This window comes from Salvelinus fontinalis, chromosome 11 (genome assembly GCF_029448725.1).
Source record: "Salvelinus fontinalis isolate EN_2023a chromosome 11, ASM2944872v1, whole genome shotgun sequence".
Taxonomy (NCBI): domain Eukaryota; kingdom Metazoa; phylum Chordata; class Actinopteri; order Salmoniformes; family Salmonidae; genus Salvelinus; species Salvelinus fontinalis.
In genome coordinates this window covers 10,354,244-10,426,332 of record NC_074675.1, presented here as the reverse complement: position 1 = coordinate 10,426,332, position 72,089 = coordinate 10,354,244, and the positions used below count along the sequence as shown (strand labels likewise).

At 44.2% G+C, this 72,089-nt stretch overlaps 1 protein-coding gene across 1 annotated transcript; it reads left to right on the top strand.

Annotated features, from left to right (window-relative positions):
* The first annotated feature begins 18,115 nt into the window (after window positions 1-18,115).
* On the top strand, window positions 18,116-40,095 carry LOC129864989 (leucine-rich repeats and immunoglobulin-like domains protein 3). The gene is made up of 19 exons (XM_055937366.1): window positions 18,116-18,576; window positions 22,106-22,177; window positions 22,297-22,371; window positions 28,472-28,606; window positions 28,790-28,933; window positions 29,305-29,448; window positions 29,717-29,860; window positions 30,777-30,920; window positions 34,404-34,484; window positions 34,656-34,727; window positions 35,335-35,406; window positions 35,651-35,814; window positions 36,435-36,773; window positions 37,031-37,312; window positions 37,508-37,960; window positions 38,250-38,411; window positions 38,596-38,736; window positions 38,884-39,156; window positions 39,341-40,095. Exons 1-19 carry the CDS (start codon window positions 18,374-18,376, stop codon window positions 39,604-39,606), a joined length of 3,366 nt encoding a protein of 1,121 aa, XP_055793341.1. The 5' UTR covers window positions 18,116-18,373; the 3' UTR covers window positions 39,607-40,095.
* The last annotated feature ends 31,994 nt before the right edge of the window (window positions 40,096-72,089 follow it).

The window sequence follows — 72,089 nt, the reverse complement described above, 5'->3', positions numbered from 1 at the left end:
GGTGCACCTCAGCCATGCTCAAGGTCCTAAACGATATCATAACCACCATCGATAAGAGACAATACTGTGCAGCTGTATTCATCGACCTGGCCAAGGCTTTCGACTCTGTCAATCACCACATTCTTATCGGCAGACTCAACAGCTTTGGTTTCTCAAATGACTGCCTCGCCTGGTTCACCAACTACTTCACAGACAGAGTTCAGTGTGTCTGGGAGATGAATTCACCTTTGAGCAGGATAATAACCTAAAACACAAGGCCAAATCTACACTGGATTTGATTACCAAGAAGACAGTGAATGTTGCTGAGTGGCCAAGTTAGTTTTGAATTAAATCTACTTGAAAATCTATGACAAGACCTGAATATTGTTGTCTAGCAATGATCAACAACCAATTTGACAGAGCTTAAAGAATTTAGAAAATAATAAAATGGGCAAATGTTGCATAATCCAGGTGTGGAAAGCTCTTAGACTCACAGCTGTAACCACTGCCAATGGTGCTTCTACAAAATGTTGACTCAGGAGTGTGAATACTTATGTAAATGAGATATTTCTGTATTTCATTTTCAATAAACTTACAAACATTTGTAAAAACATGTTTTCAAATTGTCATTCCGGAGGATTGTGTGTAGATGGGTGAAAACAAATTCCTGTAACTCTACGTGCGGAATAAGTCAAGAATTTCTGATGGCACTGTATACAGTATATACTGTATATAATACTATAGTAGTCTATTGATGCTAGGGAAAATGTCAGGGCTGCAGCTGTCCATAATTTCGGTTGGGAATTCCTGACCTCCCTCTACATTCTGACACAGTTGCTGAATAAACATGGTTAATTCAGCATTCTCAACAGAGATATGATAGTGATTACATGGAGCCAACAGTGATTATTTCAGTGCAAAGGTCCTAGACCTTGGCAGACAGGCAGTTGCTGCTCTCATTGTTCCATATTTATCATCCTGGAACCGGGTCTGCAGCTCAGTTAGATGATTTATAATTTTTAAAATCATATTTAGATATTTAAAATAATTCCAAAAGTTGCTGCCCTTATTAATTAAGGGCTTCTTCACTCTCCTTATGTCCACATAGTGTTATGTCCTGTTTGCTTTGCATGATCACGATTCCTTTCTACAAATGAATAGTCCATGACCTCCCGGTTAAATTGATTTAAAAGTTGATTTACTCCTGGTTTGATTGCGATGATTTGCACTGTAGCCTTCAAACTGATCCAGTGCAAAATAGTGGAGTTGGCTAGCCTGGTGCTTGACGTATGCCTCGCGAAGGTACTTCCAATCATTATATCTGTCTCTAACAAATTAGCCTACCATAGTGGCCTCAGGGAAATGTCTACACATGTTACAGAAAACAGCGTCCCTTTTCGAACTGCAAATAAAACTGTCCATACCACTTCCATGATAAACACCACACTTTCCATCGATCACTGTAGTGAGGAACACTCGCATGTCATGGACTCGTAATGACATGCTCACCGTGACGAGGTGGGGCCGGGCGGGGCGATGGTGAGCTAGCTTCGCTGTGGAAGTCGAAGTAGTAGCCATGCTAATCTCCTCATGGGCTGCCATTTACGTTATCCAATAATTGCAGAGGGTCAAAACAATTTGCACAGAGTTAGCTAGCTAATAGGCATGTTAGCTCAACCTATTAGATCCCAGGAACTGCCTACTGCCTTTTCAACAACAAAAAATACAGTCAGGAGACAATACAACATTTGCCAAGTATTTATTTATTTATTTATAGTTTTATTCATCCATCCTGAGAAGTAATAGTCCGGCGTCCCCTTGTGACATAGTTAAGCGGCTCTGAGAGCACCATCCCCAGGGGACACAGACGGACGCGCACCTCACTACAATTCCCAACCAACATGTCTCTGGTACACATCCTCTATTAATTTGAATGTGTTGACAGTTGGAGAAATTGCTTGAGCTGCGCTGAGAATTTGAAAAATATGAAAGCCAATGGTCCAATATTCTAGAACACTGCTGTGTGTACACGCTTGGTACTCTGATAGACCCTTTGGGCTTATCCAGAATCTATCAATGATCTATCTTTCTGTCTCTGACTTGGGGAACCCCCTTAGGCCTCATAATCACTCTCAAATGTCCATCCAATCAAAATCTATTGTTATTGTTCCCACTATTATATTAGATATAGGAACAATCCACGCACTATGCTTAGCCTGTAGGCTTATGCATGAGTGAATCCTCACTGAGCAGGATACATTTCTGAAGGCAATGAACTCTAGTTTCTTGTAGTAATAACCAGGCTGTTTTTTTTACAGAAGTATCACACAAAGTGAGTAATGTATTCACTGGAATAGAGAGCTACTGGTGCATGACATGTCAGTGACACAGAAATGCTTCCTGCACAGGCCCAGGTGTCACTGCGTGTGGGGAGAGAGAGAGTTACAGTTGGTGGTGGGTGATATAAATAGCCTAGCATCTTATGGTGATTGATGTTTGCTCTCTGTAGTGTAACAGTTTAACTTTAGTCCGCTCCCTCGCCCCGACCTGGGCGCGAACCAGGGACCCTCTGCACACATCAACAACAGTCACCCACGAACATCGTTACCCATCGCTACACAAAAGCCGCGGCCCTTGCAGAGCAAGGGGAACCACTACTTCAAGGTCTCAGAGCAAGTGACGTCACCGATTGAAACGCTATTAGCGCGCACCACCGCTAACTAGCTAGCCATTTCGCATCGGTTACAGTAGCACCAGTGTCATGGCAGGATAGATTAAATTCAATGAGTGCATTGCTTCCTTCATCACTGGAGCTATACGTTAGGCTACATAGACAGTGGTAACATTGCAAGGAGTATAAACAGGCAGGAAACATTGCAGTGAGTGATACAAATCTATGTGATATTGTTCTTCAGGAAATTACATTTGTCACAGATATATTTTATTTTTCTGTATCTTGAACTGAAACCAGTCTCTCGAGTGCCATAAGCCAGTCAGCAATTATTCGTTTGGTTCCCAATTTCATGATAGATGGTAAATAACACAAAACGTTGTTTCTTCACAGCAGTTTAAATGTTTCAACGTATCAGAATTTTCTTTTTGCCCACCTTGTCTTGTATTAGACCCAATGTTTCTATAATTAATATTGTTACATAACTATTATTTTCAGTCATCCACATTGTCTTTCATAATAGCCCATCAAACATCATTTTTGGAGTTGCCCTATTATTGAAGATGTTATACACTACATGACCAAAAGTATGTGGACACCTGCTCGTCGAAAATCTTAAAAAATCTTAAAATTAAAAAATCATGGGCATTAATATGGATTTGGTCCCCCTTTTGCTGCTATAAAAGCCTCCACTCTTTTGAGAAGGCATTCCACTAAATGTTGGAAAATTGCTTCCATTCAGCCACAAGAGCATTTGTGAGGTCGGGCACTGATGTTGGGCGATTAGGCCTGGCTTGCAGTTGCCGTACCAATTCATCCTAAAGGTCTTTGATGGGGTTGAGGACAGGGCTCTGTGCAGGCCAGTCAAGTTCTTCCACACAGCAAAGGCCTACGGTCCGGAGCCTCCAGCAGCCTCCTGTATATCTCCCCAGCCTGGTGAGCCCTGTGGCAGCTCAACATACCAGACTGCCCATACGTTTCCTCCCTCCAGTGATGATACATGGCTCGAAGCCTCCAGTGATGATCCATGGCACGAAGCCTCCAGTGATGATCCATGGCAAGAAGCCTCCAGTGATGATCCATGGCAAGAAGCCTCCAGTGATGATCCATGGCACGAAGCCTCCAGTGATGATCCATGGCAAGAAGCCTCCAGTGATGATCCATGGCACGAAGCCTCCAGTGATGATCCATGGCCCGAAGCCTCCAGTGATGATGCATGGCCCGAAGCCTCCAGTGATGATCCATGGCCCGAAGCCTCCAGTGATGATCCATGGCAAAAAGCCTCCAGCGATGATCCATGGCACGAAGCCTCCAACGAAGGCCTCCGGTCCGGAGCCTCCAGCGAAGGCCTACGGTCCGGAGCCTCCAGCGAAGGCCTCCGGTCTGGAGCCCCCAGCGAAGGTCTCCAGTCCGGAGCCCCTAGCGACGTTCTCCGGTCTGGAACCCCCAACGACAAGAAAGTGAGGACTCCAGTGAGGAGTCATGGCACGAAACCTCCAACGAAGGCCTCCAGTCCGGAGCCTCCAGCGAAGGCCTCCAGTCCGGAGCCTCCAGCGAAGGCCTCCGGTCTGGAGCCCCCAGCGAAGGTCTCTAGTCCGGAGCCCCCAGCGACGTTCTCCGGTCCGGAACCCCCAGCGACAAGAAAGTGAGGACTCCAGTGAGGAGTCATGGCACGAAACCTCCAACGAAGGCCTCCAGTCCGGAGCCTCCAGCGAAGGCCTCCGGTCCTTCGGAACCCCCAGCGGCGGTCTCCGGTCCGGAGCCCCCAGCGACGGTCTCCGGTCCGGGGCCCACAACGAGGGTCCCCAGTCCGGGGTTGGCGACGAGGGTCCCAGCATCAGAGGTGCCACCAAGTGGGGTGAGCCAGTGTTGGAGCGGGGTCTGCGTCCCGCACCTGAGCCGCCACCGTGGATAGATGCCCACCCAGACCCTCCCCTATAGGTTTAGGTTTTGCGGCCGGAGTCCGCACCTTTGGGGGGGGGGGGGGGGGTACTGTCACGCCCTGACCTTAGAGATCCTTTTTATGTCTCTATTTTGGTTTGGTCAGGGCATGAGTTGGGGTGGGCATTCTATGTTTTGTGTTTCTATGATTTTCTATTTCTATGTTTTGGCCGGGTATGGTTCTCAATCAGGGACAGCTGTCTATCGTTGTCTCTGATTGAGAACCATACTTAGGTAGCTCTTTTTTTCACCTGTGTTTGTGGGAAGTTGACTTTTGTTTAGGGCACATAGCCTGTAGCTTCACGGTTTGTTTTAGTAGTGTTTGTTGTTTTTGTACGGTGTCATTTTTATTCAATAAAGAAAATGTACGCTCACCACGCTGCACCTTGGGCCTCATCTTTTAACGGCCGTGACAACACCTTTAAAAAAGTAGGGGTGTGGATCAGAAAACCAGTCAGTATCTGGTGTGACCACCATTTGCCTCATGCAGCGCAACCAATCTTATTTGCATAGAGTTGATCAGGATGTTGTTGATTGTGGCCTGTGAAATGTTGCCCCACTCCTCTTCAATGGCTCTGCGAAGTTGCTGTATATTGTCTGGATCTGGAACACGCTGTCGTACACGTCGATCCAGAGCATCCCAAACAGGCTCAATTGGTGACATGTCTGGTGAGAACGCTGACATTTTAAGCTTCCAGGAATTGTGTACAGATCCTTGCGACATGGGGCCTTGCGTTATCATGCTGAAACATGAGGTGATGGCGGCAGATGAATGGCACGACAATGGGCCTCAAGCGCTCATCACGGTATCTCTGTGCATTCAAATTGCCATCGATAAAATGCAATTCTGTTTGTTGTACGTAGCTTATGCCTGCCCATACCATAACCCCACCGTCAGCATGCCAATTTCACGCTTCCTCAAAACTTGAGAGAAATACGTTTTTGTGCTTATGGAACATTTCTGGGATCTTTCATCTTTCTGGGATCTTACATTTCAGCTCAAGAAACATGGAAACACTTTTTACATGTTGAGTATATATTTTGTTCAGTGTATATTCAAAGAGTGTGTGAAAATAGACTAAAGGCACACTGAAATTAATTATTTAAATAATCAACATTGGCTAGTCTATGTAATAGTATGTATTGCCATGGGCTATGTTGCCATGGGCACTGTTCTTTGTATGACTGATGCCAACTGATCACCACCAGGTGGCAATATTGTCAATGAATATGTGTGTTGCCCAGTGATGTGTAGTAAATGCTGGAATAATGTTACTAGTAATAACCATGTAATAACAAATGTATAAGAGTAAATTATAGTAAGTTCCCAACTTGGGTTCTGTGTTAACAGAAGACCTATTATTAAAGGAGAAGGATTTGTGAGAATGTCAACATGCGAGTTTTATTGCGGTGGTTGTATTTATATTGGTTCTGGCATGTAGAATTCATACTATATATCCATATTCATACTCTCCTCTTGTAGTTTTTCTGTCTTGAGGTTTCCAAACCAAGATGTTTTTGCAAGTTGTTCTGTGCTGTTTTTTTAGCAAATTGATTGCTGAACCACAGTGCTTGCTGTGCTAAGCACATACCCCTAAAGAAAATTATTAATGGCTGTGCTTCATATTGACTGTAGATAACTTCTCTTTTTACTTGCCCAATCCATTCTATCTTTCGATCTACTAATCAGTTCAGATGTTAGATGATATCGCTCTTGGTTGATTTTATGGTAGTGTACTACTGTCCCAAGACTTTCAAGGCAATTAATCTCTACCTTCTGCCCCTAGAGGTCACTAGTCACTAGAAACATCCCATGGGGGCTTCAAATAACCAGGAAGAAAATCAAGATCCCAATCAAATCAAATTTCATTGGTCACATACACATATTTAGCAGATGTTATTGCGGGTGAAGCGAAATGCTTGTAAAAAAAAAAAAAGATATCACTGCAAAGTTCCTAGGGAGCTAGAAGCAGAGCTGCCATGTCTATCGGCGTCTTCTTCTGTTCAATTGTTGCTTACAACTTTACTTAGACAGTATTAAAGCAACTGTGCTACTCATGACAAATGTTCTCCTTCTGTACCATCTACTGTATCAACTCAAAATATGCAAGCCTGCTAGAGTACTGCTTAAGTGCACTGTACTTCTAATTCAAGCTTCATTTAGACACCATTTGATCCAGTGACTGATAAGACCACCGTAGGAAGCGGTTCTCTCAACACCTTAATGTTTACTTCTGTTGTCACGTTGTTTCCACAAAGGCAGGCGTACCTGTGTAAAAGACCTTGGGTGGTTTGGTGACCCTTTTGAGAAGCTGCAGCTGGGGGTAATATAGTGTTGATATGTGGAATGGAGATATGGAGGGCTTCCCCTTCCCCCATTCTTACCTCACCGCCTCCCCCTGTGACATGGTGGGGGAAGAGAGGAGACAACCAAATCAAATCAAATTGTATTAGTCACGTGCGCCGAATACAACAGGTGTAGACCTTACAGTGAAATGCTTACTTACAAGCCCCTAACCAACAATGAAGCTAAAAAATAAATAAATAAAAGAATAAGAAATAACAGTAACAAGTAATTAAAGAGCAGCAGAAAAATAACAACAGCAAGGTATAGAGGTCCTGGATGGCAGAAAGCTTGGACCCAGTGATGTACTGGGCCGTACACACTATCCTCTGTAGTGCCTTGCGGTCAGAGGTCGAGCAGTTGCCGTACCAGGCAGTGATGCAACCGGTCAGGATGCTTTCAATGGTGCAACTGTGAAACATTTTGAGAATCTGAGGACACATGCCAAATCTTTTCAGTCTCCCGAGGGGGAATAGGTTTTGTCGTGCCTTCTTCACGGCTGTCTTGGTGTGCTTGGACCATGTTAGTTTGTTGGTGATGTGGACACTAAGGAACTTGAAGCTCTCAACCTGCTCCACTGCAGCCGCGTCGATGAGAATAGGGGCGTGCTCGGCCCTCTTTTTCCTGTAGTCCACAATCATCTCCTTTGTCTTGAGCAGGTGTATTCTTACCAAGCCCTCTGACCAGGGCATTTCCATGCTTTCACATAACACACACAGAAACGGGCAGGCACACATACATTCATGCACACATACACACTCATGTGCACACACATACACACACAGTTTCTGTCCTTCTACGGACAAACTTCAATCTATTTCCCCTTTGCTAAAGTTCCTTGTACCTCACACAAAGAGTAGTGAGATTACTACTGAGGTTTCACATGCTGCCCTGAATAAACAACACTAGCCTTGCACGGTCGACCTACAAACAAAAGCTCAGGATGGAGGGAGGGATAGGGGAGGTAGGAAGATAGGAGGGGGAGGTAGGGTGCATAATCAGCACTCCACAGGGAACCCTATAGGTGTTGTCGCTGTGGAGTTCACCCCCCCTCCCCCTTGCTTTCCAGAGGTGGTAAGGCCTTTTGTCTTTTTCCCTACCCCCAATTCACCAAGCTCCCTGCATCTTCTTTGTATTTGACCTACACAGGGAACTGGGCTGTGAAACGAGTTATGCATGGTTATTTTGTCCCTTTCCATGTAATGATGTATTGTAATTGATAGCACAGTCCTTATATGTCACCTTGTGGTCGCCATTCACAGGAAAGGCATCAGCTAGGCCTATTGTAGGTCCTCTTGCAAATTAGAAATCAGTTACATATTATTAACTCTACATTGTTTTCCTTGACATCCCTTCACACTGCTGATCACCCTTAACACTGCTGATCACCCTTAACAATGCTGACCTGAGTGTTAGGGGGTTGCATGCCTGTCTTCAAGTCTTTGAAATGCAAATTGTACTCAACAGCAAATATCTAATTGATTGTATCTTGAAAACCTGGAGATAGTATCAAATTTATCAGGCTGATATATTTTAGGAAAAACCTTAGAGACCAATGATTTTGAAGAACGTTCTCCAATGGTCCACCGCATAGGTAGACCTGGAATCAGTCTGGACTGAGACAGGGAGGTACAGTATGTCAGGATCAACCTCTGTCATGGTACTAATATTGGCCTTCTCAGCTGTGACAGCTAGCTGAAGATTTGGTGGATCCATCATGGCTGTCAGGTTCCCTGCGGTACTGTACTTTACTTCACATTAAAGACTTTCTAGACCGGAGGCCCTCTATAGCAGCACATGAAGAATCACATCTTCTATCGAGGCACACATCCCGTTTTGACCATAGGCATGTTTGCCACATGTTCGCGCCATTGGACATATGTGCTCACAATGGAAAATGGGCTTTGATTCCTCCTAGACCTACGGTTTGGAACATTGCATGACTATACAGTTTGGTTAGAGGACTAAAGGGATGATTTCATGTAAATCTCTGTTGTCATGTTAATATAACCTGCCTCACACAGATGCAGTTACATTATTTTCTATACTAGGTTGTGGAACAATATTCCAGAATCCTGGCATGCCTGGGTGAAATAGTGACATGGATGGATGGGTTATGGCAAATCACTAGGTTAGAAAGGTTTCTCAGATATCCTGTTTATTTGAATCCGCCATACCTTGAAGATTGTGGCAGAAAGTCTGCTCCTGTTTCGGTCACGTTCACGTGTGTCAAGAAAAAAACCCTAATGATACAACTCTGCCAAACACAATGCATGTGATAGCTGCAGGGACTTGCTGTGACTATCAAAAACTGCGTGACCTTCCGTCGGTTCTGGTAAAGTTCATGCAGTTGACATGCGGCTTTTATAACCATAATGCAGCACACTTTCATAATTCAGTGATCACTGGGTCATTCCACCACATGAGTATTCTTTGGGTAGTGTAAACTTTACATTAAGTTTGCCCTATTACTATGTAACTACACAGTAATTACTGTAATACTGATGTAGTAATTACATAGGTGTTACTATGTAATTACATGGTAATAAGATTGTAGCCCTATGGGTTATTAGACAATTGGAACAAGCACTGTGTAATTACACATCCACTTGGTGAAGGTTATTCCACGTGTGTAATTACTGATGTTATTACACATGTTCTTGTTCCACTATGTAATTAATGTTGTTCCACTATGTAATTAGTTAATTACACGTTTGAAAGTCACTTGTAAAATTATCATGTTAATAACTCAAGCCAAAATCTGAACTTCGTTACATGTAACTACAAAGCGCAACTACCTGGCAACAACAATTGTAACAAGGTACACCTTGTCATTAACTTCCAGTCATTTTCAATTAGTTTATTTCTATGTTATGACCTGGCTCAAAGGTTATACCCAGTCAAGAGTAAAGTAAGAACAATGTAGTTACGTAGGATATAATTGTAATTATAAACTGGGTGGTTCGAGCCCTGAATGCTGTTTGGCTGACAGCCGTGGTATATCAGACCGTATACCATGGGTATGACAAAACATTCATTTTTACTGCTCTAATTACATTGGTAACCAGTTTATAATAGCAATAAGGCACCTCGGGGGTTTGTGGTATATGGCCAATATACCATGGCTAAAGCCTATATCCAAGCACTCCGCGTTGCGTTGTGTGTAAGAACAGCACTTAGCCGTGGTATATTGGCCACATACAACACCCCTGAGGGCCTTCTTGCTTAATTATCATGTACCTACCCAGGAGCATGTACTGTAACTTCATGTAAAGTGACAGCCATGGGGTATAACCTTCATTATTACTATGTGGTTACAATGTAACAACCTTTGCAGACAATAGGCTAACAAGGAGAAATAAGGAGACAGCAGAACATTTTGGTTTTGAGTGGGTTAAAATCTTCCTAGAAGTCACAGAGGGTGTACAGAAGGACATGTCAAAATGTTGAATTTTGGCACTTTAGCAAGTCTTTATTCATTTAAAAAATATATATTTGTTGAATTTTCCATGTGGTCTATATTAAAGGGCACTTTATTTAATATAACAGTCTTGAACATTAATTTAACATATCAAAGGGATGCAAAAAGTACTAATTTGGTGGAAAGACCCCACTGCTGATCACTGCTGATGATGACTGGGAAGTTTGGTAAAGTTTCCACAACCAAGTGAGGACTGACCTATTTTCCAATCAATAACAATAACAATTCCAATTTTTTCTTATTTTAGTTTCCTCCTTTCACATCCCTATATAAGAGAGAGAGAAACATAATGGACTGTACAGAGTACCTGAAGACGTCAAAGGGTTATTAAGTGCCTTGCTCAAGGGCAGATCGACACTGGCCCACACGCTAACCGCTGGGCTACCTGCCGCCCACTGTAAGATTGAAGGAAGTGTTAGTCCTACTAATACTTTCTCTTTGCCTCACCAGAGGCCTGGAACCAGTTTGTCTGTCTGCCAGCCTGACCCCTGCTCTTTGATCAGAGAGCTGGCTGTGCTGAAGGAGAAATTGGGAACCATGGACCAGAAACTTGGAGCTGTAGAGGAGCTGAGGAGTAGGAAAAAAGTTCAAGAGGAAGAACTGAAAACTTTGAAGGAGGGTTTAAAGTGTGGTTCTGGGCCTTTGGACCGATCTCCAGCGACATCCATTTACAGTACAAGCGAGTATTCTCCAACATTGGCAGTGGCTACAACTCTGCTAAAGACGTCTTCACAGCCATGCTGTAAGGGGTATATTTCTTCCATTACACCAGCGTTTCCCAAACTCTGTCCTGGAGAACCCAAGTGGTGTACGTTTAGTTTTTTGCCATAGCACTACACAGCTGATTTAAATAATGAACTCATCATCAAGCTTTGATTACTTGAATCAGCTGTGTAGTACTAGGGCAAAAAACGAAATGTGCACCCCTTCGTGTCCCCAGGAATGAGTTTGGGAAACACAGCGTTACACCATGTACAACCAAGGAAGTTTACCATCTGTCATGTCTATGATGAAGAAAGGCTACCTGCGTCTACCTGGTAAAGCACCAAAGATCGTGACAACGACAATAACACAGCCGTAGTGAAGCTGGAGGTGGGAGACAGTGTTTACATATAGCTATGGGCTACCAGGGTTGTCTTCGATGATACTGGAATCTACAATGGTAATGCAGGTTTTAATCAAATACCTATTAAACAGTCATACTATCATAATGTATTTGTTTGTTGCTCTGTAGCATTTAGCCAGTTGCATTTAGTTTTGGATGTCAGGATCTTACTACCCTTCACCAAAATATTTATTTTGGGGTTAATTGTAGATCGTTTTTTCTTGTCATACTGTTAATGTTAAAAGTATTCACTTAAATTAATGAACAATAAAATGGATAATTAAAGGTGTTTTGCTTAAACAAAAAAAGTAACATGAATGGGTGCTGGTGTGTCGTTTCTTGAGTCTGTCCTGAGCTGTTGAGGCTGCATTTGTATTTATTTGTAAAGACGAAAAAACTAGCTGTCTATTTACAATTCAAATCAACCCCTTTTTTCTTCCATGTGTGGCTCAGATCTCCAGTGGGGGTTAATCTGTGCTGTTGGAACATTGAGTTTGACTCCACTACTGATTTCTCCTGGTAGGGGAGGTTTCCTCATGTGCGAAGGGCCCAGCAGGAGAGAGATCTTGTCTGACTTGACTAACGCCTCCTTGTTTGACCAAGTGCACCAGAAACAAACAAACCACCACCGTTTTCTGGTTTGTGGATAATCCCCTATATATTGTCAAATGCTCACAATTGCTGTAGCCGTTGTTCTATCTTCATTTGACCAACAAACAAAAAAGGGTTGGACCTTTTCACTTCATATCTGTCAGGAGACATAACAAACTACAGTAGGACAGCTTTTATGGATCACCACCACTAAAGACTATGTTCTCATGGTGATGGATTCATGTTTACACACTAAAAGTATTAGTCTGAAACATGAGAAATGTGTAGTCTCCAGCCACTGACTGTCCCAGAAGCTATTTGTCAGAAAAAGAGGCTCATTTCCTGGGACTGAAAATATTGCATTACCCATCATTATAAGACGGATGAACTGTCAGGTACCTGAGTCTGTATCAAATACATTGTGATTCTATGACCCACTGCATTGTACTGGTGAGTGGGAGAGTGAAACAATTATTAACTTGGAGATAAACAACACCAAGGGAATGTAATTTAAGATAAGCTGCAAACAAAATCAGGGGGTCTTCATCCATCTAGGCTATCAATGTCCTTGTTTGAGTTGTCAACATGGAAGTTTGCTGCCTCTGGTCTGGATTTATAAGAAATACAAGTGACCGTCAAAAATGTTATATCATTTGGTATGTTTTATTGGAGTAATTATAGGTCATTTGAGACAACCCCTATTACTGGGTTCAGTGGTTATAAGAGGTAGGGTTGCCAGAGCATGGAGAGGTCTACAACCTTAGTCTACATGGTACTATGAAAAACAGTACTCTCATATGTGGCAGTAAACATTTCACACTGACTTGTGGGGACAGTTGTTGTTCGTGTGGACAGTAAGCCTTATGGGGACAATTAAATGAGATACGAGATACAGCCACATCCTGCCTGACAGCCGTCACACAGCCCTTTCTGTCATGGTGAGGGACTCTCACACAGATGGTTTTGTGATGAATGGTGCAGATGCCGAGCTCCACTGTAAAACTATCTCTGCTCTTCCCATCTATCTGAGCAGGCATCAGCGATGCGTCATCGTTTTCCTTCAGATGATGTCGCGAGTCATCTTTTAATAATGCTGGATTCCATTCAGACGTTCAGTGTTAACATCGTTGGCAGAGGTTCAGTCAGGGTCCTTTAGCTCTTTTTTCAGCTCAGCAGTTTTTCAAGAGGGAAAACTCAGCATCTGGGGAACTCATGTCTCCACTGTTCTTCTCATTGCCTTTTTGAACAGTTAATAAGAAACCCAGGCCCTGTCAACTCTCACACGCGCACACACACGTACGCACGCACGCACGCACGCACACACACACACACACACACACACACACACACACACACACACACACACACACAAGTAAGAGTGATTACAATGGGTTAGTTTGTGACCATCATATTGTGAGCTGTGGAAATGTCATTAGGTTTTGTCTCCCACAGTGTGAGGTATTGATTGAGGCAGGAATTAGGGCAGTCCTTCACCAGCAATACTGTAGTCATAATGTGTTCTCGCACCCAGTGTCTGTGATTGCCTTATATCCTGCAATCCCAGTGTAGTAGTGACTACATTTGGACAATATCTACTTTTAGTACAGCTGTCCCCCATATCAAACTTCATGACTTGTGTTTACTTACTGCTGTAATACCACCTACTTTAGTTGTTATAAATTACTGAAATTAGAGGACAACTAGATAATTACATGTCTATAATCAATAGTGACATGAGGCTGTAGACTTTTAGCATTGAACCATAAAAAATTAATACAATGTTCCACTAGCGTTCTTTCAATGTACAGACATTAGCTACTAGGACCCACAATTTAACAGTAGTACACTTCTTTTTAGAGTCCCAAATTGGACAGGGAAGGTTGTGGGAATTTTATCCACTAAAAACACCTCACCTGGGATCAAACTCGGATCCCCTCTATGCACGCAGAGAAAGTGGTACTATGGCTTTATGAGTTATAGGGTGAGTGAGGGCTTGTTGACAAATTGCTGGGTGATCGACTGGCGACCACACTCAATGCCCACGGCTGTCATCTCATTAATTATAAGAGGCATGTATCCCTGACCATGAAATATGCATCCGCACACTGCCCTCTTTATGCCACGTCCCAGTCAGCACAAAGTTTATTTTGTTAAGGGGTATCCGACCTGTAATTGGCAAAGGCCACACAACTCAGACCTGAACACAGACCACTTTTGCACCCACTCAGCCACCCATCAACAGAAACCTCACACAGTCATGGGGATAGGAGGCTTGTGTGTGTAACCTTGACAACGGCCACTCTGTTCTGACACTTGCCTGTGGTAGCGAGTCGATGAGCCGAGGAGTCTGGGAAAAGTGATGTTGTTTGTGCATTTTGGTAGTCAAGACTTTTGAGGTGAGACGAGGTCTCATAAACCTGGTATGTGTCTAGATGTGTGTCTAGATGCTCCACATTCCAATGGCTGGTTTCACTCTCAGAAGCATGATGCATCAGTTTGCAGTTAGAATCTCATTTGCTAAAGATCCATTTTCATTGTGAGGTGAAACTGTTACTAAAATGTTCTATTTTCCCATGACTGTTTTTAACTGCTGTTTATTATATTTCCATTGGATGCTGTCTATCAACTATTTTCCATGTCCACCCCCAACTCAAATTAAAGTTTTATCAAGTGCAACTGTGTCTGACATGTTAGATGGAGTAGACTGCAGGTTTATACAGACACAGTACCTCATTCTGACTCTGGGTAAAGAAATGTGTATTAACAGTGTTTGCCTTCTGTTGCTTGTAAAGAGACCCCTCCCTCCCATGCACACACACAAACATACACACCCGTCAACCTTCCTCAATGTTTTTACTGGCCAACGTTGATACCTGGAGCTAGGCATGCTGGGTAGACATGTTTTAATTCTGTTACTATTCTGAGTATAATGACTGGCACCTAGCCACTTGGAGAGTCCACTGCCAACCTCAGTACGTGCTTCCGAGGACTTCCAGGTCTTCAACGCCTTTATTTTCTTACATTCCAGACACTTGTCTTATTAAACCACACTTGATGGACCTGTAGTTCTCATGTAAGAGAAGAGTACCTCAAAGCTATCCTCTGTGTGGGGTGCGGTGGATGTTCCGTGGCCAGTGAAGCATCCATCATCTAGGCGCCAAACAACTCAGCAGCCAAGAAGAGAAAATATGATTTCACCAAGTAGGGAATGCTTTAGCTGGCATATGTTTTAGCTGAACGAGGGTCTGCTTCAGTGCTTCTCCAGACAGCAGAAAAATGTGCGTCTTTGTTGAATGTGTCTCGAATGTTTGTTTGGGAATGTGTCACAATAAATGTCACTCGCATTACACACAGTCAGATTACAAGCAAAGTTCTGTCTTTGTAATGTTCTTTCGCTCTCTCACTGGCAGGTGATTTTCATAAAGGTTTGTGGAGACATGCAAAGACATGTGTCGGTTCGTGTTCACCCAGTGGTTTTTATGTTGAAGACTGTGGGTTGGTTGGTTAAACAACTGTTGTTGTTGCTCTCGTCTCCCTGCTCTCAGTCTGAGAGTGAGACCACTGCAGAGTGGTGAAGCATGAGGAAGCAATCAACTGATCAGGGATTGGACTTCCTAGGGCCCTTAGGGCATTTCACCCACCATCCAGGCCTGGCTGGCCTACACGTCCCCCCCTCCCCTCTTTCCCCTAATCCAGAAGGGGTCCCCAGGGACCTAATAAATCACGGCGGTCATGCAGATAGGCATGCCTTTCCACCCCCAAACTCCCACACTGTGATTGTTCCAGGGTGCTATTACTAAGTCAGACGTTCTAGAAAATGTGCGGTTGTCTGTGGATTTAGTCCAATTCAATGTATTGGAATGAAGTGTTGAAGACTGTTTTTGCTGCTGGTAAAATAACAGATAATACATAGACACAGAACAACAATACTTTTGCTGTCATTATTTGAGCATTGGCTATAACAGATTGATGAAAAAACAACTACTGGTTCTAGGCTACGAAAGATAAAGGACCGTTTTTTTCCCAGGTTATTACATACCTGTTCAATACTGATCACAAATTGACTTTTACAGATGACTGAAACCGAGTTGAGTCTCTAATGATATGTTAAAAGGGACCATGATTATATCTAGTTCTAGTACAATCCAATAATTATCGTTGATCAATCGTTTTTAATGGAAAACTTGACTATCCATTGGATTGAGTGGTATGATTGGTATTGAATGTGGCATACCAATACTGTCTTATCTATGCTTCTCACATTCTATATTGCCAACACACCATGTTGGTGTTTTAGATGTATATCCTAACTTATTTAAGGTGCATACCTTAATACAAAAAGATACTCATGTAAATTGCAGCATTTATTTTGTGCAATTTGACTGCAAACCATTCAGAATATAAGCACCTTACATAATGGCAACCCACACCTCTAATGTGCCTTAGACATTTATGAATTTGGAGCGCAGAGAGCTATACTTGTAAAGATAATTAACAGGACAATCCAAGAAGATAGCTCCTAATTTGTTGCTGAAGTTTTAGCACAGAATAAAATAATGAAGTTGCTCTCTGGCTGTACTGGCGGCAATGAGAATTGATTCTCCTGTGCCCCAGTTTGCTTGTATTCTGATTCTAGAGGCCAATTTCATTTTCAATTGACCAGGTGACCCATTTTGAATACAAATGACTAAGCTAATTGGGGCAACTAGGCCGAAGGACAAGTCTCACACCTTGCCGTTTCAATTATTGATGCAATAAAGCAGTCAAGAGACTGCTTAAAGACAACAATACACATGCCTCAACTTAATGACTTTCATTGTGAGTTGGAGGGGAAAAGCTAATACAATGTATTTTCCAAACAAGAGGTACTTTGGGGGAAAAGGACAGATTGAGCCCGTTTGGGATAGCCAGAGGATGTGCAATTTTCGGACGAAATTGGGGTGAGTTTTTTGTTGTTGTAATTGGGCAAAAATGGGGGAGGAAATAGAGTCAGTTATGCTGCAAGCAATCAGGACTTATTAGAAGCATGCATTATTCAGGTTGTTTTGCCTGAAGGATCTCACGGAGTGAACTGCAATTCATGGAAATGTAACCAACTGGTATCAGACCCTGGCCAAAGTACACCTACAGTATGTCCACAGTCACACCTAATAACATGGGAGATTGAATGATAAACTGAAGAGAAACAACAGAAAATAGAATTTACAGGAAACTGCTCTTTCACACTATGCCTACGGGAAGGCTCAATACATTAAAATGGGCCATGAAGTGTCATGATGTGTCCTTTCACATGGTAATAAATAATGACACAGGAGTTTCTTAAATTGTCATAGTAGTTCTTGGGTGGTTTTTATTCTAACTTTTATTTTATGTTCTATTTTCTATTATCTATATTATTATCATTGTTGGAAAGAGCTCTCAAGGCGAGAATTTCACTGTTATGTTTTACACCTGTTGTATTTCACATGGTAATAAGCAAAGAGAGGGGAAAGTAGCCTTCCTCTTGCTAATGTAATCATTTATCAGAGATTACACATTGTTAAGCTTTCGTGAATTTACAACCAGTAATAAGTCATAAAAACAAATGACCGTTGGCCATGCATTCTCAAAAACCTTAGTTTTATCTGTGGTAAGACTGTCTTTGACACACATTAGCAAATATTTCTGTGAAATGTCTCCATTAAACAATAAGCAGTCTGTTTGTGTCATCAACATTATGGTGTAAACAAAGTTGTGTAAAATTTGAATAAAATTCAACTGGAACAGTTGTAAGATGGTTGCTGGATCGAATCCCCGGGCTGACAAGGTAAACAAATATCTGTCGTTCTGCCCCTGAACAAGACAGTTAACCCACCGTTCCCCGGTAGGCCGTCATTGTAAATAAGAATTTGTTCTTAACTGACTTGCCTAGTTAAATAAAAAATGATAGGCCTACTATCTACACTCCCCTCCCGGTGCGCATCATTCCAACAACCAATAGAGAGGCAGGCTGTTGGGAGCCTTGGAAGTAGTGGCTGCTGCGAGGGCAAGGCAAAAAGTAGGCTAGTACAGGCAAAAACTTTTACGGAGGTATGGAGAAGTTTAGGTCCCGTAAAAATATTTTACATGTTCATAGTGTCAAAGGAATACGGTCGAGGAATTGGATTTAAGGACTAACCTCTGACTAAACCGTACAACATTGTCCTTGGGTTGTAACTTTTACTATATTGGATTTTCTCGCGCTTTTATCAAAAACTTGGGGAGGACTTCAGTGTGGCTAAAATGTCCGCATCTATGCAGCCTCTCAACGCTGCGATGTATGCGGTCGTTTTCTTACTGTTTTCCCGAATAGAACTTATACTTGGATATGATGAAAACACAAGGACGTGTCCGTCTCCATGCACATGTTTTGGAGACCTGTTGGACTGCAGTCGGTTGAAAAGGCGTGGAATTCCTGAAAATCTTCCCGAATGGACCGTACAATTGTAAGTCAATTTAGAGAGCTTTTGTTGACTTGCCATTTTATCTTCACTACTCGTATCTACGAACAGCTATCCTAATTACTTTTCACACCTATGTTTGAAATTAGTAATTTGATAGATGCAGGTTTTAACATAGTTACAACAAGTGTATTAATGGAATACTCGAATAGATAAATTACATATATGCAGAGAATTGCGTGATTTGTTACATTGTTGCCAACTTTGTTACGTTGTTGCTTACTGACGATTCGAAGAGAATGAAACCTTTTGAAAACAAAGATTATTTCCCTTCACATCGACAAGAAAGGGAAATCAGTCCTAAATCCTTACTTTTTATTCCCAAAGATTGGTTTGCTGTTTAGAAAGTATTTCGCAATGACAGGCCACACCATTTCCCAAGCATTTCGTTTTTTTGTAATTCAGCAGACGCTGTAATCCAGAGCGATTTGATACATTTTTGTACTTTTCCCCCGTGGGACTCGATCCCACAACCCCGGCGTTGCAAGCGCCATGTTCTACCAACTGAGTCATAGAGATATTTACTGAATAAAGTTGTTTGTCACATTTAGAATGATATTATTGTTTTCTTTATATTGATTTATGGTGATTTCAAATTCTGAAAGATCTAGTGATATATTGGGTCATTTTACCCCATTGTTTACCATTCCTTAGCAGCATTTGGTGTTATTTCAGATATAGAAAAATACTCTAAACATCAAGGAAATAGGGATTTTGCACTCGAACTACACTGTAATTTAAATCAAACGTATTTCTTGCAATGTCACACTGCCTACAATTCTTCCATGTGAATACCTATAGGATATGTGAGCCATACTCCTCGGAACAAGAGGGAAGCTCAGTCTTGTAAATAATAAAGCAGGCCATTTTAGAAGAAGATATAACACTAATGACCTTTGTACATCAATGTCCCATTATCAGTCTTTCTACACTAGTGAATCATTAGTTGGCCTACCTACTGCATGGAGTTTTTTTATTAGGATTTTTCCAATCACCCATTAGGCCCAACAAGACATGCCAACATCAGTAGGCTAGTGAGTTGGTAGTACTGTTTGAGTTTGTTGTTAGTGCAGTGAGGTACAATCATTTGCCAGCATTATATAGTTAATGGAAAACTTTCAACAGGCTTTTGGGATTTTGGAGCTATCACAATTTCCATGAACGAAGAGCCTAAAATGCCATCATAAACAATTGATTACAATTCATTTTGACAACTTGTTGAACCTGAAGAGGTTGGTCAACTGTTTTTTCAGCATGTAAATATCAGGTGACATCATGATAAGGAGCTAATGCAGAATACAGATGTCCATTACAAGAGGCCCCAGATGAGACCAACTGCTGAATGACAATTGTTTTCCTTTTGTTTATGAGGTGATACCATGATTGTGCCTTTCCATATTCTGTGAGCTCAGTAGCTCTTCAGGCCCCAGGGCTATTAAGACAATAAATACATAATGTCAAATGAAGTCATAGGCACTCCAGGCCAATCTCCCATGGTAACGCCTCAAATAGTTGTTTAACATGTATTAATAAGCAGATGTTCATAGGTCTGCCTGCCTGGCTTCCATTCAGACTGCACCATGTTGATGTATCCTCACTACTAGCTTGTGTTTTTTCTAGTTCATATTTCACAACACAGCTAGGCTAGTTAGTCCCCTGTTAGAATGTTTTTTTGGGCATTTACAAAATGTGTGCTGCCTGCTCTGGACATTTTACGTTGCCAGAAAACACAGGCACAGCCTCTTAACCAAGGCAAGCCGACCAAAAAGGGAGAAAAAAAGTTCCACGTGGGGGGGAAATTCTTTGCACTCCGGCATGCTAATTTACGAGTGTCTCTCCAGCACATCTTAAACTGCCCGGCCCTTTGTTTTCCAGCACCCCATTATTTCTGCTGAATTAGCATCTCCAGAGCCACCGATGGTACTGATTAAGGAGCCACTGTTGGATTAGTTCATACAAACTCTCTGAAAGAGAGCGAAAGCGAGGGAAGGGAGTGATGGATGGAGGGAGTGAATGTGGGAGGGAGAAGCATTTAGTTTGAGCTTCAGATTTCTCAGTGAGTGAGTGAGGGGTACAGATTTTACAATTCAAATCTAGACAAGTTTTAATTTTCCCAAGTTTTTTAGGGTTTATAGCCTGTAATGTAGCATAATATGCATTTGAGGAGGTAAGCACTCTCAGGAGACTCACTCAACATTGCTGTATTACCAGACCATCCCATCCACAGCCAGTTCTCACCTCACTAAAAGCAGATGTGATTAACTATTAGAATAACTTGGCATTATAAAATAACTTTAAGTTTTCACAGATTTACATGAGCGAGACGGGCTTCAGTGTCTACTGAAAAAATCCAAGTTAAAGTGTGATATCAAGCCCTTATGTTATGGCACTTCAGAGATAAGGAGAGAAAGCGCTCTGGATTATAACGCGAGAGCTTTAGCTGGTGGGAAAGGGTATGCCTTTTATCAGCTTGGAAGTCAATGACCTATTTTCCCTTGTGAATCTGTATTAGTCCAAGTGCTTTATAACCACATCAAAGAACCAGCAGGTCTACCTTATCTCATTACTAAGAGGATAGATAGCTTGGTTTCATTCACTCGTCAGACACGGATAAATGTGTGGCGCACATTTTCAAGTCTAATAGACACAGGCCAAAGCCTATATAGCTATACTGATTTAATCTGGTCCACTTCTGGACCTGGATTTCTGAAGGAAGTGTAAGTGTCAGAAACCCTCAGGGTTTATTTGTACATTTTTGATACTACACATCTCCACTTCTCCCATATGGCCCGATTAGTGGAACAAAAACATACAGCTGTGTGTTGGGAAGGGAAAAAAGTTTCAGAGAGAGAAGTAAAACTCTTGTTGAAGAGTTGAAGAAACTGTTTGCTGAAGAATAAAACCAGGGCCAGATCTAGAACATGGCTTAGAAACTCGCTTTCCCGGCATTGTGAATAGATTACCAGTTGTTAGGTTAATTCCCTCCCTCCTCTCAGCTCCAGTTGATGGATTCCAGATGGGGGGCAAGCCAAAAAAAGGGTCTGGCACCACAATGTTGATCGTGCAAAGCAGCGTCAATAACTCCACAGCTTTATAACACTGGGCCAGGCAGGCTTCTCTAGGCATGTTTTCCACCCCCTCTTAAAAAGGGGGAAAAAATTGAATCTCTCCCTTCCGTAACTTAGCTGGTTGTCTGTTTTGGCTTGGTGATTCAAGAGCGGATTGGATGCATGAGCTTGTCTGGCTGGATTTTCTCTCAATGTTTAAAAAAAGGCTGCTATGCCAAAACTAGGCCTATAGCTGGTTAGCGTTACTTTTTTTGCATACAGTGGTTTGTTTTGAAAATGACTCAGTTGCTTTCCGACATTACTTCAGTTGGAGCTGTATAGGCTAGGCTCACTCAGACAAGTTATGTCTCCTGTTTAAAAACAGAAAGGCCAGTGTATGATTGGTTGTGAAGTGAACGGCCCTCCATGTTGTGTAACTTTCCTCTAACAAACGTCTTTCTTCACAGGGACCTGAGCCATAATAAATTGCAGTCGCTCGACAGCACTGTGTTTAGGAAACTGCGGCACCTAAGTGAGATGTAAGTATACTCTGTGTTCTGTACTTCCTAGAGTAAACAACGTCAGTCACAAACACTCTCCCTCCACCGCCCCTTCACACCACATGTGACAAACAACCTTTGTGCCTGTGTGTTTACAGAAAGCTAAACAACAATGAATTCGAGAAGGTACCTGATTTGGGCCCTCATGCGGCAAACATCACCACCCTCATTCTGTAAGTATTACTTTTGAAACAACACCCCCCCCCCCCCCCCCCCCACCAACCCACCCATCAGAGTTGTCAGTGCTAGTTAACAGTGTGGAGCTGCTAAGCCCTGCTCCTTCCTCCTTGGTGGAACCCCTTTTGGCTGAGTTGGTTCCCAGACTGGGTTGTCCCAGGCATGGCGGCCAGTTTGAGACAAGTCAGTCACATGTCTGAAAATGAATGTCATAGTTAAAAATGGAATCGCCAGAGGCGGTTCCAGTGTTTCCATAAGTGCTGATTCAGGATCATTAAGATTAGAGTTTTCTGTCTGTCCATCTCATTTCCGTTGTAGATAGTCTGTATGAATAGTGTGGTATTTCATCCATCTGGAGGTTGAGCGTTTGTATACACTCCTAGTAGGATGGCCCCAGAACATGATGGAGCAATGTGGAGCTTTCATGTGTTTTCAAAGACAAATAGACCCATCAGTGTCAGAGGTTTCAAAGGCATTGATTTCAAACTTTTCCCCCGGCACAATGTCTCACAAAATCAATGGATAGGACGTTTTTCCCCCACAAGAATGCATCCATCTCCAAAACTAGAAGAGGCATATTCCTCATCAAGCCTGAACTTGACAAGCAGTAACACCAGAGAAAGAAGCCTAAGGGGTTTCAGACGTCGGCTATTAGTCAATTTGTCTTCAGACTTTTAGGTGTATAGCCTATAGGCCACAGATGCGGCTGGCGGTATTACCTGGAACTAAAGCAAAATACAGTGCACCAGGGTATGTTTGATTTCCAGTAGGTCTGATGAATTATTTAACTTGTAAACATCGGTCAGACAACATTCAGAGGTTTTAGGAGTTGTACAATAGTATTCCCCTCTACTCTCAATTCTCCACTCAAGATGCATATTTGGTTGATGTTGCTTGTTGAGACATATCATATATGAATAGGAGAACAATTCCAATAGATTGCACCATTGAATATTCCAAAGTATGTCAGCCAGCCTAGTTGTCATCCTCAATGTGCATTTGGGAATGATCAATTCATACTGTCTTACCACAAAGTGTGTTCATTTGTGTCTGTGAGTACGTGCATAGTATTCCCAGTTGCACTGCTTAGTGTCTACTCGGCAACTAAAATCTCAGAGGGGGGATTTAAATACAAAATCCCTCTCCCCACTCTTTCTTTTTGTTGCTGGTATTGGCATCATTGATGGAGAATGTGTGTGTGGTATTTCATATTGGAAAAGGAACAGAGTTTTGAGAAGCCATCAGATTACTTCTTTTTCTGACTGGCGCCTGTAATGAGAAGCAGGGCTGCTGCGTTAGCATCTGACCCAAATGGCTAATAACACGGTTAACACATCATCACGACTTTGTTCCTGTACATTGTCAGGTTGCAGTAGGACCGCATCAACTACAGTGCTATAACTGATACATAACACACAACGTCTGTCTGAAGGGAAACATGGTTGAACGATGAGAGAAAGAGCTATATTGTTGGTTTCGTACAGTGTTTCCAAACCCTGATCCTCGAGTACCCCGTAACAGTACACATTTTTGTTGTAGCCCTGTACAAACACACCTGGTTCTTGCTAATTGAGGGCTTGATGATTAGTTGACCAGTTGAATCAGGTGTGCTTGTCCAGAATTACAATATAAATGTGTACTGTTGGGGGTACTTGAGGACCAGGGTTGGGAAGCACTGGTTTAGTAGATTTTAGGTTATTGCAGTATTGAGTTACAAAGTTACAATGTTTGTTGCCAAAAGCTTTGTAAGCAAGACATCCAGGTATATCTGTCAGCTTAGTTACCCACAGAGCTAACACTTTATAAGAAAGAATGAATTGGTAGATAAGCAGAATATTAAGCTCTTTCCAGTTCCAACTCAGTTACCTTTTCCATACACAGAGATTCCATCAAACAGTCTTCTCCAAATACCTAATCAGCCCTGGAATCACCAGATAATTTGTAGAGCCCACCAAACTCAACGAGAGGTGGTTTCACAACAGTCTGGTTAAAGCCCCCATCCCCTACCATAAATTCCTGGGAAATTGTTCAATTAATTAAGATGATCACGACTCAATTACTACCAGCTGCAGGGTTATTGCCGTTTGTTTTTACTCTGGGCTGTGGGGTCAAGGAAGTTGACGAGAGCTGCCGCTATGTCTGCCTGGCTGTTTGAATAAGTGGCATTCGATACCCCAGGGCTTTTTTCCCCTTACTCCCCTCCCAGGCCAGAGAAATGAAGGAATGGGAAGAAAATCTCCAGTATGTGCGAATGGAAGGAAAAAATCAGACTGTACTAAATAGAGAAAAAAAGGGGGGTTCAGGATTAGGAAGCCTCCGTTGTTGATTCAATATCATTGCGTTATTAAAAAGTGGAGTGTTGCTGCCTTTGGGGTAACTTGTTTGCGTATGTGTGTATCTGTTTGACAGCTGCTTCTGCTGTTTAGCTATAATTTATGTGGATTTTTTTATTCTTTAATTCAAAAAGGAACATTTCTGTTGCAGCGTCACCTGTCTATAATCGTCTCACACTGTGGTCTTGTTGATGTAGGTCATATTTCTTCAGATAAACAAATTCAGAGTGTGAAGGCAACACAGTCCAAAAATATGGAGTAGATTTGCTCGAAAACTGCCAAATTAGACACAAGTGTAAATCAAATTGAGATGTGCTGCTGTGTGGTCTTATTTTTTGAATGTTTGCTTTTTTTTGACTGATATCAATACAATTCCTTAGAGTACACTTAATGAGTTTAGCAGCACAATTCAGCTGAACTAGGATCAGCTTACCATTAATGTAGGGTACACCGCCTTCTATTCAAATAGTTATTAAGTTGTCTACTATACCCAAAGGCTTGGAGTTTCCTCAAGTTGGGACACATGCATGTGCTGCCTGCTTCATTCCATGAATAAACAAAGCACAGTTTGATAGATGCTTTAAATTCCCCTAGTCGTACATTTCAATGTGTGTTAAAATGAGAAGTTAAAACCTGAAGAGACCCAAACAAGAATGACAGGCAGGTCTTGAAACTATAAACATAACGGTGCATAGTAACCTTATTTGCGAGAAAATTGGTTAAACAAATTTGAAGTGTGTGCCGTCCAAATGGACAATGCCCCGCTTGTTTGTCCGTGGAGTTGGCCAGACAGGTGGAGATCAACAGATAAGCACATGGAACTCTCCGGTACACAGCGTTTAGGTTGGCCTTTCAAAAGCTCTCATTAGATCTCTGGGCAGATGTAGGGGAGTAGAGAAAGATGGAGAAAAACTGTTTTGTTGAATGGACCGTAGCCAAGTTCTCCTTCACGTCTCTCCCTGTAGGCCTCAACTGCACAGTCTCAGTTGATATCACAGCCCTCATCTGCCACAATGTTTAAGGTTAGAGTTGGTTGGGTGTTGAGATGCTGTGGTATGTTGTACTTACAGGTTAATACAACCGGGTTCAATGAATTGCTCAGTGGTCTCTGAGATTCAAGCAAGTGAAGCCATAACAGCTCCTGTAGGTCCTCACCTAGCCTATCTCTCTGTCTATCTGGAGAGGGCTGGCCTCTGCTGTGTGTAGTCCATGTTTTGCCAGATGGTCTTGACCACATCCTTCAAAATAGGGGTCCTCATGAGGGCTATAAAAGGCGTTGACTTGTGTGGTCTCTGATTTGGACACATGTCAGTTGAAGGCATTCAGTTGTACAACTGACTAGGTATCCTCCTTTCCCTTTCTTTGTACTTCCCATGACATTACGTTGTTATGGATTCTTATGCTCCATATGGGTCATGTCAAGTTTTCAAAGCCATATGAGAGGCTCATTTGTAGCAGCACACTGGGTTCAAGTGGGAAGTGTGTCAGAGAGTAAGCATTAACAACATCAGCTTGGGACACCATGTTGTATTTGGGGCTCCTCCGGTGGAGGGGCTGCTCATTCTCCAGAACTTAGCTGAGGGTTAGCATCACATGCAGCTAAACTGAATCCTTGAATGTATCTGGCCCATTTGCACTCAAGCTAAAAAGGTTTGTTCATATATGAGTTGTCTGGTCGTGGAGTCAAGGCTTCAGGGTGATGCTCCACAGCTGGCCAGATGTTTACTGTGGGGGGAAGGGAGAGGGTGTTGGGGTACAAAGACCAGGGACTCATCATCATCATCATCACCACCACATCACACCTCCCTCCAGCTGACAGGCCCCAGGGTCAGTCCGTCTTTTGTAGAGGAACATGGACTGAGCAGCCAGCGTTGACAGTTGCTTTCCAACTGCCCCCTCCTCTCAAAATATATTGAAGTCCGGGGCTCCACAAAACTGGAAATACAGGTTCTTTCTTTTTTTCTCTCGCAGCCCCTCTTCTCCTCTTCTCTCAGCGACCAGTCAGGGGAACATGTAAACCCAGGCCCAGGTGGTGTGTGCCCCTTTTGTTTGGGACCACAGAGGCCGTGGTGCGTGGAAAGTCCTTTGCAAATCTGCACACAAAAGGCTGTCTTGTACCCTTTCTACTGCGGGTGGTGTGCTGCACTGCACCTAGCTCAGCCTGTGGCAGTTGCCTAAATTGTGTTATTATAAAAATAAAAAAATGAAATAAAAACATTTTTAGGCAGTGACTGAGTGTTTAAAATGAAAAAAGGGGATTGGGTTTCAGCCTCCCAGAACCTACCCTCTACCCCCACCCTCAGCCCCACACTCTTACAGTCGGTTGGCATAGAACCAAGCTTTGAGTCTTGGCCTTGCCGGAGGCTAGGCAGAGGGACGTGCTGTGGCAGGTTCTACCCCTACGTGCCCCAGACACCCCATCAGCCTCTCCTCCCTGGGCCTCTATCCATATATCCTCCTGGTACTGCCTTTGTTCCAGGTTGGACTGACTGACAGACACACTCGTCTGTTTTCCTCTGTATGTTTTGGTGGTAAGGCTGCCAAGGGGTGTTACTGTCTCAATGTGGGGAGCCTAGTCATAAGAGAGGTATGGATGGCAGATTTAGGGAAATGTGTGGAAAATGACTGCTCTGTCCAAGTCAACGATCCCACTTTCTTTAGGCTTTATAATGTACTGAGAAGCTACGTTGCCACTGTGCTCAATTTCTCGCTTGATTGTATCTTCAGTGCTTTTTTAGTCTCGCATTGGCCAGGCGTACAGCGGAGCTGAGCCAGTTTTAGACTTTGTGTCTGGTTCAGTGTGTTCGTTTCATTGTTGTTTTCTTATTGGCAGCTTCTTGTAGGGTACTAGTGTTCACATAAACCAGTACTTCTCAGCCATGTCAATGTTCATCCATTTCTCCAAAGGGCTGTATGTTGACGTGTGTATTGCATGCATGCACAGTATAGGGAAAACGCTAACATTCACTTTGGTCAGTATCAGGAAAATGCACAAAAAATGTGTATCATAAAGAAGATAAAATTAAGAACTGATGCGTTAATACAAGTTATACATTTTGGGGGGCGGGGGGGTTGTTGTTATGTTAGCCTTGCAATTAATACTGAAATGGGGCCTGCAGTCTGGTGTATTAGAGGGAATTCCTACTCTTTTCCCTCACTCTCCCTTTCCCTCGCTCTCTCTTTCTCTACCCGTCGAGGCCCATACACAAAGACTGCTCTGTACAGGCACTGTTTATAACTAAGCAGTCCCTGCACTGCAATTTAGGAGGCGTGCAGCTCAGGAAATTGCCAGCCTCTGCTGAGGCATGCTTTCACTGAGGGAATGGTATTCATCAGCCAAGTAATTGGCAGGTTATTTTTTTAAATACCTTGTTAGTAATTACCTTATAAACAAAATAACACAGCACTAAACCAAACGGCTGTTTTGACCTTTTGAGATGAGGAGTGACATTGGTTAGCCCAACTATTGCCCCGGCCTCCCCCCTTTCCTAGACAACCAGGGAACTGTGTTATTTTTCATGGTTCAGGGAGAGACTCAATGTTCTAGGAGAAATGTCTAATATTAACATAATAATAATGGGAAAACAGGGGTAGCGCGGGTCAAGGGGAACGCTCGGGCGAAGTTGGTCATTTTTTTAATACCACCCGCTAATTGACTGCTCTGAGTGTTTGTATGTCTGGAAACGTTAGACTGGTGACCTGCGTTGTTAAAATACACAGTATTTTCTATCGTTCATTGGAGCCGTTCTATCTGTGTTTTCAGAGCAAACAACAGGATCACGCAGATCTCTCTGGAGCAGCTGAGGCCCCTGCAAGGCCTGGAGACCCTGGACCTCAGCAATAACAGCATAGTGGATATCAAGGCTGACTCCTTCCCTGCGCTGCCTCTCAAGAACCTGTGAGTCCGTCCGTTTGGACCTTTTTAACTAAAATGCATGCTTAAACTCCGTCCAAGAATACTATATAAGTGTTTGGATCAAATAGTACAATTTTAGTGGAAGTACAACAATGTTTGGTCGTTTTTCCTCTTTGGAATTAATTATGTGATCAATATCTCATGATGTATTTTCTTCTCCTCTAGTATCATGAACAACAATCGTATTTCCACCCTGGAAACGGGCTGTTTTGTCAACCTGTCCAGCACTCTGCAGGTCCTCAGGCTCAACCGCAACCGCCTCTCAACCATCCCTGCCAAGATCTTCCAGCTCCCCAAACTCCAGCACCTGTAAGTGACAATTGCACTTTGAGCGCTGTTGGGGTTGACCACAAACTATACTATGACTGCTTTTTGAACGGTTGTGTAACAGTCCACAACTTTTGACTACTCTTTGATGTTTCTCTGACTGCTCTGTGAACTTCCTGAAAACGCATTGTTACTGCACTCATTGACAGTGTGTTGACATCTTCAACCCCTCTTTGACCACTCTTCCAATAGTCATTGACATCTTCTTGGCTTCTCTTGGATGAATTAGATTCCGTTTCAGATGAATTAGATACCATTTTCAACTCACTTCTTGAGTTGAGTGAACTCTTAATCATTCCCTGCATATATGATGCTGCGGTTCTCTTACGGTCTGGTTGTGGTCCAACCTGCAGGGAGCTGAACAGGAATCGGGTGCGCAGGGTGGAAGGCCTGACGTTCCACGGTCTGCACGCGCTGCGTTCGCTGAAGATCCAGAGGAACGGTATCAGCCGCCTGATGGATGGAGCCTTCTGGGGCCTCAGTAACATGGAGGTCCTGTAAGTAACTGTCCTCTGTGACAAGAAAATGTGTATTTTTTACTAGTGTACATTGGTGGATTTTACAGCATATGTCTGGGTGCAAGGGTCTGCATACTATCTTTGGGTACATATTTGTAGCCATATGTCTAGACAACGATAGTTGACTATAGCCTATACAGTGTGGTATCAGTCCAGGCTAACATACGTCTTCATCTCTGTCTGTGTGCCTATATGTCTATATGTTGATGACTGACCTCTGTTTGTATGTCTCTGTGTGTCCCTGCAGGCAGCTGGACTACAACAACCTGACGGAGGTGAGTAAGGGCTGGCTGTACGGCCTGCTGACTCTGCAGCAGCTCCACCTGGGCCACAACGCCATCAGCCGGATCCGGCCCGACGCCTGGGAGTTCTGCCAGAAACTCAGCGAGCTGTGAGTGACCCTTTTTTCTTCTTCTTCTCCCTCCCTCTCTTTTTCCCTCTCGCTTTCTCTCCTACTCACACTGTGAACTCCCAACACCTCTCTCTTTCTCAATCTCTCCCTTGCTCTCGCTCACCTTCCTCACAGTCTCCAACTCTCCACTCCCCCCCTCTCTTCCTCCACCCCTAGTGCTCAGTGCCAACACCAATGCAGGGCTCCTGACAAAGTATTACTCCCCCACTTCACCCCCGCCACTATAGCCCCCTTCCTTTAATACCTCGCCACGTCTATAGGGGAGAAAGGGGGGAGAGGAGGGGGGGATTTCACAACCAGAGTGTCTGCAGCGACATATTGTTTCCTTTGTTGTTGATGTTGTTTATGGCACTGGCCAATTACTAAGTCCGCCATGTTTTGTTGGTTTCTGAAAGGGGAGTTGTTTTTTTCCCCATTTCTCTTATCAAGTGAACCTGAGAGTTAACCAAATTGGCAGTTGACTGATCTTTTTTCGCCCACTCTTTAGCCTTCTTCCTGGTTTGTTCGTTTTTTCGTCTGATGCTTGCGTTTGAGGATTTCTAGTACAAAGTTAATACTTTTTATACTGTCTGCATACGGTTAAACAAAGTAGACCAGCGGTGCAAGGTACAATATAACTTTCAAAACGTAGTTTAAAATAGTCTATAACCAAAAGTTTTTTTACTGGATATGCCTTGATAATAATTAGATAATATGTTTTAGTAGTGGTTATTAATGCTTATTACAAAGTACTTATTGGTAATTCACAGACTTATCTGGCTAGATTTGGTGCACGTTCCTAGTGATCTGAGGCCAGTTTATCCTCTACCTCAACTGTTTATTTCTACACCCCTTCCATTTGCCCTGGGTCTATGAACAGTGTGATGCTGATGCTCCTTCTCTCTCCACCCGACAGGGACATCTCGTCCAACCACTTGACAAGACTGGAGGAGTCCAGCTTTGTGGGCCTCAGCCTGCTTGACGAACTCCACATCGGGAACAACCGTGTGAGCTTCATCGCAGACGGAGCCTTCCGAGGACTCTCCCACCTACAGATGCTGTAAGTTTAAATAAGGGCGGCCAAACTCAATTTCAGTGAATTACTTGTATAATGGTGCCGAAGCATTAAATAATTAATTTCAACGTCCCACTGGCAGTGAGTGTATTAGCCAAATCAAATCAAATTTTATTTGTCACATACACATGGTTAGCAGATGCGAGTGTAGCGAAATGCTTGTGCTTCTAGTTCCGACAATGCAGTAATAACCAACGAGTAATCTAACCTAACAATTCCACAACTACTACCTTATACACACAAGTGTAAAGGGATAAAGAATATGTACATAAAGATATATGAATGAGTGATGGTACAGAACGGCATAGGCAAGATGCAGTAGGTGGTATCGAGTACAGTATATACATATGAGATGAGTAATGCAGGGTATGTAAACATAAAAGTGCATAGTTTAAAGTGGCTAGTGATACATGTATTACAAAAAGATGGCAAGATGCAGTAGATGATATAGAGTACAGTATATACATTATATTAAGTGGCATTGTTTAAAGTGATTAGTGATACATTTTTGATCAATTTCCATCAATTTCCATTATTAAAGTGAGCTGGAGTTGAGTCAGTATGTTGACAGCAGCCACTCAATGTTAGTGGTGGCTGTTTAACAGTCTGATGGCCTTGAGATAGAAGCTGTTTTTCAGTCTCTCGGTCCCTGCTTTGATGCACCTGTACTGACCTTGCCTTCTGGATGATAGCGGGGTGAACAGGCAGTGGCTCGGGTGGTTGTTGTCCTTGATGATCTTTATGGCCTTCCTGTGACATCGGTCGGGTGGTGTAGGTGTCCTGGAGGGCAGGTAGTTTGCCCCCAGTGATGCGTTGTGCAGACCTCACTACCCTCTGGAGAGCCTTACGGTTGTGGGCGGAGCAGTTGCCGTACCAGGCGGTGATACAGCCCGACAGGATGCTCTCGATTGTGCATCTGTAGAAGTTTGTGAGTGTTTTGGTGGCAACCTGAATTTCTTCAGCCTCCTGAGGTTGAAGAGGGGCTGCTGCGCCTTCTTCACCACACTGTCTGTGTGGGTGGACCAATTCAGTTTGTCTGTGATGTGTATGCCGAGGAACTTAAAACTTACTACCCTCTCCACTACTGTTCCGTCGATGTGGATAGGGGGGTGCTTCCTCTGCTGTTTCCTGACGTCCACAATCATCTCCTTTGTTTTGTTGACGTTGAGTGTGAGGTTATTTTCCTGACACCACACTCCGAGGGCCCTCACCTCCTCCCTGTAGGCCGTCTCGTTGTTGTTGGTAATCAAGCCTACCACTGTAGTGTCGTCCGCAAACTTGATGATTGAGTTGGAGGCGTGCATGGCCACGCAGTCGTGGGTGAACAGGGAGTACAGGAGAGGGCTCAGAACGCACCGTTGTGGGGCCCCAGTGTTGAGGATCAGCGGGGTGGAGATGTTGTTTCCTACCCTCACCACCTGGGGGCAGCTCGTCAGGAAGTCCAGTATCCAGTTGCACAGGGCGGGGTCGAGACCCAGGGTCTTGAGCTTAATGATGAGTTTGGAGGGTACTATGGTGTTAAATACTGAGCTATAGTCGATGAACAGCCTTCTCACATAGGTATTCCTCTTGTCCAGATGGGTTAGGGCAGTGTGCAGTGTGGTTGCGATTGCGTCGTCTGTGGACCTATTGGGGCGGTAAGCAAATTGGAGTGGGTCTAGAGTGTCAGGTAGGGTGGAGGTGATATGGTCCTTGACTAGTCTCTCAAAGCACTTCATGATGACGGAAGTGAGTGCTACGGGGTGGTAGTCATTTAGCTCAGTTACCTTAGCTTTCTTGGGAACAGCAACAATGGTGGCCCTCTTGAAGCATGTGGGAACAGCAGACTGGGATAAGGATTGATTGAATATGTCTGTAAACACACCAGCCAGCTGGTCTGCCATGGTTAATATCACTAATCCTGGTTCTTAGTTTCCCCTGAAGTTGTTTGAGAAGCCTCAAGGCTCATGAGAGTTTAGGGATGAACTTGATTTAAACTCGTCAGTGACATGGTTATAACAGTCATCAGTCTACACTTTTTTAAATATATATTTCACCCCTTTTGGTAGTTACAGTCTTGTCCCATTGCTGCAACTCCCGTACGGACTCGGGAGAGGTGAAGGTCGAGAGCCATGTATCCTCCGAAACATGACCCCGCCAAGCCACACTGCTTCTTGACACACTGCTCGCTTAAGCCAGCCGCACCAATGTGTTGGAGGAAACACCGTACAGCTGGCGACCGAAAGCAGCATACATGCGCCCGGCCCGAAACAAGGAGGCGCTAGAGCACAATGGGACAAGGACATCCTGGCCGGCCAAACCTTCACGTCGCTGGGCCAATTGTGCGCTGCCTCATGGGTCTCCCGTTCGCGGCCGGGTTGCGACACAGCCTGGGATCAAACCCGGGTCTGTAGTGATGCCTCACCTTAGACTGCTACTCCACTCGGGAGGCCTCATCAGCCTACACTTTATCATTGTTTTGTGTTCTATAAGAGAAGCTCTATCTCACATCTATGAGAGTACATTAGCAGCTAGCTAACTTCTCAGATGCTGCCTACTTGTTGGATTTCGCTCCCTGTCCCTCTACACACTCATCGAGGCGTGAGTGGAAATATTCTGCCTTGTTTGTTTTCGGTATGTGAAATAGCTGAACGTACTGCCTGTGGTTTCCCCCCACACATAAAAACCTCAACAAGCCAGCAGAGTGAGACTGAGTCCACCGCTCCATCCCCCCATCTCCAGACCGGCTCCATAACATTGCCCCTTGTCCCTCTCTTAAATGGAACCAAATGTTAACTGTGCGTGAAAGGTCAGCAGAGGGCAGGTGTGTAGGTAGGTGGACGGGGAGTTGGGGTGGCTTAGAGGGCTTTACCCCCCATCCCCTCTCCACAACCCACTCCTCTACCCCCTCCACCACCCCTCAACCCCAATCATTTGTAACCAGGCATGCAGAGGAGGAAACTAGCTGTTTGAAAGTATTTAAAGAGACTTGAGAGAGACGGAGCGGGGGAAGGGCGAAGACGTCCAGCAAATCTCTAACAGACATGATGTACTGCTGTGTGCACATGACATTCAGTTAGTTTGAAAGATATTTCAGATTTTTAAAACCCTTTGATATTTAGTTTATTTTTTTAAATTCCCCAGCCATTAAACTCATTACCAAAAACGTATAATTTTTCACTAAATTTAGTAGCACTGACGTGTAGGTTTGAGTTCCTCCCTGTTAAACACGTTGCGTTGCAAATTAAGCAGTATTATGCTGCGAGACACGGAGAAACCATCGCAAAAATGTTTCAAAAAACAAAGTTAACGAGAAACATCCTCCAGTGATGGGACCACTTTGAATACAAATGTAAAGCCTTTGACTTCTTTCTCGTCCTTCAGACGAAACGCAAAGCCGCACCAAGGTTTGTTAAGACTATAATAAGTGCAGTGTTTTCTGGGTGTGGATTTTTACAATGTGGTTTGTTTTTGTTTCTCTGGAAATAGAGATCTGCAGAACAACGAAATCTCCTGGACCATTGAAGACATGAATGGACCATTTTCTGCTCTGGACAAACTGAGGAAACTGTGAGTAAGCTTGACTTTACCATGGCGTTGTCCTCTAATCTGTTGGTTTTTAGGAGATAGATTAGAAACTATTAAATGGACCATGGGAACGGATTTTAACTGGAAGTATTTGCTTCTTTTCATAAAATAAATTACTGTATTTGAATGAAAACTCAAATATACTTTTCTCAGGTTCCTTCAAGGAAATCAAATCCGCTCGGTGACCAAGAAATCGTTCTCTGGCTTGGACACACTGGAGCACCTGTGAGTTGACCTTCAAATCAATATCATCATACGTCTGTCTCAACTGTCCTAAAGCTGTTAACTAAATATGGGAGAATTCATAACCATGAGAAACAACGCCTGTTAGTGAGAACCACACAAGCTTATTGTCTCTGCTTCTTGTCCATACTTTGATGAAAAACAGAGCTGTCTGGTATTCACCACCTCCATATGTGGAGAGACTATTGATCACTAACTGCTTAGGCATGGCGAGAGGAGTGTGTGTGTGTGCGTGTGCGCCTGTGTGTTCATGCTCATGTGTGCAGCTTTCTGTGTACAAGTGTGTGTGTATGTGTACATCTGTGTGTGTATTTCTATCTGTGAAACAGCTGCATTTGATTGTAATTAACTTTTTTTCCCAGTCGTGTCTGAGCTCAAAGGAGATGAAGTCGGGCCCCTCTTGATTAACAAAGCACGGTGCTGCCCAGATTTCTATTGTTCTCAAGACCTTTTCTTCCCTCTCTCTCTCTGATTATTGAAGTTTTTACCAGTCTTCCTCCAGATAGGCCTAGACGGAGGGGAAAGTTTGCCATCTTTGTGTGTGCATTCCCATAGTTCTGATCCATCCGTTCTCCCCCCCCCTCCTCAGAGATTTGAGTAACAATGCGATCATGTCAGTCCAAGGGAATGCCTTTGTGCAGATGAAGAAGCTTGAGGAACTGTAAGTATCTCTGGGTTCAGTCACACTGTATTTATATTCTGCAATGCCAATAGACCAGAGTCACTGTTCTGGACTAACTGCGGAAAGGAAAGAATCTTTCATAGACAATTACTTCAAAAGCACCTATACTGATAAAAGTGATTATCTTAAAATGGAACGACTATAATTGCTCAAGTATTATGGATCATGTTTGTGCTGGGTCTCTCTTGTGATTCCTGGCTCTAATGCAGTACCCCTTCCCCAGGCACCTGAACACATCCAGCCTGCTGTGTGACTGCCAGCTCAAGTGGTTTCCTCTGTGGGTGGCAGAGCAGACCTTCCTGCCCTACGTGAACGCCAGCTGTGCCCATCCCCTGATGCTGAAGGGCAGGAGCGTTTTCACCGTCAGACAGGAGGACTTTGTGTGTGGTGAGTGTGACTGACACACACACACACACACACACACACACACACACACACACACACACACACACACACACACACACACACACACACACACACACACACACACACACACACACACACACACACACACACACACACACACACACACACACAAGCCTCTTAATGTAGCCCTTGTTAAAAACAACCATTTAGCCGTGACAGGTTTTCCATTTTATGAACTGACCCAGATTGTTCCATATTTTCCTTCAACTCATGGACACTCTGATGGAGCCAGCATTGTAATGGGACCATGTGGAAACTCAGTGAGTTAACAGCTTGGACGGGTGGAGTCAGAGAGAGCAGGGAGAAAATAAATATTTGTTGAGGAATTTCTGGGATCAGTTTCTTTAAGTAATGACTACTATTAGAGCTGAGGTGCTTTGCCTTCTGAGCTTCCAACATTTCTCCAGTCAGGTAGTTTGAATCTTGGCGGATAAAATAGTATAATTTCCATATTTAAGCTGTTTGTCGACCATCACGGTTTAAACAAAAACTGGTTAGCTTCAAAATGAATGTCAATTTGAGTTTAGCCCCATTCACATTAAATGGAAACTAATGTTTTTCCCCTCTTGTCTTCCAACCAGACGACTTCCCCAAACCTCAGATCACGGTGCAACCTGAGACCCAGTCGGCCATCAAAAGCACCAACGTCACCTTCGTGTGCTCGGCGGCTAGCTCCAGCGACTCACCCATGACCTTTGCCTGGAAGAAGGACAATGAGGTCCTGAATGACGCTGAAATCCACAACCAGGCACACCTCAGAGCCCAAGGGGGAGGCCAAGGCCGTGAAACAGAGGTTACAGAGTACACCACCACACTGCAGCTACGCAGTGTAGAGTTCACCAGCGAGGGGAAGTACCAGTGTGTCATCTCAAACCACTTTGGTTCCTCCTACTCCACCAAGGCCAAGCTCACTGTCAACAGTAAGTTAAATAACCTACTGGTATTGATTTCACTGGTTATTTCAAGAGTTTTGTCTTTCTTAGTATAACTCTCAGCGTGATAAACTATGACGAACCAGTGCACAAGTACACTGCAAATATCAACTTGGAGTGCCCTACGAACATATAAGGAATCTCATTATGACTGACATTGCAAAACCTTGTAACTTTGATGTTGCTCTTGAAGTGGTGCTGCCGTTAGATGTCAAATAAAATGTCCATCCCTTTTGTCCCTCCAGTGCTTCCGTCCTTCACCAAGATGCCCATGGACCTGAGTATCCGGGCCGGTGCCATGGCCAGACTGGAGTGTGCTGCCGTGGGTCACCCGTCTCCGCAGATCGCCTGGCAGAAAGACGGAGGCACGGACTTCCCCGCTGCCCGGGAGCGCCGTATGCACGTGATGCCTGAGGACGATGTGTTCTTCATCGTGAATGTGAAGACAGAGGACATCGGGTTGTACAGCTGCACCGCCCAGAACACAGCCGGAGCCATATCAGCTAACGCTACGCTAACTGTCCTAGGTGAGAATTATTCTTTCTATTTTCACCAGCTGTCAAAGATCTTTGCATTTATATGTGGGCGCCGCTTCATTTTGACACAGATCAATTTTATTTTATGGTATTCCATGAGTGTTTTCCCCCACAAATCGACATATAAATCAGGCGTTTTGAGACTGTAAGGCAGCTAACACTCCCCCTTACCACATTCTCCTCCAGAAACGCCCTCCTTCCTGCGCCCTCTCATGGACCGCACAGTGGCCAAAGGGGAGACTGCAGTCCTCCAGTGCATCGCCGGCGGCAGCCCTTCCCCCAGGCTCAACTGGACCAAAGACGACAGCCCCCTTGTGGTCACAGAGCGCCACTTCTTCGCCGCCGGCAACCAACTGCTCATAATCGTGGACGCAGCGGAGGGCGATGCAGGGAAGTACACGTGCAAGATGTCCAACACGCTGGGCACCCAGCGGGGCAACGTGCGCCTAGCCGTACTGCCCAACCCTAACTGTGACGTGGGGGTGGGCGCCTCGGGAGGCGTAGGCTCAGACGGCTGGACCACGATGGGCATCGTCATCATCGCAGTGGTGTGCTGCGTGGTGGGCACCTCGCTGGTCTGGGTGGTCATCATCTACCATACGCGTCGGCGCAACGAGGACTGCAGTGTCACCAACACAGGTGATGAGAGGGTGCCATTTTGTCAGCACGGGATTGGTTTTGAGGAGTTCAGTACTTGCATACCCATGTTGCCTCCTCCTTCAAACAGAAAATAACATTTTTGGAGGAGCTTGAGTTTTGGGCTCCAGCTCCACATACTTTGGTTGGCATGTTGTTAAAACAACACCTTTTACGAATGCTTTGAAATGAATCAGTGACAGACCATTGCCGTGAACACATTATTATAATTATTGTATTTCTCTATGAAAACATTTTTGAGACTTTTCCCTCTCTGGTGTTTTCCCTGCAGACGAGACCAACCTGCCTGCAGACATCCCCAGCTACCTGTCCTCTCAGGGCACGCTGGCCGACAGACAAGATGGCTATGTCCCCTCAGAGAGTGGCAGTGGCAACCACCAGTTCATGGCTTCCTCCATGAGTGGATTCTACATGCAGCCTAAAGACATGAATGGTAGAAGAGGAGCTCTTTCATTGGAAATGCATGGAGACTTTTTATGTTATGAATATATGCATCAGTCAATTGTATTCTGAGCATTTTTCTGTGTGTATTGTTTCACCTGAATACATATTGGAATAGTGTAAGTAATTTGAGGCAAGTATCAATGTGTTACTAATGTGTCATGTGACTCGTACAGGTCTGTGTCAGCTGGACACAGGAAGTGAAGTGGACATGGAGGCGGCCATAGATCCCCTGCTCTGCCATTACCAAGGACCCATCAGCTCTCTCCTCAGGAGAGGCAACATGTACACCGGAGAACCCTCAGAGGCTTTCACAGGTTGGTGCAACAGATATATATATATTTTTTTAAATATTGTAGCATAAGAAGTATTTTTCCCTAAATTAAACAATATCATCATGTGTTGCTGTCATACTGATCTGATTTCCCATGGCTCACTGTATGCCCCCCCCCCCCCCCCTACAGGCTGTGCTATGGACCAGCGGCCCATCTGCATAGATTCCTACAGTGGCAGCCTGACCAGCTCCAAGAGGAGAGACTACTATCCGTGTGGCGGGGCCCTCCAGGACCCCTTTGACCACGGGAGCCCCAGTGTGCTGATGCAGATGCCCAATAGCAGCAGCTTCCACGGGCCACACAACCTACTGGGCGAGGGCTCCCCCTCCATGGACGAGGGAGATGGAAGCGAGTACGGCCGACCTCGGGAGACAAGGCTCTCCTCCTCCAATACTTTCATGGGTATGTCTGAGGACATTTCTAAGTATGGATTTGGGTCAAGTCAAGCACATTTTAAATCCACTCAGAAATGTAATTCACTCAATTAGTAAGTGATTTATTGAATATTCATTTTCTTGACGACTAGCACAACATGTGAATGTCTCAGGCCTTACCCTGTATCTCCCTCCGTCTTTCCCTCTCGCAGGAACGTTTGGGAAAGCCCCCTGGAGGCCTGAACAGGAATTCTATCCCGGATTTGGACCACCGCCACTGGCCCTGCACAACAGCATGATGCTACACGAGAATCCCTACGCAGCCCTGGACACAGACTCGGACCGCGAGGAAGACAAGAACAGCGTCCAGTCAAAGAATTCTACATCGGATTCGGAAAAGAGCGGCAATAATATCTATGAACAACCATATGATCTCAACAGGACTGCTACTAGTCAGCAAGGTCGAGCGAGCACATAGCTGAATATGTGCGTTCAAACAAACTGACATTCCTTTGAGTTTTTCTTCACAATGAGGATGACCAAAAAAAATACTACCTCAGTGAATGGACACTTTCTCAATGATGGACACTGCAAATGTGCAACGCTTGAATGTAAAAGGATAATGCATTGTGCCTACAAAATGCAGAAAAATTATATGAGGAGATATTAACAGTGAGGACTGTTCTTTTTTTAAGAAAGAAAAATGGGAAACATCTTCAATTGAAGATAGATATTGAATATATATACGTTTTTATACAAAGTTTATTATATTTTGTAAATTAAGTGTAAAAGTAGAATCCATTATTTTTGCTGTACTTTTTCCTGTAAATGAGTATTTTGTGTTGTGCGACCGACCATGCCTGTTCAGTTATTCTAGCTTTTTTTTTGCTTTGAGTTAAGCACCCCTTTGCACATACCTATACATAATAAAACATCATAACATGTGCTGCTACGTACATTAAAAGTACTGTGACTCTTTCCAATCTTTAAATGGCTGTACCATGCACAGACACTACTGTTCTGTAATGGAGGACAAAGAGAGTAGAGGTATAAGAGAGTATTGCTGAAGCCCTGCCTGGAATGAAAAGGGGGGGTTGATGTGGCTTTTCCGAGCCGAACCACAGACCGCCAAGAACGGCTTGCGCCTGCCATGAGGCCCCCCACCATGCTGTCCAAATAGAATCCAACAAATGTACGCTGGGAAAGTGTGTGTGCGTGTACGTTTGGCATTTGTCTGTGTGTGTGGGAAGTTCAGGGCTAGCTTCTTCAGTCTTTGGCTCAGTGTAGACTCAGTACCCTGGAGACAATCGATGGAAGGCCAAATTAGGGCAGACATGTCAAGGAAAGGAACAGTCACATGAGGTCTCTGGAACTGTTGGAGCTGGCCGTCTGGTCTGGTCATGCTCTCTCCCAACCAGCCAGTCACAGGGTTCCCCTCTCCCCTCTTTGGGCCTTCGTCTCTGGGAAGGAGGGTGGGGGTTTCTGCTCTTGCTGTATCCAGCATATGGAAGCTTTTCACCAGATGAGTCACTCCCCAAGTCTGTCCCCTTCTGGTTTTTCACATCTTGGGTTTGTTTTTTCAGGCCTCTCCTTTTCAACGTGGAGGAAAAAGGTGTTCTTGTCCGCTAGCTGTCGAAACTTGCACTTGGAAAGTGTCTTGCGGGCTCTCTCACTGCCACACTGGAGATGTGTGTATAAAATGGCTGATTCACTGAGTTCGGATGGTGGTGCCGGTATTTTGAGGTGGGCTTATAGAAAGATGCCTTACTAAGGGGATTCAATTCAGCCGTCCACTTCATCTGCCAATCTTCCAATGTGGAATATATTACAAAAGCTTATAAAGACCTCATTGAGTTATAACACATTTTCTAGATGTATTCAAATGTTTTGTTTAACCTTTTGTTTTATGGAATCATATTCAGAGCGGTTTGTTTGAAAACCCATCCATGTCCTTGAGCCTCAGCGACACACCTTGTTATTCACTGAGTGATTATTGGGGAGTATACATTCACCCCCGTGTAAAGGAATGAAACAATCTGTTGGAAGTCTTGCCAGCTCTTTGAGGAACTTGGGATAAGCACAAGATGGTGGAACCAGAACCACACACATTTAAACACCTGGAAGACAGCTGCTGAAGCTAGTCCTCAAACACAAGGCTTCCCATTGGTTTAGGGAAGCTTGTGAGGTCTAACAAACATGACCCGATACAGATGAGGTGGTGCAGAAAGATGTGATGTTTGATCAACTTGGAGAATTACCAAAGCCTGCAAGCATTCACTTCAAACCTTTCTGAATTTAAACAGTGTAGTGAATTCATGGCTAGATAATTGATGTTTGATGAACACAAAGAATGCTGAGGTTGATGTTATTAGTCAGTAAAACCAAACTTCAACTCGTGTCTTTTTCAAGGATCCTGGAAATGTATATGTTGTTCCCATTACTGAGTTAGTTAGCTGCCCGTGTAAATAAAAAATCATAGTTCATGAACTATCACCATGATTATACCTTGTTGATTTCCCCACAATGTTGTTCAGATAAGACTTCTCACTAGCAAACATAGTTTTGCACTTAACTATTACTATGTATTACTATAACTACACACCAAACTACTATGCATGTAGCAATTACCTGTGTGGATGTAATTTACCTCCACACATTTGGGTGAGGCCAAAATTGTTTATTTATTCCTCTGGGAAAGTTTCGAAAACAACTGCAATCGAGAAACAATTTGTGCCATAACAAGGGACTGGGGAGGGGGTTTAAAAGGTTTACTTGAGAAAAAAAAGAAATGATTTAGAGCCAGTAAACTCCTGCAGAGACTGCAGCCAGCAAGAACCTTCACGTTTCCAGCCGGGGGAGAAAAAAAAAACACTGGTCAGATTGCAGAATAATTTCCCCTCTTTGATTTCGGCTCCAGAGAAACGAGACAGGAAGTCGACTATTCCTCAGACCACCAATGACTGACAGTAGGGGTTAGTGAGTCCCCCCCAACCCCTGGTCCTGGATCAGCTTCTGAGCCCCACACATTGACCCACACCAGTTTACTGGGAGCAATCGAATACTGATCTTGAATCAGTTCCTTAGGCCAGCATTGGACTCCCCACCCCTGTGAATGAGCCCAGAAAATGAATTTAGCATGCCAGAGCCTTATCTCATTGCCAGACACTCTGAAATTCGTAGCTAATTTGTCTTCATTGTTGCCAGATGTGGCGACATGGATACAGATGTTTATGATATTAAATGGCCACGGGCGGCTCGCTGAAATTGTATTCTTTTGTTGTGAAGCTCAGAAAATCTGCTGGGAGAATGGAGTCTAACTCTTACTACCTACCTCCACATCCCTATGTTCTGCTTTCAAACTCTGTCGGTGAGAAGTTTTCAGACCGTGCATAGAGAAAATCATGTTTATTCAATGACATGAATAATTATAATTATTAATAAATATTCTCTTAAAAAAAATTCTCCCTTTATCTGCTTCTGAACATGGTGAGGTCATACATTCACTGGTCAGTGGATGTTCTTTCAAGCCCTTCCAGACAACTAAAATGATGAGCGCTTGCTTCTTCCATGCATCATGTAATTTCTAAACAACAGTACCACCCCCAAACCAACGCAAATTTGACTTTGTTTGCAAGTTTGTTCATGCAGTCACAGTTTACCCTTCTCAAGTAACTCAAACCCACTGCTGATTTTGCCTGAAGGACGCTCTCGGTTTTTGGCTGATTGTCAATAACCGCATGATAAAATGTTTAGATCTTCCACAAACGGGGAGCTAGCTGTAGCATCTTGAGAGTTGGCTGGTAACACTGGAGTAGTGGCCAGTGAGAGATACCTCCTGACCAAAGACTTTGACTGTTCTTAACAGGAGCCCCCCCCCCCTGTTTTTACACCGCTGCTACTTGCTGTTTATTATCTATGCATAGTCACTTTACTCCTACCTACATCTACAAATTACCTCGACTAACCTGTATGCCACACATTAACTCGGTACCCCCTGTATATAGCCTCATTATTGTTATTTTATTGTGTAACTTTTTTTATCTTTTGTTTATTTAGTAAATATTTTCTTAGTTATATTTTCCTAAAACTGCATTGTTGGTTAAGGGCTTGTAAGGAATTATTTCACTGTAAGGTCTACACCTGTTGTATTAGGCGCATTTATCACGATCGTCTTGACGCAGCGTGTGAAAAATACATTCTTTTTAATTATAACGACGACATTTTTTTTTTTACTGACGATCGTGAAGCTATTTAAACAAATCGTGCTGACACTAAACACTACACAATGACATAGAAAATTACCCACAACAGCCCAATGCCTATGGCTGCCTTAAATATGGCTCCCAATCAGAGACAAATGAATGACAGCTGTCTCTGATTGAGAACCATTCAGGCAACCATAGACATACCTAGAAACCTACACTCAACACTAACCCCTACACTCTAACAAAACCCCCTAGACACTACAACCACCCAAGACAAGACAAGAACACAAACATCCCCCCTGTCACACCCTGACCTAACCAAAATATTACAGAAAATAAAGATAACTAAGGCCAGGGCGTGACAGCATTTGACAAATACAATTTGATTTGATCAATTATGCAGCAGCATACAATACATTTTTACACTCACCTTGTTGTGCTCACTTGAACAGGAAGGTGGCGCAGCGGTCCTTCTTGTGGGCTCTAGAAAGAGGCCTGAAATCCCGACTTGGAATTCAGAGTTGGATGACCGTTCAAAATTATTTTACGTATTTTGAACTCACTGTAGTCTGAGATGTCCTAGATCTGAGTTTCCAGTTGTTTTGAACACAGCAGAAGTCATGCTGGATTGACAGCCAATCTATCCAAACTTTTCTGGCTCATGGCGTTACCCCCTTTTTCGTGATATTCAATTGGTAGGTATGATTTTGTTTCATCACTGCAATTACCTATTGGACTCGCAGAAGATCGAGAGCCAAGCTGCACTGCTTCTTGACACACTGCTCAATTAACCCGGAAGCCAGACACACCAATGTGTCGGAGAAAACACTGTCGAACTACGACCGAAGTAGACCGACTGGCCCGCCACAAGGAGTCGCTAGAGCATGAGGAGACAAGGACATCCCGGCCGGCCAAACTCTGCCCTAACCCGGGCGATGCTGGGCCAATTGTGCACTGTCTCATGGGTCTCCCGGTCACGGCCGGCTGTGACACAAGCTGGGATCGAATCCGGGGCTGCAGTGATGCCTTAGCACTCATTGTTGAATTTGTGATTTCCAACTTGTTGTGTAATGTTTATGTCCGATGGCCGATGAGAACCGATACGTTTTATCTATAATTTCTCTTCATATGACAAGGATTGAAAAGGATTTGCCAGTAGATTGCCGACCTATGCATGAAGATGACTGCTTGTCTAGCTTGCTTGCTAAGATTTTGAAAGTATGATGTTGACATGTGTAACAGTATAACTTTAAACCGTCCCCTCGCCCCGACACGGGCGCGAACCAGGGACCCTCTGCACACATCAACAACTGACACCCACGAAGCGTCGTTACCCATCGCTCTACAAAAGCTGCGGCCCTTGCAGAGCAAGGGGCAACACTACATCTAGGTTTCAGAGCAAGTGACGTAACTGATTGAAACGCTACTAGCGCGTACCCGCTAACTAGCTAGCCATTTCACATCCGTTACACATGCTCAGTCCAATCAAAGCTACAGTAGATATAACTTGATTTGACGTAATTTTATCTGTGACCATTGACCTTGAGCCTTCTTGGATGGGCACTTCTAATGTAAGTCCGTGGGGCGACGCACAATTGGCATAGCGTCGTCCGGGTTAGGGAGGGTTTGGCCGGTAGGGATATCCTTGTCTCAGTATGTAAAAATGTAATAAAATGTATGCACTCTACTGTAAGTCGCTCTGGATAAGAGCGTCTGCTAAATGACTAAAATGTAAATGTAAATGTAAGTCTGCGGCAGCACACAAGGGGCTTAAATTTTCAAGCTCTACCCGTAGATTTTGCAGTGACGTAGTGTCCCCATGAGTGACAGAACACTGAGTCGATCACGGTGCAACTAAAGAACATTACCAACCCCTACGCTCCATATTTTCCTCTGGCTGCCCCACCACCACAGAAAGCACTGAGCTAGGCTGAAACACCTGCATTTTGGAGCTGCCTTACTCAAGAAAGCAGAAAAAAGACCATGTTTGTATGCGGCTTTATTAACTCAATTATTATTATTTGTTTTTGCCCCACCTGCCCTGAATGATGCATCGTCACTGTAAGACAGTTATAATGCTCATAGATTATGCATGTCTGAACTACAAATTGACAAATCGAGCCCAAAGCGGGAGGTTGTAACGGTCGTCTTGTTTTTCCTCCTCCTCGGTTGAGGAGAGGCGAGAAGGATTGGACCAAAATGCAGCGTATGTGGAATACATGATGATTTTAATAATAATAACGAAGACGAAAAAATATACTTGAGCAAATTACAAAACAATAAACGAAGTCAACAGACCTGAACAAACGAACTTACAAAATAACACGAAGAACGCACGAACAGGAACAGACTACATTCACGAACGAAAACGAAACAGTCCTGTGTGGTGCGACATACACAGACACGGAAGACAATCACCCACAAACAAACAGTGAGAACAGCCTACCTTAATTAATATGGTTCTCAATCAGAGGAAACGTCAAACACCTGCCTCTAATTGAGAACCACATCAGGCAACACATTTAACCCAACATAGAAACCCATAACATAGAATGCCCACCCCAACTCACGCCCTGACCAACTAAACACATACAAAAACAATGGAAAACAGGTCAGGAACGTGACAGAACCCCCCCCCCCCCCCCTCAAGGTGCGAACTCCGGGTGCACAACCAAAGTCTAGGGGAGGGTCTGGGTGGGCATCTGTCCACGGTGGCGGCTCCGGCTCCGGACGTGGTCCCCACCCCACCATAGTCAATCCCCGCTTCCGTAGCCTCCTCCAAATGGCCACCCTCCAAATTAACCCCACTGGATTAAGGGGCAGCACCGGACTAAGGGGAAACCCCGGAATGAGGGGCAACACCGGACTGAGGGGCAGCTCCGGACTGAGGGGCAGCTTCGGACTGAGGGGCAGCTCCGGACTGGCTGGCGGATCCTGGCTGGCTGGCGGATCCTGGCTGGCTGGCTCTGGCGGATCCTGGCTGGCTGGCGGCTCTGGCGGATCCTGGCTGGCTGGCGGCTCTGGCGGATCCTGGCTGGCTGGCGGCTCTGGCGGATCCTGGCTGGCTGGCGGCTCTGGCGGATCCTGGCTGGCTGGCTGGCGCCTCTGGCGGATCCTGGCTGGCTGGCGGCTCTGGCGGATCCTGGCTGGCTGGCTGCTCTGGCGGATCCTGGCTGGCTGGCGGCTCTGGCGGATCCTGGCTGGCTGGCGGCTCTGGCGGATCCTGGCTGGCTGGCGGCTCTGGCTGCTCATGGCTGGCTGGCGGCTCTGGCTGCTCATGGCTGGCTGGCGGCTCTGGCTGCTCATGGCTGGCTGGCGGCTCTGGCTGCTCATGGCTGGCTGGCGGCTCTGGCTGCTCATGGCTGGCTGGCGGCTCTGGCTGCTCATGGCTGGCTGGCGGCTCTGGCTGCTCATGGCTGGCTGGCGGCTCTGGCTGCTCATGGCTGGCTGGCGGCTCTGGCTGCTCCTGTCTGGCGGAAGGCTCTGGCTGCTCCTGTCTGGCGGAAGGCTCTGGCTGCTCCTGTCTGGCGGACGGCTCTAGCGGCTCCTGTCTGGCGGACGGCTCTAGCGGCTCCTGTCTGGCGGACGGCTCTGAAGGCTCAGGACAGACGGGCGGCTTTGAAGGCTCAGTACAGACGGGCGGCTTTGAAGGCTCAGGACAGACGGGCAGTTCAGGCGGCGCTTGGCAGACAGGCAGTTCAGACGGCGTTGGGCAGACGGGCAGTTCAGGCGCCGCTAGGCAGACGGCAGACTCTGGCCGGCTGAGGCGCACTATAGGCCTGGTGCGTGGTGCCGGAACTGGAGGTACCGGGCTAAGGACACGCACCTTCAGGCTAGTGCGGGGAGCAGCAACAGGACGCACATGACTCTGGAGGCGCACAGGAGGCTTGGTGCGTGGTGTAGGCACTGGTGGTAATGGGCTGGAGACACGCACCATAGAGCTAGTGCGTGGAGGAGGAACAGGGCTCTGGAGATGCACAGGAGGCTTGGTGCGTGGTGCCGGAACTGGTGGTACCGGGCTGAAGACACGCACCATAGGGCTAGTGCGTGGAGGAGGAACAGGGCTCTGGAGACGCACAGGAGGCTTAGTGCGTGGTGCCGGAACTGGTGGTACCGGGCTGAAGACACGCACCATAGGGCTAGTGTGTGGAGGAGGAACAGGGCTCTGGAGACGTACTGGAAGCCTGGTGCGTGGTGTAGGCACTGGTGGTACTGGGCTGGGGCGGGGAGGTGGCGCCGGATATACCGGACCATGCAGGCGTACTGGCTCCCTTGAGCACTGAGCCTGCCCAACCTTACCTGGTTGTATGCTCCCCGTAGCCCCACCAGTGCGGGGAGGTGGAATAACCCGCACTGATGCCATGTATGCCGGCCCGAGGAGACGCACTGGTGGCCAGATGCGTTGGGCCGGCTTCATGACATCCGGCTCAGTACTCAATCTAGCCCTGCCAGTGCGGGGAGGTGGAATAACCCGCACCGGGCTCTGCACACGTACAGGAGACACCGTGCGCTCTACCGCATAACACGGTGTCTGCCGGTACTCTCGCTTTCCACGGTAAGCTCGGGGAGTAGGCGCAGGTCTCCTACCTGACTTCGCCACACTCCCTTGTAGCCTCCCCCCAAGACATTTTTGGGCTTGACTCACAGGCTTCCGTGCTAGTCGTGTACCCTCATAACTCCGGTTCTTCTCTCCGGTTGCCTCTGCTCTCCTAATCGCCTCCAGCTGTTCCCATGGGAGGCGATCCCTTCCAGCCAGGATCTCCTCCCATGTGTAGCAACCCTTGCCGTCCAAAACATCCTCCCATGTCCATTCCTCCTTCGTGCGCTGTTGCTTTCTCCCACGCCACTTGGTCCTTGGTTGGTGGGTGATTCTGTAACGGTCGTCTTGTTTTTCCTCCTCCTCGGTTGAGGAGAGGCGAGAAGGATTGGACCAAAATGCAGCGTATGTGATGATGATTTTAATAATAATAACGAAGACGAAAAAATATACTTGAGCAAACTACAAAACAATAAACAAAGTCAACAGACCTGATCAAACGAACTTACAAAATAACACGAAGAACGCACGAACAGGAACAGACTACATACACGAACGAAAACTAAACAGTCCCGTGTGGTGCGACATACACAGACACGGAAGACAATCACCCACAAACAAACAGTGAGAACAGCCTACCTTAATATGGTTCTCAATCAGAGGAAACGTCAAACACCTGCCTCTAGTTGAGAACCACATCAGGCAACACATTTAACCCAACATAGAAACACATACCATAGAATGCCCACCCCAACTCACGCCCTGACCAACTAAACACATACAAAAACAATGGAAAACAGGTCAGGAACGTGACAGAGGTTTAAAAAATACTTCCGTAGTCGCCAAAGTTCCGGAACGTCTCTTTAAGTTAACCATCAGTGAATCCCACCCTCTCCGCTACTAAAAAGCTCTCCTTTGGCTCTCCCACCGAACCATAGGGGCTCATATGATTAAAAGCAGATACAAGCATTTTTCGTCTTGCAGATGTTGTAATAAATCACTAGTTGGCCCTGCCTAGGCAACTGGCTGTCTGACAAATGTTCAACAATAACTAAGCCCCCCACCCCACCCTTCCCGTAAAAACTATTTGAAGAAAAAAGTCTGGAATTTCTGCCAGGTTGCTTGTAACACTTTCGGGACAATTGTAAACTCCCAGCCATGTCAGCACAGGTGAAAACCTGAAGGAACCATAAAGGAAGGAAACAACGCCCACAGCCGGCTTTCTCTTTCTCTCACACTGGTTTATTTTCACCATGGAGGCTACGGTCTTAAACTCCCTTGTCTCCAATGCAGTCTCCACTGTGACTAATTCCACACAAAACGATGGCGGCTGAACCAGCCAGACTGCCTAAGCCTCTATGGATGGTGTTAGCTAACACCCCCACCCCATAAAAAAAGCCATAATGGCTGAGACGACGGCCAAGGCCATGAATCAGTCCCTTGACGGCTTTGAAAAAGATGCTGTCTCACCATAGCCTCAATGCCACACTACTCACTACTCGCAACCCATTGCATTTCACACTGATAATGGTGGATTAGGACAGGGTCCCAGAGGATGTTATGTTTATAACCCAGGGGAGAAGACATATTGCTATGCAGACACAAATACAAGAATAGTGACTAACACTGTACTGTCTACACAACTAATCTACTGTTAATTAGACTGAAATACAGTAAAACATCTTGTCTTCAGACCTTCAAACTCCAGATGGATTTGAATTCCAGTTCTCCCCATCAATTAAACCAAGACGTGTCTTATTCATCACCGTTGAAACTTTCTGTGCTTTAGTGTACAGTTACATGCCCCCATTATAGTTGACACAAACCCCGCAGGTGAAATATAGTCTAACTAACTCATAGTGGTGTGCCCCCTTTCATTCTCCATTTCCTGACCTTGTAATAGGGGTTTGCGACATTTTGCTCTGAGTGTAGTGGACTGGGGGAGTAGTGTAGTGTGGGATAGGGGTGAGAGAAGAATGGGGGAGTACAGCGACGATAGGCTAAGTGTCAGGATTTATGGAGGTGATGGTGACAGCAACCCACTAGAGACCATCAGTCTCGCCTGCACCAGGGTTACCTCAGACCCTATTAAGGTTTTTGTTTTGGTTTAAAGCTGCTTTGAAGGCTGACTGCGAGGCGTCCTTTCTTGTTTCATAAGTAGTACGTTTCCGTCAATTTATTTGTGTTGTCAGAGTGAACAGTTTTATTAATTCCATGGCATATTCCCCTTGATTAACAAAATAAGGATTCGTTACTTTGTTTTGTTGGAAAAGGATAGTCATTATCATAGTAAAAACAAGAATAGAACAGCTAGTGTATCAATAAAATAACAGTAGCTAATGGATCTAAACATAGTGTTACAATATTGGTGGTGTCAAACACTCCAGAAATAATCCCTTAACAAATGGCCAATAAAGCGCTAAATGTTGTCTGTGTTTAGCCTGACTGAAATTACAGCCCTGGATAAACCCAGACTGGTTAAGTGTACGTCTTCGGGGCATCTTTTGTGAGCGGAGAGAGATATGTATTTTTTTAAAGAAAGGTGACCTTGCCTGTTTAATTTAACTCCAGGTAGTTTCCGCTCGTTCTGTTAACACGATCGACGTTCCAGCCTCTTTGCATTCTTTCACTGTACTGTATGCAAAGAGCCACTGCGGGGAGCAAACAATGCTCTTTGTGCCCAGCGGGCACTGTAATTGGCAGGCTATCATTATGATATTAATTTGTTTGGGCTTCTCTGATCCCTCTTGAAACTCTGTTTCAAAATAAGCTGTGTGAAATTATAGAAATTCTGTGTAAAAATTCTTGTTAATTTAGATTTAAAGGAAGAATAAGGTTAACTTACAAACTTTATCACTCTATCATGCTTTGACCTCAGCAACTATGACACTATCGGTCATTGACACAAACCCACACTTCATGGCTTACTTCACTTAGTGAAGGACCTTGGAGGGCACCGGCACAAATATCAATCATTCAAGGGTGCCCCATGCTCTTTGTAGATAGAAGATGCCCCTAAGCACTGATAGTTCTTCCACTCCCTTCATATTACAACTTCATATTAAAACAAAATATTCAGTATTACAATGTTCCATATTAAAGCTGTAGAAAACAGCAAAGTTGGGGAATAAACTAAAATATGCACAAATATTGCCCTTTTGTGGTGCTTTCACCAGCCACATGAAACTTCTAAGATCATGTGGCTAGTACCCCCCTTAAAAATGTGTGACTGGCCAGAGGGCCAATTCTCTTATCTATAGGGGATCTGCCTTGCACGCTTGACGATGGAGAGAGGGTCATTCACTCGTGAGGAGGGCCTGATTGGCTTGACCCCAAGGCTATTCCATGTAAAATACCCCCCAATCTATCCATAGTGAAACGAATAACATGGCTGGGTCTGCGTTGTTGAAGTGAATGCCATGCTAATTTCATCCGATTCAAGAATTTCAAAATGTATTCACAATTACAAGGAACCTAAAGATGAATTTGAGGCACCTGTTTGAAATTGAGATAGTATCATACATCAATGCCAATAGGAGATTTGCTCAAAGAGAGGTCAAGAGGGGGTTATTAAGTCATACATTCTTGGAGTAACTGACAGGTAAAATGGAGCAAAACTCGGGGTGTCACACAGTGTCTTATCATATAGTCGACGGTGACACTCCCGCACCGAGGCACCACCTGACTGATCTGACCCTTGACCTGTTGGAGCACCACCACTTCAGACACTCCAGGGTCAAACACGCTGACACAACAACTCAGGAGAACCTCACCATACGCACACACAACTGTTCAAACCAAACACCCTGCAAAAATGGGCAAAGACCTGACCTCAAGGGTCTTTCACTTATTTGCTTAATTTCTTAAATAAAGAGAGCTTTCCTTTAAAGACATTGAAGATGCTGTCCTGGAATTGAGGTGCAGATGAGTCCTTGTCAAGCAATGACATGACATATCTTCAATTCCACCATCGGGAGTCTACCTACCGCATTGCAATGGGACAAGTCAATGGATGTACTTTGAAAAGGTGTGAGTGATGCTCCTCCATAAATGGATGGAAGAGGCCCTTTTGTTGACTATGAGCAAGCAAACACCAATGGGCTGTAATGTGAAGCCAAGCCCCCTGTCATCAGCTCAAACAACACCTGAATGAGAGGAGGGGTGAGGGGGGAGGAAGGGGTAGGAAGGCAGGAGGAGGGCACACAGACATCAACCCCCCCCCCCCCCCCCCTCCCAAAATGACTCCTTCATTGATTTTAAGTGCTCTATGTAGAAACCAGATCTGATGACAGAAAACAAAAAGGGGAAGAGGTTTAGAGTAGCGGGGGTGTTTGGGTTGGTCTTTTACCACGGTAACCAATCCACCAATCCACTGAGAGCCAAAGCCACCAAATGGCTGCTGTTTTAGAATACTCCAAATGACTCAGCCAAACAGAAGGTGGACCAGGAAGGACATTGGGGAGGGATATGGCTACATACAGTGTAGGGAAGATAGCTAGCCAGTACTGTGCTATGGAGATTACCTGAATGTGCCAGAGATGTTTCATTATAGGGAATACTTCCGTATTCCCATATACAGTATTATAGGTATTCAGCTCCACAAGTTTCTCTGTGGAACATCAGGGAGCTCTGCAGAAATGTTGAGCTCAAGTCTTGGCTAGTATGTTAAGGCAATTATCTAATATTTTTCTGGGTTTTGCCAGGGCTTAATGGAAACGATCTGTTCAATCCCTTAACATGCAAAGAATCCACTCTTGGCTCCATGGTGTATTTATTTGCCTCGTGCTCTACTGGTGCTGTCTGGGGAGTCCTGATGCGCCGCTGCCCTCAAAAAAGGCCATTTGAAACACATAACCTGTGTGTTTTCCAGGCTAATCATGACATGTGCAGTCAAAATTGAAAATGTACACACTTGACATATACCATGTGCCTAAAACCTATTGAACTGATAAAATCTTACAGTTGAAGTCGGAAGTTTACGTACACGGCCAAAAACATTTTAAATACGTTTTTGACAATTCCTGACATTTAATCCAAGTAAATATTCCCTGTCTTAGGTCAGTTAGGATCACCACTTTATTTGAAGAATGTGAATGTCAGAATAATAGTAGAGAGAACTATTTATTTCAGCTTTTATTTCTTTCATCACATTACCAGTGGGTCAGAAGGTTACATACACTTAATTAGTATTTGGTAGCATTGCCTTTAAATTGTTTAACTTGGGTCAAATGTTTCAGGTAGCCTTCCACAAGCTTCCCACAATAAGTTGGGTGAATATTGGCCCATTCCTCCTGACAGAGCTGGTGTAACTGAGTCAGGTTTGTAGGCCTCCTTTCTCACAAACACTTTTTCAGTTCTGCCCACAAATTTTTTATGGGATTGAGGTCAGAGCTTTGTGATGGCCACTCCAACACCTTGACTTTGTTGTGCTCAAGCCATTTTGCCACAACTTTGGAAGTATGCTTGGGGTCATTGTCCATTTGGAAGACCCATTTGCAACCAAGCTTTAAATTCCTGACTGATGTCTTGAGATGTTACTTCAATATATCCACATAATTTTCCTACCTCATGATGCCATCTATTTTGTGAAGTGCTCCGGTCCCTCCTGCAGCAAAGCACCCCCACGACATGATGCTGCCACCCCCGTGCTTCACGGTTGGGATGGTCTTCTTCAGCTTGCAAGCCTCCCCCTTTTTCCTTGAAACATAACGATGGTCATTATGACCAAACAGTTCTATTTTTGTTTCATCAGACCATAGGACATTTTTACAAAAACTCCGATATTTGTCCCCATGTGCAGTTGCAAACTGTAGTCTGGCTTTTTTATGGTGGTTTTGGAGCAGTGGCTTCTTCTTTGCTGATCGGCCTTTCAGGTAATGTTGATATAGGACTCGTTTTACTGTGGATATAGATACTTTTGTACCTGTTTCTTTCAGCCTTTTCACAAGGTCCTTTGCTGTTGTTCTGGGATTGATTTGCACTTTTCGCACCAAAGTACGTTAATCTCTAGGAGACAGAACGCGTCTCCTTCCTGAGCGGTATGACGGCTGATTGGTCCCATGGTGTTGACACTTGTACTTGTACTATTGTTTGTACAGATGAACGTGGTACCTTCAGGTGTTTGGAAATTGCTCCCAAGGATGAACCAGACATGTGGACGTCTACAATTGTTTTTCTGGGGTCTTGACTGATTTCTTTTGATTTTCCTATGATGTCAAGCAAGGCGGCACTGAGTTTGAAGGTAGGCCTTGAAATACATCCACAGGTACACCTCCAATTGACTCAAATTATGTCAATTTGCCTATCAGATGCTTCTAAAGCCATGACATCATTTTCTGGAATTTTCCAAGCTGTTTAAAGGCACAGTCAACTTAGTGTATGTAAACTTCTGATCCACAGGAATTGTGATACAGTGAGTTATAAGTGAAATAACCTGTCTGTAAACAATTGTTGGAAAAATTACTTGTGTCATGCACAAAGTAGATGTCCTAACCGACTTGCCAAAACTCTAGTTTGTTTACAAGAAATTTGTGGAGAGGTTGAAAAACGAGTTTTGATGACTCCAACCTAAGTGTATGTAAACTTCCGACTTCAACTGTATATGTAAAAGTGCAGATAGATCTGTGCTGTTGGAGAATTTGCAATAAAGTTATGTAAGCGCCTGTGTGTGAAACCTCATTTGGGTTGTGTATAGCAGGTTACAGTATGTTTTGAGGCTGGTGGTTGACAATAAGAAAAAGCCTCCACATCGCCATAAAGCGAGCATGTTCGGGCGTGCACTTCTGTAGAAACACTGCTGCTTTAAAACAACTAAACTGTCTAATATTTATTGTTTGGTTTTGGGTTACAGCACTGAATTATGGCACTGGACTTGAGTAGCAACAAGGCCCACAGTGGAGACAGAGAGAGGGGGATTTCCTACTTTCCCTGCCCAGACCTGTACATCCCAAATGGCACCCTATTCCCTATGTAGTGCACTACTTTTCACAAGCGCCCCAAGGACCCTGGGACCAGAGTGCTATGGATCCTGGTCAAAAGTAGTGCACTAAATAGGGAATAGTGTGCTATTTGGCTAGCAGTCTGTTGGTTCTGTTTAAGATATAACACCAACTCCAGTTTATAGATGAAGAGTTTCCATATCAGGTGGATTTGTCCAGAGGTGCTCTCCGTTGACTGATAGATCTACCTTAGCCAGGGTCTTTTTGTAGGTGATGGCTCTCTCTCACCCCAAAGTGATAGAGAAGTACAGTTAAGCCCCTGGAGACGTCTTCTGAGATGTACATCTCCAAGCCCACCCAGCAGAATATTACAATAAATGTTTATTAAGTTACACAACCCTCCTCTCCATGAGTTGACTTTCTGGGTATGGTGCCAAAGTCTTGTATACATTACCCACTCCTCCCCACATCAATTTAGTACGATCCAAATGGAAATAGAGATTTTTTTCTTCTTCAAGACTACGACATGAAGGCTGAGGCAGAGGAGCTCAAACGTGCAGTTAATTTTGGTGAGCATCACACTCTTTTCATAACAAAGATTTTCTAATGTTTTCCAGACCAGCGAAGGGGGGAAAAGCAGCGGCAGCAAGCACTGTGGTAGCTCCATCAGTGTGTTAGATAATGTCTTGGCACTGCTAGATTTCTGAAACATAAATAAGATGATTATAAAAGATGGTGGTGGTGATGGCAGAATCTGTCCAGCAGCTCTCTGTCTCTGCTGCCTTGTGCCCCCTGCTGGAAAACTCAATGCACATGTAAAATAACATTTGATCCCTGCCTTGAATCTGGGGGGATTCCAATTCTACATTCAGACTAATTCACTTCAGTCAAAGGCCTCAGTTAGCTTTTGAGTGGGGATAACCTTTGCTATTTCAGATGCCAATGTGTGTGTTCACAGTGAGTGAGAAGTATTGGGAGACATTCAAGTGAAACACAGACAAAGGAATTAAAGTGGGCGGGAGGAAGAGAGAAAGTGAACGGACAAGAGGGAGAGAGAAAGAAAGAGAGATAGGTGGAGGGAAGGAGGTAGAGAGAAAGCCTGCAGAGCCCTACATCAATCCTGGCTTGAATTACTATCATTATTGTAATGGCTCTGTAATGTTTTCTCTCCTGGGGCCAGTAATTGTTACCAAACCTGGTGTTCAGAAGTGCAGGTGGACAAATTACTCCCTACAGAAAAAACAGCATTACTTTCCATGGTAGTGGGTGGAACTTGCTTCGCTGGAGTTAAACTAATCATGTCCACAATGGAGGAGGTAGCAGGGGAGAAAACATGCACAGTTTGGTGGCAGAATTGTCTGATTATCTCCCTGAGGAGATCCTTTTCTTGTATTGCTTGTTCCTTTCTACCCCTACTGTTATATCCTAAAATTATTCTAGGTTATGTACCCCGTGTGTATGAAACTGTTTTCCAACCTCCCTCCATTGCCCAGCACTATTGACTTTGATATGCCCCCTCGGTTAGCTAGCAGACACCACAACACCACTCAGTTCTGAAAGCATTTGGTCATGCTGTTCCTTTGTACAATAAAGGCTGAAAAGTACTGCTAATAGACTTTTGATCAATGGCCTTCCTACTCCCTACTAAAATCAAGTGGGAAGACATCCACTCTTGGCTTAATGTGACATCCCTCATCTGTAGCCTGGTGAGTAGGAGCGTTGGGCCAGTAACCAAAAGATTCCCGGATCGAATCCCCAAGCTGACAAGGTAAAAATCTGTTGTTCTGCCCCTGAGCAAGGTAGTTAACCCACTGTTCCCTGGGTGCTGATGATGTTGATTAAGGCAGCCCACTGCACCTCTCTGAATCAGAGGGGTTGGGTTGAACGTGGAAGAAACATTTCAGTTGTACAACTGACTAGGTTTCCTGCTTCATCCAGACTTCTGTGTACTACAACTACAGCACGCATTTATGTGGTTATAGGGAAACGGCCCTGCCATTTCCGCATGGACATACTACTCATGTTCCAACCATGTGCTGACCCCTTTAAAACTCCACGCTCCATATAACCCATATGAAAACCTCCCTCTAGCCGCCTCAAACTACCCATGAGTCTTAAAAACCACCATATGGTCCTCTACGTCATGTAAATGCTGGACACGTCACAGCTCTCTCCAAAGTCAAGAGCCGAGAACTCTTGGCTCTGTTCAAACGACTTGTTGCACTGCGTTTTCAGACATGAATGTCACCGGGTGGCTTTTTTCCCTTTCTTTTCCTGACAAACGTCTTTCTTTTCAAACCCAGATGGCCTTTAGTTGGACTCTTCAAAGTCGGCGCAGACGGACGCACATCAAAAGGCGAATTCCACGGCTTTCAAAGTGTTGTAATTACCAGAGTGCAAGAGCACATATGTGGGCCATATTGCATCAATCATCAAAGAAGCACGTCCAAGTTTAATCACTTTGCCACGGTTGCAATGATCATTCTGACACCCACAAAGTGGTTCAAACTTATCTTTTGAGATAAGAAAAGAAAGAGAGGGGAACTATGTTGTATATCTGGCATGAAATGGTTTTTGTATCTATAACCAGAGAAGGTGACACTGTTCATTTGTAGGCCGTATAACCAGATCATACCCACCAAGTTCACAGTTCTTCAGATCAGTGGTCGTGTTGTTCTGAACTTGTATGGCCTTGGATAAATAACATGAAAACCTATTGTTATTCACCACGTAGAACAAAAACTAAATGTTCTCTCAGTTTTTGTGGCAGTACTGCTTGGGGGGAGCATGCATTCCCAGACTAGCAGCTGACTTCACCACAATAAAGGGTTTTTAGCTCAAATTAATTTCACTCAATTCACTTTTTCTTCAAGCAACTTGACTCCTATCGTGTTAACTTTGACACAAATCCTGATAATGAGTGTTATATTGTTATATATTGTCTGATTGAAATCTTCATGTACACACCTCTTGAACATGATCCTATTATTTTGTGTCCAGCAATATTTTGGGTTGATACACTCCCCCATTCTATGTGAGAAGAGTCATGTTTCTGATCAATGACTCACAACCCCATGACCAACCGCAGGTCTGTGCCCTTATGTACATTCCTTCAACCCTCTCCTCTCCCCCCGCTCTCTCCATCCTCTTGTACAGTGCTCTTGTCTGATGGAACGTGCCTCAGAAACCATTTCCATGCTCTCTCACAGAGAAAACTTGCAAACAGCTGCATTTTCCATTAGAAGTGGTTAGAAAGTCGTTTTTCTTTCGGAGGGCGTAGGGGAGCGAGGGAACAAGGAGAATGGGAGGGAGGGGTGTAGATGAAAGCCAGAGAAGTCATGAGAGTTTAAGTGAGAAAACATGTGGCGGTTGGTCAGTTGCATGGTTCCTACCTTCCTTTATCAGCAAAACACAGCCTTGGTGAACCATGTTAGAATACAAGTTCTATGACATACGGACAGATGGATGGGCAGACATGCGGAAAGACAAGTAGGTAGTTAGGTAGGTAGTTAGGTAGGATTGTGAATCCTGACCACCATTCAGGTAGCCAATCTCCACAGAACTGATCCTGGCACATACCATCCAGCGTCGTCCGGATTTGGCCGGTGTAGGCCGTCGTAGGCCGTCATTGTAGATAATATTTTTTTCTTAACTGACTTGCCTAGTTAAATAAAGGTTAAAAAAAATAGGTAGGCAGGAAGCAGAAGAGAATGATGGGAGGAGCTATTGGAGGGCAGGCTCATTGTAAAGACTGTAATGGAATCAATGGAACGGAGTCAAACATTGATTTCCATATGTTTGATGTGTTTGATACCATCCCATATATTCCATTCCAGTTTGTACAATGAGCCTGTCCTCCTAAAGCTCCTCCCAACAGCAACCTCTGGCACGAATGTATGCAAGGAGGTACAGTACTAGCTAGCTTGGTATCCGGGGAATGCCTCTCATAACTTGCTCATGCTTCCATTCTCTCTGTTTTTAATTTTACAGCTAGAAGACTTTCCCTACTCTCTTAAACGAATGTACTTATTAATGCAGTGTGTTTTGTGCATTGGACTATTCCCAACAGCGCCTGGTCATCTAATTCTCTCCCAATCTAATTGGCTGGTAGAAAATAAACACGAATCACCATTGTCAATTCTGTGAACTTTCTAGAAAATAGAAGAGTCTTTGGCATAGTTGTCATCATGTCATTCCGTCACCTCTGAATATTCACAATTCTTCAGGGCCTTTGCCATTCAGAACCTCATTGATAGACAGTACGGTTGACCATAATGATTGTATAATTACTGTACTTGGTCATACAATGAAAATATATTTAGGAGGTTTTGAGGCTCTCTTTCTGTCTAAGGAACAACGTCAGTTACTATGGGTAAAGGTGAGAACAGTCATGAACACTGTGAATGTCACGCCTGCTCCCGCTCTTCCCCCCTGGCGCTCGAGGGCGCCAGGCTCACTAACATTACGCACTCCTGCCACCATCAGTACACACACCTGCCACCATCATTACACACACATTACACATCATTGCACACCTGCCTACCCCCGTCACACGCATCAGCGATTATTGGACTCCCCTGGACTCAATCACCTCTGTCATTACCTCCCCTATATCTAACTATTCCCCCGGTCTGTTCCCGGCTTCAGCATCAATTGTCGTATGCCGTTGTGTTACCCGTGTGCTGACGCTGTTCCGTGTCTGTTCCGTGTCTGTTCCTTATTAAACGTTGACTCCCAGTACCTGCTTCTATTCTCCAGGGTCGGTCCTCACAGAATGCTGAAGCCAACAAACAAAGCATCGGGGAGTGCTGGCTTTCCGATTGGTGGTGACGTCGGGTCCGGGGGCCGCCACCGATGGAACAGGGGGTACCTAAGCCAACTAGTCAGGCTGTCATGTCCTAGCTGGCTCGAGAGGTTTCTTGCCCCAGTTGGCTCGGAAGGCGCCCATCCCACGTAAGGCCTCAGCCGTATCGTCAGGATTTTATGCACAGCCGGCTCGTCAGGCTGCTACGCCTCCGCCAGATCATCAGGCTCCAATGCCTCAGCCGGCTCGCCAGTGTCTCACGCCTCTGCCAGTTTGTTGGGATTTCACGCCCAGCCGGCTTGTTCGTCGCTCGTGCCTCGGCCGGACGGCCCAAGTGGGACAATGGGTGGCGCCCCTAGAGGGGAGGGGGTACTCTCACGCCTGCTCCCAATCTTCCCCCCTGGCCCTCGAGGGCGCCAGGCTCCCCAGCATTACGCACTCCTGTCACCATCATTGCGCACACCTGCTTTCCCCCGTCACACGCATCAGCAATTATTGGACTCACCTGGACTCAATCACCTCTGTCATTACCTTCCCTATATCTAACTGTTCCCCCGCTCTGTTCCCCGCTTCAGCATCAGTTGTCGTATGTCATTGTGTTACCCGTGTGCTGACGCTGTTCCGTGTCTGTTCCTTATTAAACGTCAACTCCCAGTACTTGTTTCTCTACTCCAGCGTCGGTCCTTACAGTGAAAGGTTGTGCTGCTTTGAGGACAAGACGTGAGGACGCTTTACAACTGCAGGTAAAGTGTCGCCATAGTAACATTTATTGACTTTGAGAAAATTACTGCCAGAACCTTTTTCAAGACAAAATGAATCTCATCTCATCTATGGTTTGAGAATGTCTGTCTGATCTTATCATAACATGGTTATCGTTTACACTGGAAATATTTGATTCACTTTCTTCAAGACATGCTATGATGATTACATACGTATATAGGATCTTAATTTGACCAGTATTGTTGTAGAAAAATAATCCTGCAGCGCCAGGATTCGACTGTTTAGTCCTTAATGTTGCTTGATCAGTGGTGAGCTGGACAAAAGTAAGCTACATGAAAAGTGCAATACTGTTAATATATACTGAATAAAAATATAAACGCAACATGTAAAGTGTTAGTCCCATGTTTCATGAACTGAAATAATGCACAAATTTGTGCACAAATTTTTTTAATTTTAGAGAATTTGGCAGTACGTCCAACCGGCCTCACAACCACAGACCACGTGTAACCACACCAGCCCATGACCTCCACATCCGGCCTGTTTCCCTGCGGAATAGTCGGAGACCAGCCACCTGGACAGCTGATGAAACTGAGGAGTATTTCAATCTGTAATAAATCCCCTTAGTGGAGAAAAACGAATTCTGAATCGCTGTGCCTGGCTCCCCAGTAGGTAGGCCTGGCTCCCAAGCGGGTGGGCCTATGCCATCCCAGCCCCACCCATGACTGCGCCCCTGCCCAGTCATGTTAAATCCACAGATAGGGCCTAATAAATGTATTCCAATTAACTGATTTCAGTATATGAACTGTACCTCATTTAAAAAAATATATATCACTAAGCTCATCTGCATTTTCTGCAGCACAGGAAGATTAGCAGCAACAAAAGAGTGATCAAATTAAGATCCTACATCTGTACTTTATTTGTTTTCACTCTCTCCTCAACACCACTGTCTGAGAGTGCACAGAGTTTCTTTCCTACTCTCAAATGAAATAATTAGCATGCATTCATTATGTCACGCTAAGTGTGTATGGTTTCACAGCTTTTGCTTTTTAATTGCTCACTGCCTCGGGGCGACCACAGCATAATACAAAGGCTGATCAATAACAGTGGATTGTATTGTAGCACTGGGCTCGTGGCTCGGCTGCCTCGCTCGCCTAGCTGTTACTAATGAGAGTGAGATGCAACGTTGACGTGGGCCAGGTCAAAGACTGGGTCAGAGACGTACCGTGGAGGGCCATCCTCCCGGATAATGAACCCCCTGTGGATTGTGGGCCAGCGCAGGTTAACGAACATGCAAAGTGCAATTAGAGACTCGTTTGACCGGGGCACCCTAAAGAAGTTGATGAGGAGTTCATGTGGGTGAGAAGTCTTTCTGCTTTGACGTTGGATCAAAACATTGGATGGTTGTTTGGTTTGGTTGGATGGGAGAGAGAGTTGTGATTGTTTTTGTGTGTTTTTTATGATCTCCTTACTTAGGCCTTTGTGTTCCTTACGGAACATAGGCCATCGATGAATCGCCTCCATCCCTTTCTATCTTTTGCCTTCCGCTCCAGGCGTTGCCATGTCAGACCCTCAGCCTTCATCTCCTGCTCCGTGCTTTGTCTCCGGACCATTCTAGGTCTTCCTCTTATGCGTTTGCCTTGTGGGTTCCATGTTAGGGCCTATTTTGTGATTTAATTATTGTTTCTTCAGAGTGTGTGACCTGTCCAACTTCACCCTCCTCTTGAGTTGTTCTTCTAATGGTTATTGTTTAGTAGTTTCCCACAGCTTGATGTTGCTGATGGTATCTGGTCAGTGGACTCCCAGAAGGTGTCTGAGACAGTGGTTGTTGTAATTTGTTCAGTGTGTTAGTGGTGGTTCTCCATGTTTCAGATCCCTACAGGAGAATGGATTTCACATTTGAGTTGAAGATTTTCCATTTTGTTAAAAGTTAGATGTTTTTGGTTTTCCACATCTTACTTAGATTCAAGAGAGAGAGATAGAGAGATGGAGGTCACGAGCAGATGAGCTCCCACATTTTTTAGCATGTTTAAAAAAAATAGATAGATTTAGAGTTAGACAAACTTCGATTTCTTTGGCAGGGACATATACAGGATGCTACCCTAAACAATATAACCTTCACTCCAAATCAAAACTCCCAACCTACAACCTGATTTTGGACGGAATTACCTGGAATGCTTCCTACACCCAAGGATTAGTATTCCCAAGCTATACATCAAATGCTCTGGCAAACAAACAAACAAATCACCATCCAACCTGGAACTGAGTGACTTTTTTACTTTAAAAAACCAAGAAGAAAAATACATTACAATGATATATTTTATAAAGACTGAATGCTAAGGCTACCAAGCTTGCTAGGACAAACAGATACAACTTAAATTAGCACTGACGTGTGAAGTGAGATGTGCCGAAGCCTTTGAGCCCAACAAATGGCAGGCTACCCCACCCAAATCCAGAGGCCTTGAAGCCCCCTCCTGCTGTTCAGGGCCATCCACTGGCATTTTCTACAAGAAATCTGCCTCCACAAATGCAAGCTTATCCCAAGTGGGTGTAACACCTACTGTACTCCTGTTGCCTGCTGCACTGCTCCTTGGATTCCACCTGACAATTTGTTCACCGTCTGCCCTGGTTGTCTCCCCCCCCCCGCCCCCCGAAATTGTTGTACAATATGATCTTGTTGCCATCTGATGCACATTCAGATGTCATAAATCAGCACTGCAGAGCTCTCCCTGTTCTATGCCGTGCCCTGATTGTATTACTGATGATAATAACTGGAAATGTGCATGTATATCCTGGCCCATCTATTGTTGCTAGACCCAATTCTGACTTGTGGTCTGATTTCTGTTTCACTGATTTCTGCTCTCGTAAAAGCCTGGGTTTTCTCCACATTAACACTAGAAGCGTATTACCTAAAATGGATTAATTGAAAGTGTGGGTTCACAGCTCCAATCCAGATGTGTTGGTCATTACTGAAACGTGGTTAAGGAAGAGTGTTTGAATACTGATGTTAACCTTTCTGGTTACAACGTTTTTCAGCAAGACAGATCTTCCAAAGGTGGGGGAGTGGCAATCTTTACCAAGGATCACCTTCAGTGCTCGGTTGTCTCCACCAAGTCTGTCCCCAAACAATTTGATTTGCTGGTTTTATGTATGAAACTTTCAAATAGCTCTTTGTTGACTGTTGCTGGGTGCTATTGTCCTCCATCAGCACCGGCCTGTATGCCCTAAGCTCTCTCATGGCCTCTTACACTAAGTCTGAATTTCTTCTGCTAGGTGACCTAACCTGGGACATGCTTAAACCACCTGACCAAGTCCTAAAGCAATTGGACTCCCTAAATCTTTCTCAGATTATTACTAATCCCACAAGGTATGACTCAAAACACCCAGAAAGGCTACTCTTCTTGATGTTATCCTCACAAATAATCCTGATAGTTATCAGTCTGGTGTTTTCTGTAATGAACTTAGTGGTCACTGTTTTACAGCCTGTGTTCGTAATGGCTGCTCAATGAAACAACCTGTCCTGATTTGTCATAGATGCTTGCTAAAAAACTTTAATTAGCAAGCCTTCCTTCATGAACTGGCCTCTTTAAAATGGTATAGAATCAGCTTGATCACCTCTGCCAAAGATGCTTGGACCTTCTTTTTGATATTTTCAGTGGTATTGTTAACAAACACGCCCCCATAAAGAAAATGAGAATCAAAAACAGGTTCAGCCCCTGGTTTGACCGTGATCTTGCAGAGTTAATCCACCTCTAGAATTGCATTTAGTGAAGGCTCGGCACACACATACTCAGGCTGACTGGCTCTCGTTCAGGCAAATGGTAAATAAGTGCATTCAGGCTATCCGGAAGGTCAAAGTTAGTTACTTTAAGGAGCAGTTCTCTCTCTGTGAGTCTAACCCCTAGAAGTTCTGGAAAACAGTTAATAAAGACCTGGAGAATAAACCCTCCTCCTCACAGTTGCCCATGTCCCATAAAGTTGATGATGTGTTTGTTGCTGACAAGAAACACATGACTGAGCTCTTTAATCACCACTTCATTAAGTCAGGATTCCTATTTGACTCAGCAATGCCTCCTTGGCCGTCCAACATTTCTTCATCTCCCACCCCTTCTAATGCGACCATCCGGATGCTTCTCCCTCTTTTCCCCAAGCCCTGCTACAAAGTTTCTCCCTGCAGGCAGTCACTGAGACCGAGGTGCTTAAGGAGCTCCTGAAACTTGACCCCCCAAAAACATCTGGGTCAAATGGTTTAGACCCTTTCTTCTTTAGGGTTGCTGCCCCTATCATCGCCAAGCCTATCTCCAACCCTTTTAACCTGTCTCTCCTTTATGGGGAGGTTCCCATTGCTTGCTTGCTTGCCACGGTTCGTCCTTTATTTAAAGGGGGAGATCAAGCTGATCCTAACTGTTATAGGCCTATTTCTATTTTGCCCTGTTCATCAAAAGTGTTGGAAAAACTTGTCAATAATCAACTGACTGGCTTTCTTGATGTCTATAGTATTCTCTCTGGTATGCAATCTGGTTTCTACTCAGGTTATGGATGTGTCACTGCAACCTTAAAGGTCCTCAATGATGTCACCATTGCCCTTGAGTCTAAGCAATGTTGTGCTGCTATTTTTATTGACTTGGCCAAAGCTTTTGATACGGTAAACCATTCCATTATTGTGGGCCAGCTAAGGTGTATTGGTGTCTCTGAGGGGTCTTTGGCATGGCTTGCTAACTACCTTTCTCAAAGAGTGCAGTGTATAAAGTCAGAAAATCTTCTGTCTCAGCCACTGCCTGTCACCAAGGGAGTACCCCAAGGCTCAATCCTAGGCCCCACGCTCTTCTCAATTTACATCAACAACATAGCTCAGGCAGTAGGAAGCTCTCTCATCCATTTATATGCTGATGATACAGTCTTATACTCAGCTGGCCCCTCCCAGGATTTTGTGTTAAATACTCTACAACAAAGGCTTCTTAGTGTCCAACAAGCTTTCCCTACCCTTATCCCTGTTCTGAACACCTCCAAAACAAAGGTCATGTGGTTTGGTAAGAAGAATGCCCCTCTCCCCACAGGTGTGATTACTACTTTTGAGAATTTAGAGCTTGAGGTAGTCACCTCATACAAGTACTTGGGAGTATGGATAGACATTACACTGTCCTTCTCTCAGCACATATCAAAGCTGCAGGCTAAAGCTAAATGTAGACTTGGTTTCCTCAATCGTAATCTCTACTCTTTTACCCCAGCTGCCAAAATAACCCTGATTTAGATGACCATCCTACCCATGCTAGATTACGGAGACATAATTTATAGATCGGTAGGTAAGGGTGCTCTCGAGTGGCTTGATGTTCTTTACCATTCGGCCATCAGATTTGCCACCAATGCTCCTTATAGGACACATCACTGCACTCTATACTCCTCTGTAATCTGGTCATCTCTGTATACCCGTCGCAAGACCCACTGGTTGATGTTTATTTATAAAACCCTCTTAGGCCTCACTACCCCCAATCTGAGATATCTACTGAAGCCCTCATCCTCCACATACAACACTCGTTCTGCCAGTCACATTCTGTTAAAGGTCCCCAAAGCACACACATCCCTGGGTCGCTCCTCTTTTCAGTTCGCTGCAGCTAGTGACTGGAACGAGCTGCAACAAACACTCAAACTGGACAGTTTTATCTCAATCTCTTCATTCAAAGACTCAATCATGGACACTCTTACTGGCTGCTTTGTGTGATGTATTGTTGTTTCTACTTTCTTGCCCTTTGTGATGTTGTCTGTGCCCAATAATGTTTGTACCATATGTTGTGCTGCTACCATGTTGTGTTGCTACCATATTGTTGTCATGTTGTGTTTCTACAATTCTGTGTTGTCATGTGTTGCTGCATTGCTATGTTGTTGTCTTAGGTCTCTCTTTGTGTAGTGTTGTCTATCTTGTCATGATGTGTGTTTTGTCCTATATTTATATCTTTTTTTAATATACCTTTTTAATCCCAGCCCGTCTCTGCAGAAGGCCTTTTGCCTTTTGCCTTTTGGTAGGCCGTCATTGTAAATAATAATTTGGTCTTAACTGACTTGCCTAGTTAAATAAATGTGAAATAAATAAAAAAATAAAAAAATGTAGAGTGTTGAATGCTATTCTTGCTTTACCAATTATTTATTTCACATCTTCCTCCATCCACAGTTATCACACTACCTAGGTAGGAGAATCTGACTACAGTACCTCCTCTAGGTGGTTGTTTCCATGGTTATTGGTGCATTGTCTTTATTGTTGATCCTCACGACTTTCATTTTCAGGGGGTTGATCTTAAGTCCAAGCATAGCTGCTATTGTTTCTACAGTATGAGAGTCGTGTTGTATCTGCTGGTGAGTGTGTGCTAATAGTGCCAAATCATCAGCAGAGATCCTCTAGCTGCTCGGTCAGGTTCCTCTGAATACAGGTTCGGTTATTGTTGTCTGTTTGTTTAGAGATCCAGTCGACACAAAAGTGGAAGAGGAAGGAACAGAGCAGGCAGCCCTGCCGAACCCCGGTAAGGACTTGGAACTTTTCTGATGGACTTCCCTCATGAAGGACTTGACACTGCGTTCCTTGATAGGTGTGCTTAATGATATCCTGAATTTGGGTGGGATTCCATAGTGTGCCATAAGTTTCCAAAGCATCTCTCGGTCTATACTGTGAAACGCCTTTTCAAAAATCAATCAAATTGACGTAGACAGGAGAGTTCCATTCTATGGATTACTCAAAGATAATTCTGAGGGTTTTTCATCCACCACTTCTTGGAGTCTCTCTAATCACCTTAGTAGTAGCTAATGAATGTAAACACACAGTACACTTCTGATCCTAAGTTGATCAAATGTTTGACCTTTCATCAAAACAAAGCGAATTCCTACTGTAACTGTGTGCTAGGCAGTATGTGTTCTACAATCCATTTTCCCTCAACAAAGTACTGAACATTTTCAGGGAAAGGAATCAGATCTGTTCTTATCTGTGTCTCTGGCTCTGCGTTTCAGTGAAGTCAAGGTAAATCCCTGACGGTCAGAGTTGTTCGGGTTCACTTCCTTCTCATCGCTGCAGGACCACATGCACAGGGGTGTGACAAAGCCCCAAGATTGAGGGGACACTTATCAGGACTTCCAAACGCAGGGGACAACTCAAGGTCACTCTAAATTGGCTCACGAGAGATCTGCCCACCACCTCAAGGCAATCCTAGTCCTGCTCCTCCCTTCAATGATGTGTAACTCCCCTGGCCACTCTGTGGCGCAGAGAAGGCCGACCGCTGCCTTGCAAATGGGGCGACGGCTAGGAGAATGGAGTGATTCTCCTCTGTGTCCTTGGAGCAGAGACTGACAAAGAGCTCAACGTCAGGGAGCGTTTAACACCACCATACTGTTATGTTATATCAAGTTTGATGGTAGGTTTGGCCTTCATATTGACAGTATGTTTCAGGACATTTCACATCATAGCCACTAGAGTAAGCTCTGACCTCAGGCTATCAAAGCCATGGTCATAGTGACTTTCTTGTCTTGCATCTTACTCACAGACACTACACAGTGGGATCAGGGAGAAAGTTTTCTTCACTGTTTCAAAGTCAAGTTTATGCAAAAGCTCTGCTGCACAAACTTCGAGCTAATTGCCTCCCAGTATCAGGAGGATCCCTCCCTCTCAGAGCAGCGAGAAAAAGCAGAGCCGTGGGCTGTGGTGGTTACTGGGGTGCCATGCCTCCTTAGTGGAGCTCTGGGACAGTCCTGTTGTGCACAGCAGAGGGGAGCAAATGCCGATTATCTCTTTCTCAGTTCCCTGTAGAGGAGTCAAACTATTCTATAGCCCTGCTCCTCTCAGAATGTTGATCCTTGTGGCATATTAGTCTACATAGTAAATATGGATAAATACACTCCCCTTCCCCCACTGTAACTACCTAATTCTTGCTCCTGCTGTTGATATCTATATTTGAACATTTGTTAAATATGAATGGGCATTGAGTCATTTCCCCTTGCCTTGAACGTACATGGATTGAATCATCCTCTTAATTCTGACCCTGCACACATACACTAATGATAAACAAAATTCCATCTTCATTGATGCTTGAAAAACTTTACTTTCATTCAAATGCATTTTTTATCAATAACATCAGTAATTCGAGGCCAAACTGTGTTGTTTTGCAATTATGTGCTTGAGTGTTGCTTCAAGGTGGATGAGTGAGGTACATCAAATTTGCCTCCGGATTCATGGAAAGAGAATATTAATGAATTGGCCAATATTAATGACAAAAATGTTTGTGGAGGAAAGTTTGTTAAGGTTATTGGAGTTAGCTGAAAGGATTCATTAATGAGCACATGGCTCACAGAAAGAAAAAGCAGCCCCCCTGCTCTTCCCCCAGGACATTGTCCAATGGTTGTTATGCTAATCACTTAATTAATACCACGCATATCATTAGTGGAAAATGAAGATTCAAATGCCAGCAGACATTAATTACCGCTGAAGAACTTGTCGAGCATTTCTGCCATGAATGCTAACAATCTGCCAAGAGTCATTTATGAACATTCGTCTCATCTCTGTCATCTAGCAGACACAATGAGGTGCAGTGTTCAGATGCTTCGTATCACTAAACCACCAGTTATTCTTCCCTGACCTTACATGCTATGTATGCCTGAGAGCAGAGATTAATACAACTGTTGTTGAATATGTTACACAGTTACACATTTATTATACTGTGGTGATGTAGATACAGTGATGACTTCATAATGATCAAGCCAAAGTAGGGACACTAAATTGAGAAGGGACTAGCCTAATTATATTTTTCACTCATTAAAATCATTTCGCAAGAATAATAAGCCTACAGTGTTCCATTGGATCGTTCATTGCAGAAGCTTGGCAATGAACACATTTTTCTGTGGGGGAGGTTGAATATATAGGTGTTTTAAATTATAAATTGATCTCAGTAATTTTAGTGACCTCTGTGTTCACATAATAACTCTTTAGCCAGGTAATTGATTTGCTAATATGTGCAGTTCACCGTTAAAACTAGCCCGAGACTCTGTACCAAACCTTCATTACATTTTTAAATATATATAAAGAAGATGATGATGGCCATTGGGTCTGTGCCAACCTATAAACACCTTCTTAATTAAATTCCCTACACACATAATGAATTGATTTCCAACGGCCACGCTGAGCACCTCTTACAGCAGTTACCTGCTGGGCAAGTTAATCGTCAGGTTAGATGCTTAGCCTGAGGTGGCTTTGTGCTGTGAATTATAATGATAGCTGGTCGTTTCAATTCCGTCAGAGTGAGCTGATAACAGTTTCCTAATCATATTAATACCCATAATGCCACAATTTGGGCACTTCTTAATTTACAGTAGGCCTACATATGACATATATTTCAATTTTATCATTCATAACATAAGTGGTAATTTAACATCCTTAAAGGCGGTAGTAAACCAGCTGATATTTGTTTAGTTTTATTACATCATGATATTTTCATGTATTGAGTGATTTACAAGGACATTAAATGATTCAGGAATCCATCTTTAGAGAAGCAACCTTGTCCTCAATAAGCTGAAAGTCATTGTCCACTTCAGGCTAAAGAACAGGCACTGATGGACTCAGTATTTTTCTTTTGTTATAGCATTACCCAAGAGCGAGGCAGATGGGGCAGTGCATGACCATCTTAGCAAAAAGAGTGACCTAACCTTTTATATCACTCCTCAGAACTCTTAATTTGGGCTTAAAAGAAACCTCATAAACCATCCTAAAAAGTGTGAGAATGTACTGTCATTTAAATTTTTATGGTAATCACCATACACAAGAGATATGGAGAAACAGGCAATAATTGGCTAAAATACACCTTTAACATAATGGTGGACACATGCCAGGGTATTTTGAAAGACATAACATTGGCAAGATCAATATACTGTACATTCTACTTGTCTCGTCTCTCTCCAGCTGGTTTTTACCCATGTTTCATGCTTACCGGTATGTAGTGTATTACACTTCAGCACGCTTCTTAGCTCACTCTCTGGACTGGAAGAGCCATCCAAATAGAACGAGTACCTGCTCCAGTCCTGGCGTAATAAGCTTGGTTTCACACCTGCCACTTCAAAACTGTACGGTGGCACAAAGCATCTACCCAGGGCTGTCCCTGCCAAAAAAGGTCAAGAACAATCCAGTGCCAACATTACTAATGAGCCATGCTTTCAAAATGCTGGGAACCTATTTGTGGAATTTTGGCACAAACCGGATTCTTGTCATAGTTCCTTCTGTTTTTCAAGTTTAAAGATGACTTCCAGAAACACAAGTGAATGTTTTTAGTGGCACTATTATCCCTCTCAACCAAATCTGGAATTATTCAAATTAAACACATTAGTTCATCAGTGAGGTCTGGGTTAATGTGTTGTCCTATAGTAGATTAGAGAAGGCAGGGGGATTTAAATGATGCTGGAACATTCTAATTAGAACTCAGTGGGAGCTGCCTGTTTAAATGGATGGAGTAATGAGATAAGTCATTCTCTCAGTGGTAACTTAATCACCATGCTCTATTTTACCCTACAAAGGCCTGGCATTCACCTGAACCAGGGCTCATTGAAATGGATTAAATCATCTGTATCACTAAAACTGTGATTGCACTTTCTTCTGTCTTCTTTATGGAGTCTAATCGACCACTGTAGCCTGAAGTTTGATACATCAAGACTGCCATCCTGAGGACAATGATGGTACTACAGATAAGATGACATGATATATCATAGGTCTTGAATGCAAGGATCAAACTTGAGCATGCAGATGTGCGGAGCATTTATATATTCGACATTGGTGAAGTGTACTACACTTCAACTGAGTTGTGTGAAATCACCCAATATGTACAGGAGTCAACTGCTTGGTCCTGTGTGCACCAAGTCAGTCACTTTCAATTCCAAAACCATGTTGCTAAAGTTAACATGAGGCAGATTTGGGAAAATACCCTAAAGTAAGGACCAATTGAATAAGAGTACAAATTACACCAGCCATTTAAACAAGTATAACAGTCATAAATCCACATACTCAAGTGCATGAATAGAAAAAAACAATAATGTCACAAAGCACAGTGTCATTCAATATGGCAATTAACATAGTTAAGTTAATAATTCTACAAGTAATTGTATTGTTTTATTTGAATGCCAGTATATTTTCTTGTGTTGTATTCCCATAGTCCTTTGGTTAATCTCCTCTAACTGCTGTTGTTTACTAGTTATTATGCAGTTAACACTAATCCCCTGCTTGCCTATGAGGGTGCAATTTTTTGTGAACGACTTAATTTCTTTGTCCTATCCAATCGACTCCTCTTGCTGTTTGATCCCGTGTAAGATGTATGCCCTCTGTAGTGCCTGTTGGTGGAGTGTTCATTAAAGACAAGTACAGTGTAACTTTCACCACACAATTTCAAATTACATTCAAAATGTCGATGTCGATGTCTGGACTCTTTGCGATAGCCTGAAAGCCACCATATGCAGCAAATGGTGGGGGAAGATTATGAGGCTAATTCCCGCGTAACTGTTCCTCATTAATCCAAAGACGATGGATAACGGATTCTCAAAATGCTAATGTGCTATAAAAATGTCCCCAATTACATTTTACAGAGGAAGTTCATAAGGTGTAGAGGTAGTGTTTGCCATCATCTGTCTGTGGAATAAGTTTTTTGTTAACAATTCTCCCCACACACTGAGAGAGACCTCAGCTGCACTGACATTCAGAGGGCAACAGTGGAGGCTCCTCAGAGGAGGAAGGGGTTGACCATCCTCCTC

Excerpts from the sequence above, each read along its gene's own strand:
- LOC129864989 (XM_055937366.1), top strand. The coding sequence starts at position 18,374 with ATGTCCGCATCTATGCAGCCTCTCAACGCTGCGATGTATGCGGTCGTT. Across the intron at positions 22,372-28,471 it reads AACATCACCACCCTCATTCT|AGCAAACAACAGGATCACGC; the intron begins GTAAGTATTACT and ends CTGTGTTTTCAG. Across the intron at positions 37,961-38,249 it reads CTGCAGTGTCACCAACACAG|ACGAGACCAACCTGCCTGCA; the intron begins GTGATGAGAGGG and ends TTTTCCCTGCAG.